We start from the raw sequence: 72089 nt of genomic DNA, 5'->3' as shown, positions 1-72089 counted from the left end.
CCTGGACAATGAGTTTATGAGACACAGGAATGAAGACATTACCCTCTTTCTGAACTGCCTGTTATATGTCTGCGTCTAACCATTAATTGCTGTTGTCTAGAGGAAAGTGATTTACCTCAAGATGAATGTTACGGTCTGTGATCAGCAAGATATTGCTCAGTGTTAAATTATATTTTCAAGTTTATTTCTGCACTGCAAAACTTGCAGTATCACAGTCATACAATGCCAAAAAGGATTTCTTGTCATTTGGCTAAAGGGAAGTGAGTGCTCCCCAGTAAACAGCTTCAGTACTGAGTCCACTGACAGTACATCCAACACACAGGCCTTGTGCTGTTTGAATCGTACCTCAAACATAGTTAAATATACAGTCTTGCTCATGCAGCCTTCTTTTATTTGCCTGTAGTTCTAATAAGCTAAGCATTAATGCCGATGTTTAATGCTGCACTCACTCAATGTGAAATTTGGCACAATATTCCTCTCTCAGGACAGGCAGAGCCTGGCATAACAACAGATTTCCAGCAATCAAAGAGAAAGATTATATGCTATCCTACTGCATTAGGCCTAGCTAATCCCACGAGCTTTCTGAACAATATGTGGAGGTGCAGCGGATCTTCTGCTGATGCTTTTATAATGCAGCTTTTTAGAAGAACTGAGTCCTGATGACAAGAGAACGGAGCGAAATCGATAGCACTGCTCCTGGTGCTGGGTGCTGTAACGCCTGCAGAGCCTCCCCCGGCATCTCCAGGCATCAGAGAGATGCTGCTCTGCCTCGGCCCCCGCACAGCCAGTTCCCTTCTAAAGGAGGGGCAGGATCCTGCTCTGCTCAGGCGGGAGAACGAAACAAATCAATACCCAGATCAATGTTCCCAGTCAGCCGCTACCACTCACCTGCATCTCCTCTCATAGAGGAGTTTGCTGAGGAGCCAAAGGTGCAAAGGTCTCTCAGCCTCTTTGTGTCACTCATGGCTGACCGAAGGCTGTGGGACATCACGCATGGATTGCTAACGGGCAGACTCGCCTGATGAATCACGGGGGAAGCGGTCAGTTCCTACAGGAACACTGCCCACGTCTCCAAGCCAGACTGTGCTACCTGGCTGTGACGCCTGACCTAGTGCTAAATGAGTAGAGGCGTCCCAGCAAGTTTCTCAGCGGGAGAAATTGGCTGTCACGCAGTACTCTGCTAATGCAGCTCATCTCTTTGATAGCAATTAGTCTGGAAACCTTTACAGCATGCTGCAGTGTGCAGCACAGGTACTCCTAACCCTTAGAGTGAAGAGCCGGAGCAAGCGCAGAGCAGAAGAGAATAGGAGGAGCACCCACTTCTGCTGTCACCCTGCAGTATGGAAACATTACTTTCTCGAGGAGTTTTTACTTGGTTGCTGAAGCGTCCTTTTAACCAGGCCTTCTCCTAAGCACAAATTAAAAAAATAAACTGTTCAGAAAGGAAAATGCTGTTGTCAAGAAGCCAGTAAAGTGCCTGCCATGTGAGGCATGAGATTTTCTGTAAAACTCCATTTCCCGTTGAAATGAATCCCGTGCTTCAGATGTTCCTAGACATGTACTTATTATCAGAGGATAGAAACTGTCTATATATTTACATACAAGCAACATTTTGGCTATCACTGAACTGTGGGGCAATATTATTAAAAGGAACATAAACAGCTTGGGTAGTAATTTTCCCCACTCCATATTTCCAAAAGAACTTCAATCAAAAGATGACAGTATAGGACTATCAATTTCAGCAATGAAAGTTGCCTTCAAGAATTGCTATTATTTTATGAGTTTGCATGTAAGGCTTAGCTCAACGAGTTATTTAGTGCTACTAGAGATACTCTTTGCTCTGAAATTCCTCTGAAGGAAAGGGGATCATAGGTAATCTCTTTCTTCTGTGTGAAAACAAAATAAAGAAAATAAAGGATTCATATCTTTATGAACAAATAAGGTACAAAGCTCAAAACCATATATAAAAGAGCATAATTGGCTTGGGCATTTTGGGAAGTGTGATTTCAATTGAGTAATTTAGAATTGTTTCAATGTATGTATATGTCCTCCTGTTTATATATGTTCTAATTACTAATGAAGTAACTACATAATTAATAATATGAAGCTTCTCCATAGTTTTCAGTTGTTACCTCTTGGTTATTGCACAGAATGAGACCACAGGCATGTGAAAATGCTCAGCTGAGGAGCTGATCAGAGTGAAGATTAGACCCCACTCCTGCAGCTGCTGCCTGTGGAGGCACAGGGCTTCGCTATTGTGATACTGCTTTTTGCTGTGAGATTACTTTTTTGAATTTTTATGGACTTTCAGCTGCACGAGTGCAAGATCAGTTAGCTTTTCAGAATGAAAAGAAAAAGGCTGGTGTAGACGGTATTCAAATGAGCAGAATCTAGGGAGGAAAACAAGCTATTAGTCAGTCACTCATAGGGCAGAATGCTGGATGGGCCAAACAATAAAGCAAAGCAAATAACATCCTAGTCCTGCTCCAACTCTTATTTTGTGTTTCTCCAGCATTATCATCTTTTTATGTCCCGGTGAATTTTCTGTACTTGTCTTCATTTCTCACACTTTCCACGGAAATTCCTCGGTCCTTTTAAATTGCACTTATTTTCCTCCTTCCTAAAGCCGCCTGCTTTACTTACAACTTAGTCTCCCTTCAGCACTGTGTCCCCAGTAAATGTCATCAGGTCTGCCTCCCTAATTTCCGTGTGATCACTTCACCAGCTTTCCTTCCCCTTGACTATCTCCAGCCCTTTTTCTGTCTTCTTCCTGAGGAGTGGGAGTCTTGGGGACCTTTCTCCCATGAATTCTTTTCACTTTCCCCTCAGCCCCTTCCATGTTTCCCTTACTCCTTTCCACAACTGAGATTTCATTCTTTTATTTCAGTGCCTGTGCATTTCTCCATCTAAATGCTTGACACGGAGCACACCAACTCCCTCAATCATTGGTACTTTACTTTCCACACCCTCGCCAAATGTGAATTATGTAGCTGATTTTTCAGTGGCTTGAGGAAACCTCGGTGACATTGCAGCTTGGTCAGGTGTGCCAAAGCCCATGATCAGTAACTGGCAGCAAGGGCAGACACAGGCAACCAGTGTCAGTAGGCAGCAAGAGAGAATAGCTCCTTGCATTGCCAGGCAGTTGGTTAGTGCTACAAGATGGTCTGTAGTGACTGAGGAAGAGAATGCCATTTCTACAATACAAGCTTTTGTGCATGTATGTGTTGTTGTTTAATGGCCATTATTGTTGAAAACATTGGTAGAAAATTAGATGTAAGCAACAAAGCATTTGAGGACCAAACATCATGCATTTCCAGTTCCCACTGTTAACTGATGTAGTGCCCTATTCCTTCCCTCAAGGGCTTGCTGATTTCTTGTCCCCACTCTTTTCACCGTGACAAGCTGAAGAGCAAGCTTAATTTTAGCTTGACTTTATTTACTTTCCTGTTTTGTTCTCAAATTTCTTTAAACTTCATTTTTCATTCCTTTTAGTATGACATAACGATGCCCAGCTCCATTACAGAGGAGGCTATTGGCTCTGTTGGCATGTGGTGACAGCAGATGAAGCTTGCATGACTTCTCTAACTGCCTGGGAGAGAAATCTGCTTTACGACAGCTGCTCCCAGGCCTGGGCACAGTGAAGGCAGGTCCTGCTGGATCTGCAGCACCTCAGGCACTGCAGCTGCCGAGAAGCTCTCCTGGTTTCCAGAAACCCCCTGGGTGCTCTTAGCTATGGTGAGGTGTGCTTGGTCTCTGCAGCCACACACAGCCAGTTAGGATGTGGGAACAGCCTGTCTGCCTTTCCTCTCCTTTCCCAGTCCCTGGAGGTGGAGGAAGGCTTGTATTACGTGGTTATGTTCCCTTTCTGCCTGTCAAGTGCCTTACCTGTATGTCCTTCTGTCTGAAGAGGCATATCTGAAAACACTGCCTTGTGGCAAGGCTGGGCAGGGACATGAAACCGGCTGCCCCTTGTGCTTTTCTGCAGGATTTGAGTTCAGATTACTGGTCCACTTTGGATTCATGGACCTTCTGTCTTTGCCCTCTCTGCTCTGAAGATCATGCACTCTACCTGCATCTAAATACTCTCCGTTTTGCCCATCTTAGGCCCAAATTCTTTCCTCTCTCCCCGCTGCTTTTCAGTAGCCTACATTTATGCTGTGCCTTACATTTATGCATCATTTGTGTCACTGTAAAACAGAAAAGAATCAAGCCTTACAATTGTAAACAAGAAATCCCCAGAGACAGAATAGCATTCATACCCACTGATTTTTTTTCCTGTAAGTAAAAGATAATTGAAAAAGTCTAATTGAAATTGATCCTGATTTTCTGAAACATTGAATCATGCTGTCCTAAATCAAAATTATAGCAGCTATTCATGTAACAACCATGAGATAGATGAGAAAAAATTTGGTTGTCAAAACAGCTAAGAAATATTATCAATACTGTTTTGCTGGCTCAGGAAACAATAGCAGTCTTTGAGCTGCAGAGTGGTATATTCTTATTCAGATAGGTGGCTTGCAGAAATCCAAGAAATCTGTTCTGCTGCTACCAGAATGGATGTCACAAAAGCTAAATCTCAGTGTGGCACTAGCAGTGTTAGCAGCCTAGGAGAGGACTCACTGCTGCCTTGATAGAAATAAAGAGATCATCAACAAGTCCAGACAGGGCTGCAGAAAGGACTAATGAGAATTACATAGGTTTTGTGCATAGAGGTGAGGACGGAGGAGAAGCAGAAGGAAACAACTCAACCCCCCAGTCCCAAAATTGAGTCAACCCTAAGCAAAACTATAAAAGCCATGAAGGAGCAAAATTTAGAATGTTTCTTTTTCTACTATGACGAAAAAAGAAAAGTATAAAAGACAATCGTTTTAGAAAGATACTGGGCAACATAATTAGCTAGGAGACATGCCTCTAGTTTAAATTATATATGAGCATTAGTATACAATAAACATTCTGCAAAATGTATTTTTGAAATGAAAAACATGAGTGCAAGAACAGTGCTGTAATCTTAAATGCTTTTAGACCTGCTGCCCTAAACTAGCTGTCAATGCGTATTAGTTTAAATATTCAAAAAGTTGTCATTCACTGAAATGTGCCAAAGTAGAGCTTGCCTTCCCATAAATGATAACATTTAATACTGTTAATGAAGTCATGTTCTGCTAATGCATTCAATATTTTTCTTGGAGCAAGAACCACAGCTTTCAGGATTTCAGCCTACAGTTGTGGTGCCATCCTTTTTGATTTTCATAGTGGCTTCTAAATTGTAGAGTAGCCATTAAATTTAACAGCAATGAGAGTTTAGAAAGATAGTGATACTGTATGCTGGAGATGATTACTAAAGCCTTTGTTACTTGAGTGCTTAGAAATAGAGAAGCACTGTAATGTCTAAATCCCATAAAAGCTGATTATTTTCCTCCTGAGCTTCAGACACAGATCGAGAAAATGCATATGAATAGTAGGAAAGGAGCTGCAAAAACAGGATTGCTGAAAACATTGTCCTTGGGCTAGATATCTTTATCCAGCATCCTATTTAACTGTTCTGGATTGCTAGGGACAATTACTTAAAAAAAATAAAAATCACTCAGTGCACTGAATCTGTAATTATTGTTGTAGGAACTTACGTGGTACAGACTTTTAACCTCTTGTTATCTGTACATAAACTGTGAAGCAATGAGAGAATATAGAACATACACACACACACACACACACACATATATATATATATGAGGTAGTCATCAATGAGCAAACAGCAGAGCAATACCAAGACAAGGCTTTGTTCAGAAAGAATAGACAAACTACTTTTCCAGAAGGAGCTGGGTGTGTGTGTGGGTGTGTGGGTGTGTGTTCATCATCCTTTCACTGTAGACAAGCTCCTTCCGAATAGAGTATTTAATGCTGGATAAATGAAAGATGAAGAGTTGATCCCTCCAGGACATAAAACTGGGATTCCGGGTAAAGCTTGTCTATGTCTTTTTAACCAAAGCTGTTGCTTCAGTCATTAAATTTGCTCTTCTCATTAAGGTAACTTCAGCAAAACATTCTCTTCTTCTTAATTACTGGACTGCCTCTCCTGTGTCTTCTGTAACATGGAATTCAAAGAAGGAATAGAAATAGTGGCCTCTGAGCTTTTCTGAGGCAAGCTTTGAAACTAAAGAGAAATAATCCAGGAAAGGACATACCAGCAAAATGCAATCAAAGCAAAACAACTGAAGTCCAGAGCTGAAAAACAAAAGCACAGACCTTCAGGGCTGATGTACATATACACCAGCCTTGCAAGCCCCTACTGAGATGCTTTAATACAGCGGTCTACACACAACTTTCCCAGCTAATATAACGCCTAGAAGAGGTTTCTCATTTTGATCATGGTGACACGGGACTAAAACCAAGGCCAATACGGAGAGTAAATCCACTCCAAGTTTGGATGTAGGAGCCAAACTTCAGGCAGACGTGTGAGACATATGGCCACATTACTTTCTACTTGACACCTGCAATTTTTTAAGACCTTGGTTTTCCTGAGACTAACAAGAAATGAACAGTTAAGCTCACGCCTCTGGCATGCTTTTTGTACGCCCAGTGTGGACTTACTGCATTTTCTGTGATTAGACACCTATTGGCAGGTTCACACTCTCATATATCCATTAAAGTGTAAGAGAAAAAACCTAGCATTTCTGAACTAACCGAAGTCTATTCAATACTTACAAATTGCTTGTAGCACTAATTGCTACAAAGTTTGGCAAGACAGAAAGACTCCACCTCCTTGCACATTTCAAACAAATGCATATTTGCCCACAGTTGGAAAGTTAAAGCATTTAATTTTACAATTGTGAGTGGATACCACTCCTAGAGGAGTGAAAACTCTGCTTCTATTAATCAAATAAAACCTCTGTACCACTTTAAACTTGCAAAGAAACAGTTTCAGAGACAGGCGTGAGAGCCTGCAAACTCAGACTGGTTCTACCTCCTGAAAATACACCTTTACTGAAAAAGAAGGGCTTAGGCAACAAAATAACAGGCATTCCTTTAAAAGGTGGCTTCACAACAAGGGAGAAGGTCTCCTTCCTCTGTGGCTGGAAAGAAGCGGTACGTATGAACAAGTCACAGGAAAAAGAGAAAGCACTACCCATATGGACCACATCCACAGCTATAGAAAGAGTGGTCAGAGTTCACTTGCTCCTCTCTTTCCTCTTCCACCCTCCATGTGTGTGAGAGACAAGGGTCTCAGTTAAACAAAAAAAAAAAAAGAAAAATGAACAAGCTATTGAGTTCATGTAGGAACTCCCTTAAAAATAGCTTTAAAACAAGCGTCTGCTAGCTGAAGGTTCTAGTAGTCACCACAGCCATGTATTTGATTCTCTGGAGACACGTGGCTGTAACAGCTGAAGACAGCAAAAGAAAGCAGGGTGGGTCAACAGAGGATCAAGCATTTTAGAATTTCATTAGTATTTTCTTGTTCTAATATGAAACTTCCAAATTAAGGATTCTCATTGCGCAGGTATAAAGCTTTTGTTTAGGCTTATGCACCTGTGCTACTGAAAGTTAAGAAAATTTCCTCTGAAACCTCTTGATGTTGAGTGCTGTCATAAAATGCACACTTGATATTTACTACTGTTTTCAGTGAAGTTACAAGTTCTCAAATTACATTAGGTCCATAAATGAAAAGAAGGTGAGCATATGATGCACCAATAAATTGAACTTCTGCAGATAAAGTAATAAGAAATACCTACCCAATATTTGAAGTCCCTCAAAGTCACCTTCAAGCAGTCAGAGAAATAGGAAAAAAAGCAAAGCCCTTGTGATTGTATTGTTCTGTTCTTCTCCCATGAGGAAGGGACTAGCTGGGACATTCAAATGACCCTCTCAAATAAAACCTACTACTTCTTGCAAAACAAACAAACAACCCAGAAAAACTCATCCCGCTGAACTTAGAAGATCTTCCAGAAAATGAAGAGCCCAACTCTTCTGGTAAAACAAACAAGAGTGATTGGATTGCCCAAGAAAGACCTGAAGAATTCAAGAGACTAGCTTGTTCCAGAGAGCATCCTGTGCTGCACTCTAAAGAAGAACCAAAATCTGTAACCCTAAGGTTAGAAAGAAAGGATGTTTGGAAATTGTAACACAGTAGAAAGGAAATCACACCCACCTTGCAAGATCAGTGGAGACTGTCCCCCTGTTTGAAGAAGTCAAACATGCCCAAGATCTGGTGGAGGTTACTGCTGTAGCTATGCAGGAAAAGGAGCTGCAGTGAGGGGCAGCAGAGGCACTAATGGTGACGGGCAGTGGGAAGGTCAAGATTAAAGATAACTCTGGGTGGCAAGACATCTCTCAGCACACTAGCCCAAACTGGAAACTCTCCCAGACTGAACCCCTGCATCACAGTGGACAAACTGGTAACAGTTTCTGTCTCTTCCTCCATCCCCTTTTGTAACCACAGTAGGAGTGGGCATAGACTGGCCGTGATTAGATCACAAAAACGGGACTGGGAAGGGCTTCCCAGAGCCATAGCAAAACCCCAGCTGCCAGGCAGGTTGCAGCTGCAGGTTGTGGCTGCACGGTTTGTGATGGTGCTGTCGCTGGGCCGTGGTGTGAAACCCTTGGAGGGCACTACCCCAGCTCACTGCAGGCAGCGGGCGAAGCCTTTGCTTGTGACTTCCCTCTCCTGCTCTCCTGGTGAGAGCATCAGTGCTATGTATGACACCGATTTGCCTGGTATGAGAAAAACAAACCCAACTGCTTCACCAAAGGAATATTTTCCTTAAAATCTTGAAATAATGAAAAAAGGTTATAGGAAACTATTTCCTGGGAGAAAAACATCAATTTGCTACCTGATCAGTCTGAGCAACAGGCTGCACTATCTAGAAAATGAAAATTGATGTTAAAGAGCCAGACAGTTAAGAGAGCCAGACAGATGGCACTGTAGCAGATGTGGATTCACTGGGCTTTGGATCTTTTTATCTTAACTTGTTGATGACTTCCTTGATAACTTGACTTCCAACTGAATTCTGGATTGGCACAGAGCAGCTCAGAGAACTAGCATAGAAAATAATCTGTAATGTAAATGTAATTTAGGCCATGCTCTCCATCAATGCTTTTTCGTCTATCCTGGCTAAGGAACAAAGGCTGTTTTTCATGCTGACTCTACTGCGTGACTACTCTCTGCTGTTCTAGAGCCCTTCTTGTGGCCCTTTTGTCTATATTATGTTCACCGTAGCTACTGGCCTGTACTTTTCAGGTAAGATCTGAAACTGGAGCAAAATTTAAACCTATGCCATCAACTGCAGTGTAACTCAAGCATATTGCATAAGTGGGGATGTTAGGCTCTAGTGTTACAGAAGGATCAGAGCTTACAGCCCTGCAAAACATCATTTGATATGTGCACTGAGTAAACATCACACCATTTCTCAGCTGGCTGATTTGCTAATGTGGAACATATATCACTAAAATCAGTGGAGGGAGTACAGACTGCTGGAGCCAGGTAGCCTCAATTGGATGACTTCACAGAACTGAAGCAAAATTAAAGGCATCCAACCAAAAGGATATTCACTGAACACACACAGAGTTGCCAAACCTTCAGCTGAAGGTAGGCAAGTTTGGTTTTTGTTGCTTCTAGGTTTCCACTGCTTTTGCTTTCATACTGCAATACCTGGCTCACTAGGTTAAAGCACAGGCACAGTCTTTGTAACTGCTGAACACGTAATGAGAATATGTAATATTTCATGCAGTACTAACCTTGTTTCACTTCTGCCTTGTTTCCCCTTTCTTTGCTTCATTTGTGCCATTTTGATTTCTATCCTGTAACCCTGTTCATCTGTAGAAGACTCTCTATATTATTGACAGATTTTCTGGTGTGGCAGTACCTTTCAACTACAAAGCTCTTCCCTTGGATTGCTTCTTTCTATGCAGGGTTTCTTTCTGATGTGTCCTTGCACGGTAGAAAAGAGAGATGTCATCTAAGAATACAGTGACAGCAAACACACATATGAGCGAAATTTTTAATGTCTGATCACATTGGGCCTGGTAAGAGTTAGGCACTGAAAAACAAGCTTAACTTGCAACATCCATGTAGACCACGGATTGATACGAAGAAAGGCAACAGGGTAATTTGAAGAGTTGCAAAGGCTTTGTGCTCGGGCATGTGCCAGGAAATCCATACTGATAGTTAAATTAACATTGATATCCCCACGAGCAATGTCCCAGGTAAGTAAAATTCTGACTCAGTGTTGCAAATGTTAGATTTCCTAGGACCTTAAGTAGTAACAATGCTGGTATTTAGTTATAATTGCATTATAAAACTTACCATGGTTTGCAGAGTAATTTGAGTTTATCATCAAACGCCATCCATAAAACAGTATTAAAGACATATTTAAAGTGCATTTTTACTAACAAAGGTCATCGTGTTCCTACCTAACTGCAAGTGGAAAAACTACATTACAGTCTGTATATCCATCTCGAGTACAATACTTCAACTGATGGTATCAGTGAGCTCCACAGTAGGAACAAAGCCAGAGTATGCATTAGAGATTGCCACTTTTGATTAAGATTCTTTGAGTAGTCAGAAAGAAACATTTTGCTTTCTAAATAATCTTATACCATTTGAATAGGTTGAAATTTAATAGAGGCTATTTCAAACTTGGGCTAGCCTGATAAAATATGAAATGTTAATTAGTTTAAGAATTCAGAAGACCTTAAATTTATTGCAGACATATAAATGCATTCAGCTGTACTAATCACCTCCGGTGCTTTTTGCTGGGCACTTGCAGTAAAACTGCTTTTTGTACAAATGAACTTTGTCTTTCAGGCAGTCCCAGGTTTGCTCAAACTTACCTTCCAGTGCACGTCATTTTTTCCTCCAGCTTTTTAGTACATGTGCTCCCCCTCCTGTTCATTTACTGTAAGCAATAACCGGCTCCGCGCCAGTTAGAGAAGTTTCTCAGCACTTCCCATGATTGCTTTTTGGAAGCCTGTTCTGAGGCTCATAAGACTGTTTCTCAGGTATCCATATGAAGGACACAGTCCTTGTCTAATACATAAGAATATCTGGGTCCAAAACAGTGGTGTATACAAAATAGTTAAATAGAACATCAATGTGTGAGGGATAGCTTAAAAAAACCCATACCCTTTTCAGTGAATTTAAAAAAAAAATATTTTAACCTATGAAAAAGGCAATGAAATAAGTAAAGTAATTACCTGGAAACTTTAAAAAATAGTCTACTACAGAGTTAAGAGATGTGTAAATTAAAGAGTACATTTGAACAGTGAAGTAAAAGAAGCTGCCTGCAGTTCATCCAATACGAAAGAAGTGTAAGTTGTAACAGTAACCTGTAAAATGAGGAAGAGAAAGACCAGATGGGTAAGCTAACCAGTGATAATTTGTATATGAGAATTAGAATTAAAATCATTTACTATGGCAAAAATCTGTGAAATTGAAAATGTGGTACCTTTCCTTTAAAAATAGTGCTGGAAGAACTCCACAACCAGTATCAATAGCAGGTAGAGTGACAGAATAATTGGACATAAAATGACAGAGTCCAAGAGGAAACATGGTAAGATAGGGAGAAGTCTGATTTCCATTTCTCTCTGTTCTCCATACAATGAATCAGCAGCGGAAGGAGAAATGTGAGAAATGCTTTCAGGGAATGGTTACAGTCAGCATAGGCACATTCCTGCAATGAAACATGGGTAAGAGGAGGCTACCAATGACATGTAGGTCACACCAGAATTTTTAAAATTGAGTGTATGTGGTGCATTTTTCCAGCTTCTCTAGAAGCACTACACATCAGGGAATGATGAATCATCACGCTGCATCTCACAGTAAAAAATAAACCAAACCCTGAGACAGTGCAGGTAAAAGCCACGTAAAACTCTACCTGCTTTAGTTAGCTCTACTAAAAAATCTGAATTAAAAAAGATCAATAAAAGGCAATGTCATATAGATTAAGAACCATCAGCTGTCTTAAGAAGAAATTGTCACCGGTCACAACTGAATGGGGACATCAGCAGTGAATTTCTGCAGATTACTGTAGGGATGCAAACACTGCTTGATGTTTCCATCAACAGCTTTTGTGTGCTGATGACCAAAAGCCAGGCAGTGACAGCACAGTCTCATATACAAAAATACGGTCTAACACATAGAGAATGAGGAAGGGGAAGATGCGCCTGGAGCGTGGGTGATTCTGAAAGGAACAAGGCAGGGGTTCACGCAGGGCTTCACATTGCCTGAGCAAGCAGCGGTGAAGTGTTAGTAACATGTAGAACCAGCAGAGTAATGACTTCCGATCTTCACTGCCAGGTTTATTTTTATGCAAGTCTGTTTAAAATTAAATGCATAAACAACCTGGAAAGAACACACCTTCTCTCCCGCTCCAGGGTGTGTTGTTTTGAACACTATGCTATAGTTAGCTCCTCCGTTGCCAATTTTCTTTCCGGCTCTCCTTTTGTATAATGACAGCTCCAACAGAGGTACAGAGCATCTTCTTCAAAGCATACACATTCAGCTTGGTGGTTAATGCAGCCTTCCGGAAATCTGGGAACGTGAATCTGAATCTTGTCACAGAAACAAATGTCATCCACATCTCTTACCTCCTGTGAGACCTCTAATCAGAAACGAATTATTGAAAAGGTGACCATAGTGTTTTTTGTATTTCAAATCAAAAGAATGATCCTGGAAAAAAACATGCAAGTACTTACATGCAAGCTCTGAATCATGAGCAGATGGTAGTAACTACCTGGAGTCCTTACTCAGCCATTGTAGCACTGGAAAGGGCCAGGATTTCACACCCTTCCCCAGGGTTAACACTTCCTACAGCTAGCTCTGGGCTGCTCATCTCCCACAATAAAATGTTTGCAGGACATCAGTTTGAAACGGCTCAACTCATCCTATATGCAGTAACACAGAGACTTCTATTGGCTTTGGCCCTGGAAGAGTTTTTAGGATGCGTTTTAGATAAAGGCAAATGACAAGGCTTATTACAGAGGTAAATGTGCGCACTTCAATGGCCATTGATATACACAAGAGTAGAATATTTAATAGTTCTTAACTATTAGCTGTTTAATTTCTGTTCTCCCCCATAAGAGACGCATAATGCATCACATTTGTTTTGGATCACCAATACTGTATTTTACACAAAAAAGGAAAGCATTCCATACAAGACGAGATTTATTAAAAGGAACAGATCTTTAACTGAAGCGATTCTCTAAAATTGCACAAACAGCTATGAATGGAATTTTCCCAAACTAAGCTGTTTGTAGAGTGATTACGCTCAAGTTGTTACTCTAAATAAAACAAGAGCTTCTGTGTCACTAAATTTCAATGGGGCGCATAAATAATAACTTCTACCATTTTAAAAGTACCCTACCTATTCCACTTTGGGTTTGAAAAGTCGCACTGTGAAAAGGTGTACTTTCGAATTTTACCTTTTTTCCAGTCATTTTTGATATTGACATCATTATTGACAATGTTTAGGCATTTGCATGAGTACACATGAAAACATTACAAGATCAGTTTTAAAGACATGCCACATCAAATTTGTAAACTAGTAGCCAAGAACCATTTTTATGGGATGGTGCAATGTTTGGCAATGGTGCCTTGATTCCAATTTGGAACTGTAAAGGAACTACAGAAATGCCAAGTGTCTAGATTGGTATCATTATCGGAAAGGAAAAACACTAAACTTGCTACTTTGTAAAACAAAGGCAAACCCCATTCCTCCTATGCTACAAATCAAAGAACTAAAGCTTGATTCCAGAACTAATCCGGACGCCTTCCCCCAGCCTCCAAAAGACCCAACTCAGGCACTTGCATTAACATTTCTCTCAACAAGTGATAATCTAACCTCCTTCCATTTTAACATTCTTGCTTCACCAATTCACTTGTAGAAATACTATAGCATTGTGTTTGTCCAGTGGTAAGCGGTTGCTAAGTTATCTACTACAACAAATCGTTGTTGTCTAGGGCTGTATACAGACGAAAATACAAAATTTTAAAGGTAAGAAGGGTCTTTTCCCTAAAACATAAGCAAGGATGCATGCCTAGTCTAGAATGAAGAAGTTCAATTTTCTCCATCTTCAGCGATATGTATAAGCTGCACTTGCTGTTGTGCCAAGGTCTTCGAGGTACAGACAGGTAGAATAAGCCAAGCTAAATTGTGTCCCCTACTCACTTGAGCCAAAGAATCACACTGCTTTCTCCTGAAGTTTTTCTGATGATGGATAACTGCATTTTTTGTAGATTGTTGCCTGTGCAGAAATAAATGCCACCTTACTGCAAAATTCTGTTCTCCAGTCCGTTTCTTCTCCGGCTCAACTAGGGAAGAAAAGCAGCTTGGAGATCACAGTCTTCTTCCAACTCACAGAAGTGCTGACAGAACAGAAAGTGTCACAACTCCCTCCATGCAACCCACTTTCATTTCAGAATCATTTCAGAATACTGTAGGGCTGGGTAAGGTTACATTCTGTACATACAACTGCTCTACCAGGATTTTGGCACAGTGAAAATCAAGTTCTGCACAGCCGTAAGGGTGCTATAACAAACATCACTTCTGAAAACTGGAACACTAATAGACTACTACAATTTGAAGGTATCTCTTAACAAGCTTTTAGTAAAGACACTGCTGTTGGTTAATATTAAGCCTTTCTGTTTGGAAGAAATACTGCTTGCACATCTAGTTTTTTTTAAAAAAAAAGTTAATAAACACAACATACAGGGTAACCACCACTGAGACAAGTTGTTAGTAATCTTAACGCTTTCCACTTACTGTGAATAACAGCCCTTTGCAACTCAAGTCATTGACTCAAACTCAGCCAATTCAACACCACTACAGCTTTCAAACTACAAGTTTTCTCCTCTGTCTCTCTCAGGAAGCACAGCAAAAGTGCCGTTGAAGAGAACACCAGTGGAAAAGCTCAGCTTTGCCAATTGTAGTCCCAAATACTTTCTAGCTTTGCCATATTCATGCTTCTCACACCAACTCCATTAGCATCTACTTTTATTTTTCCCCACACTGAGCTTTTGCTCGCTTTGTATCCTAATGATGTAAAGCTGGACTCCCAACTTTTCTCTATGTTCTCACTGGCTTTCACTTAATTTCAGACACATACAGCAAACAAGACTTTTAATTTTTTTTAATTTACAGTTTTGATTGCTCCAAGTTATGCTTTACTGCTAGTACACAGTAAATACATTCATCTGAACAATTCACTTAGTATGAAAAAATGCAGTTAAAACATCAAAAAGTCTGCTTTACACTGTGCGAAACAGAACCTTGGAAGTAATGACATCGGCTGCAGCCAGGCACAGAGGAAGACCGTTTCCCTTTAGTCTACCAGTGCATTCATTTCTGTACCCCTTCATCTGAAATGGCCTGTAACAGTAGATTTCAGGTGAATGCTTCTGCTGAATTAAGATTTAATAACCCTCAGCTTGATCTTCAGCACTTTTATTTCCAGAATAGGATGTTCTTCCGTTCTATTCATTACACTAAAGATGGCTGTTTTCAGAAGATTTACTGAGCAAAGGGTTTCAATAATATTTCAAAGCTGAAGATGTTTCTGAAGGGGAGTTATACTCTACTAGTGCATGCAGCTGTCAAGAGTCTTGGATAAATTAGGTAACATGCTTCCCCTAGATTAAAAAAACAACAAAAAAAAAGTGGCGGGGCACAACTGCCATTTTACAAATAGTACTTAAGTCAGATGAAATGCATTCTTACTGCAAGCTTTCGATTAATATATAACACCTAGTACTGATTAAATTTAGAAAAATATTATCTTGGGGTTTTGGTGGAGGGAGTTTTGGTTTTGTTTTTGAGTTTGGTTTTTTTTTAAGTTTTTGTTGTTTTGTTCGTGTTTTTAAAAATCTTTAAAGTAATGCAACTGAAGATGTATGGTGGTGGAAGATGCCAAAAACCACCCTGTTTTTAAACCTGAAAGAGTTGGGCTGTCAAAGCTATTATGCTGTTGACAATTACTCGTTTGATTATTTATATAATTCTTTTAAACAATGAAGAGGCAGGAAATTTTTATTTTTTTTTTTTAATTCTACCACCAAGAATGACTGAACATTATAGTCATTTTTAAATCAATGCAATTACATAGTTTCCATGAAGTTAACGGCTGCCAAACAAGTGTGTACTCTAGTGACCCACTGTGAGCAGTGTTATCTGATGGGCGAGACAGATTTTAAGTTTAGACACAGTACATGTAAAAATAGAAAGTTTAAAAACCGATCTCATCACAGACATTTCCATTGCCATCTCCTTTCTGAAATAAATAAGGCAGCAGATCACTTTTACTTTGAAGTGGCATCTTTGAGGTATGCTATTAAGTCTGCTCTCTCAGACTTCTTCTTAATACCCGCAAAAATCATCTTTGTTCCTGGGATATACTTCTTTGGGTTTTCCAAATACTCCATCAGAGTATCTTCACCCCAGGTGATACCTAAAAAAAAAAAAAAAGGGTAGTTGGCAACTTTACAATAACACACACATTTATATCTTGTCCTCTATGTTATTTTATGTTTTGGCCGATTTCAGTACTGCTAGAACTATCACTGAGAACAGAGTAATTTTGTACTTAGTAACCTGGAAGAGCAGCTTTAAAGTTTACCTTTATTCTTATTAGCATCCGTGTAAGAGAAGCCCTCAGCTTGTCCAGTTTTGCGTCCAAACAGGCCATTCAGGTTGGGTCCAGTCTTATGTTTGCCTCCCTTTTCAACCGTATGGCACTGGGAACACTTCTGGACAAAGATCTTCTTGCCCTTCTCAATATCTCCCATTTTCAGTACTAGACCAAGAACACATGCAGAGGTCAGTATCACAATTTCAAGGTCACCTAATCAACAGAAACTTTAAAAGCATCCCGTTTATAAAACCTTATACGTGGCCCATCAGTCTAGTAATTCTCCAGCACACCTTCCATCCACAAGCTCCCGGGTTTCAAGGTTAGCACATAATTGTTAAATTACATAAAAGGCATCAAGGTGATAAACATTGACAGAAGTAATCGCCCCACTGCATTTGGCGCGTACAGAGATAACTTCTGAAGAGTAAGTTGAACACAACACCCACGTACATAGCTTGTGTGTCTATAACAGCAAGGCTTCCTAGCCGTGACTTTGTGTAAAATCGCAATTATGTAAACGGACAGGGCCGTCTGCATGTTCCTCCCTCTCCGGCCGAGGCGCGGCCCGGCCCGCTCCCGCCGGCGGCACCGCTCCCGGCCCGGGCTGCGGCGAGCGCGACCCAGGGCAACGGCACCGGCCGTGCCCTGCCCCGCGCAGGCTGACCTTGAGGCGCGGGACGGGCTGCGGCGCGGGGGCCCCTCCGGGCAAGCGGCGCCGCCCCGGCGCGACCCCGCAGCGGTGCCCGGCGCACTCACCCCGCAAGGGCGCGCGGGCCCGGCCGCGCCACCCCCGACCGCAGCGGCCGCCGGCGGAGCTCTGACAGGCCGGGTCCCCGCCACCGCTCCGGCCCCCCGGCCGCAGACCCCCGCGGTAGGACCACTAGGCCCCGCGGTGACCTTCCGCCGCAACCCGGCGCCTCCGCAGGCCGCGACCCCGGGCTCCCCCGCCCCGGCCCGCGGAGGCGGGAATGGCGCTCCCGGAACAGAGGAGGGCATCGCCCGCCCCATCCCGTCCCTCACCCCTCCGGCCCGGCTGCCCCACCGCCCCGCTCCGAGCCAACGGTCCCCCCCGGACCACGGCGCCGGGCCCGGGGGCAGGGCCAGGCCGCACGCGCAGCTGCTGCCCGCACCTGCCTGGCCGGCCGCCCCGCTGATGCTGCGCCCACGGCGGTGACCGCAGCCCCGCTAACTCCCGCACTGTCCGGCGTCTGAGCCCAAGGACACGCCGTACTCCGCCCTATGTAAGCCGGTGTTGGCGCAACCTAGCTACGCAGGTTCTCGACCCGCCTCTTCCGACGTGACAACCAATCAAGTGCGGCCGGTGACCGCTGATTGGTGGCGCTTCCTGTCCGTCACGCTGACGTCACTGCGCTGGCGGCTAGCGTGGTAGGTTGCGACGGCGGGCCCCCGGCTTCCTCCCCCTCCCTGCGGAAGGGCGTCAGACGTAACTCTAGTACGTACGGAACGACGGGGCGCGTGGGAGCGTTCCGGGCGCATGCGCAAGGCGGAAGGCGAGGCAATGGTCGCGCGCCGCCGCGGGCGGGTGGCGACCTCAGCGGGCGGGCTCGGGCGGCCGCGTGGCGGCGCGGTGGGCGGGGCCCGTGCGCGTGCCGTAGGCGGGAGCCGGCGCCCGCCCCTCCCCCCCCGCCCCCCCCTCCTCCCCCGCGCTCCGGCGGCCGCTGCCGCCCGCGCTTTTTGGCACCTTCGAGGGGTGAGGGAAGGAGCGGTGAGGCGAACCTGAGGGACGTGCCGGCCGTTCTAACAGCTTCCCCAAGGGAGCCCAGGGGGTGGAGAGCGGGAAGTGCCTCAGGTAGCGAGGGGGCGGCCACAGCCCGCCGGGCTGGACAAGGGCCAGCCGGGACCCCTCGCCTGTGGCCACCATATGCTGCAGGAGGGGGAGCAGGTGCGCGGTTGAAGCCTACATCTCATGTGGCATCCGAAAATCTTGCAGTTTTGAAGAAGATGAGAGTATTACAGAACTGACTGCCACAAGAAAAGAAGATACCCCAGGCATCTTCCCAGCTGGCTAGATAGCGTTGTGGTGCCTGAAGAGGATGTGCTGGTATCCATACATTGTGGACTTCTAAACAGAATTCAAATAATGAATTTCAGATGTGACCCCAACTCGCTCTCCTTGGCCAGGAAGAAAGGCTGTTAAAAAAAAACTAAAAAAGCCTAGTGTAATAACGTCCAGTGATCAAAACACAGTGATCCCAAGAGGTGAACTGTTTGCCTTAACTGTAGACATTAAAACTGAGAATTTACCACTATCTGGCACTGGAAAAGGTTTTTCCTGTGTGTGCTTTTATGCTGTGCTGGAACTGGTGTAAGTTGCTCCAGTGATTGCCCTGTGAGGCAGTGCTCATCTGAAGTGCCAACGAAGCAAGAAGAAATGAGGACAGGGTAAAAATATAATAAAAGTTCCACTGATGGTAGAATTTTGCAGACAATTCATAAGAATATTCAGCAAAACATCACTTCCAGGTTTGGAGAGTACGTTGTTTTCCAGTGCTTGTGGTGTCTAGAGCATGAGAGACGTGTTTGTGCAGTTTCTAACATTTCATCAGAAGGTGTATACAAAATATTAATATAGTTGTAAACTTTAACAGTTAACACTGTAATCTTTTTGGCAGTACACTTACCACAATAAAACTAATTTGCATATAATATACAGCTAAATTCATATACCTTACGGGTAGTGAGGTAATACATGTGCAATGGAACCACTTTAAACTTGCATCATGACCTCCTGTTGCCCAACTCAAATCTCCAATCATGTCAGACTCCTGGAATTACGAGGTTGACTGGAAAAATACTAGTTTAGAAGCTAAAGGCATTCTCTGTTCCTTTTATTTGCCATTTGGTTTTGACTCTTCATGGTGCACTTTGCTCATGTTTTTAGATTTTTTACCATGATTGTAGGGAATGTAATTTTGTTCAGTAAGGCTTCTGTGTCTTACATGATTTCAGGAGCCAGATGTATGTAACTTACTATCACAAGACTCATAAGACTGCTGGTTTCTCTTTATCTTTAAAAGAGGAAGGAGCTGAGAGTACCTTTTAAGCTGTGTTAAGAAATTACAGTAGTAGAAATTCTTAAGCTTCTTTAAGTGCTTAATGTGGACTGATGGCCACTCACGCCCATCCAAAGGTTCTCCCTTTCGTCACAGAATGCAGGCTTCCAGCATATGTAATTCTCATTTTCTGTTGGGTTTTGCCATGTAAATATGTACGCTCCATACTGAACCTTGCATGTTGAACTTCGTGGTTAACCATTCTCATGCATGTGGAGGGACACTATTACAAATGTTACTTTAATTTTTCTCCAGGAAGCTATTTTTGAAAACCACGCCTTAATTCAAGACAGTTGAATCGGTTTTGCTAAGCATTTGAAATAAGGAAGTAATACTCTCAGGGAAAATACTGAACCTGTGAGGTTTTCAGCACTAAAGATTAGTGTACTAGAAATCAGTCTGTGAAATGAACTGTTGTCTTCTCTGCTTTACACCTGACCATGCAGATGTCTGCAGCAGTCATGATGTAATACCCTTTCATGAAGGTGTAAATGATACAAATGGAGTGTTGATGGGTTTGCATACCTGTATGGTTAGTGGAAGCAGAGGTTCTGCCTAATATAAACATATACGAGTTTAGAAGGTGTTTTCACCAGTAAGAAGAGGTATCTCAAATGGAGAGAACTTACTTATTTAAGCCCGTTTTGGTATAAGTACATGTGAATCTGGAGCAACACAGTGGTAAGAACTGGTCTGTAAGTAAAGTGGAAGGTGCAGGAAGGGGGGTTGTTCAAGGTGCCCAGTGTTTTATTTTTTGAAACATTCTGTGGTGGGACAATTTCTTCTAAATACAGCGTCTGTAGTGTATGTTATGTGTGAATCCCGCACACGTATGATTTCCTCTGTAGGACAGAGTATGTTGTGGCACTTCCAGAGGCAATGCTGAAGGCAAGGTCAGGGCTTTTCTGGCTTTGTGGGTTTGAATTGCTTGAGCAGGCTAAAATGACTCAGGGCGTATTTCAATGCACTATTACTTTGCTGCATGTATTAACATTAATTAGACTGCCTCGGTATGGTTTGCCTAGAAGGTTTGTATTTTAGCCTTTCAGTTATTCACTGTGGTTACACCTGAAATGCCTTTGTCTCTTTACTACCTCAGACTATTACACACTGGAACAATAGTTATTCTGCAATCAGAATTATTGCTGTATAATTCTGTCCTGAAGGAAGGAAAAATGAACCCAACATGTGACGTCTAATACTAAAGGAAAAATGGCAAAAAAGCCAAACACTTCTCTTTAAGAGGTACACTGCAGATAAAAGAAGAACGATGGCCTTACCGGCCTAGACTAGAACTCAGGAGAACATCAGTTTTTTTCTCAGTTCAGTGGTGAACGTTTTGTTTGGTCTTTGGTGGATACCTTAGAACCCATTCCTTGCGTTGATATCATCAGGGACTAGGTGCTTGAGTACCTTGGCCTCTTTTCATCCTCTTACATCATGGAAGTAGGCCAAGCCCGAGGTGCTGCTAGTTATCAGCGTTGGTGAGTCTGTGATTTGTGCTGCAGTCACGGGGGGGTGAGCTGGTTTTAAGAATATGATCTGAGTTGTAAATCTTACCTCATCACAAAACAGTACTGACTAATTTGCACAATTAGGATTTCTGAATTGTACTGAAGCTGTTCAGAATACTTGCTTTTTTTAAAAAAAAAATCTTTGCCTTTGAAATTGTTTGGGAGAATGGTCGATCTCTCCATAGTTTTTTTCAAAGCCTGGTTTATCAGCATGAAAGAGAAGTTCTGGGCTGGGCTTCAAAAATTCTTGATGCTAGGATCCTTCAAACATATACTGTAGTGGAAAACATATGCTTTGAGGGTTACTTTTTGACACTGTTAGAGTGCAAGTCCTGTTATTCGGAATATACTGATAGCTTTATGCTTATCATGTCTTTTACAAGGCATTTGGATGGAAGACAGCAACCTGCTCACCCAAACAGGTGAGGAACAAAGATGGAAAACATTATAGAATGAAGAGTCTCTAAAGAGTCTAAACGTGCCTGTTGAGTCTAAGAGTCTGAAAACAGTGTGCCTCTGAATAGAGTGTCTCTAATCTTTGCAGCTTGCTGTGTTTTATACAGTCTTAAGACAGAGAGGGCAAATCAGAGAACTATGGAATGGGTTGGGTTGGAAGCGACCTTAAAGATCATCTAGTTCCAGCCCCCCTGCCCTGAACAGGGGCACCTTCCACTAGATCAGGTTGCTCAAAGCTCCGTTCAAACTGGCCTTGAACACTGCCAGGGATGGGGCTTCCCAAGCACACATCCCAGTGTGCTACTGCTTGGAACAGCTGGAAAGGTGGAGTCTCTGAGATGTGGCAGTTGCTGAGGGTCACTACGTATTAGGCTCCTTCTTAAGACAAAGCTAAATTTGTGCATAGCATCTGCTTTTTTGTAACATTTTTATCGAAGAAGTCTTGGTTTTATTTTGAGCTCTGTTTATAGTAATTTCATGTGGCAGCGTATTTAAGCTTTTTGCAGTTGTCTCAGACAACATTGTTATTTTTTTAAAAGAAGTATTGTATTGACTTGAATATCTGGATTGCATTCAATACTTATTTTCTGTTATCAAACAGATAAAGGCTATTCTCAAATTAAAAAGAACTACTACTGTATTGTCTCATACCTTTGTTATAAAGATAAAGTATTTGGGAGTTGGACGTAGAAATATTTTCTGCACCCTGCCAGGGTGCAGAGTGGCAGTTGAAGGATTTGATGTTAGCAGATGAAGGCAGAACTTAACGAGTTCTTTCTGTATCTGCTGTTCCTGTGGTTTTGGAGAGTTTTGTAGGGCTGTGGATGCAACTGCTTGGCGCTGGGGGAGATAAGGGATATTCTGCTATGAGAGGTTTCAGGTGAACAGTGAGGCTGAGAATTGCCTGGCCAGAATATTGCTGTAGACTCCAGGTAGGCACAGGGTGAGGCATTGCTGCTCACCATTGCAGTAAACTGTCAAAAAAATGACAGGTAACACAGGTAGAGACACCAGCTAATCCACCCAGAGTGCAAAGCAGAGCAGGCAGCTGGAAGATTGCCAAAATATTTCATAGCTGAATCAATCACACAACCATTATAATGCCACAACTTACTGAGTGATAAATTTACTGATGAGTTTAACAGGTGTGAAAATACCAAAGTACTTTGATGCTGTGGATTTACGTCACAGGTGTGGAGATTTATTTGGGAGCCATTTATTTTATGATGAAGTATTCCCAAGACTGTTGTAGGTAGAGGTCTCTGACATTCCTAGCATCTGGCTTGTGGGGAGCTGGGTAGATTAAGAAGATCCAGGGTTCAGAAGTCACTCTTGGTCAACTTAGACACAGACCTCTAGGAGGAGAACGTTGACTCAATGCCTGTCTTTTCCGTGTTGAGGTACTGGACTGGCCTGCTCAAGCATTTGTTCTAGTACCTGCCTGTAGACCGATAGATGGCTAGTTATCTGTAGACTCACAGAAGAGTATGATGAGGCTTTGGAACCTCAGTATAAGGTAGAAGTGTGGGATACAACTTCTCTGCAATCAGTTCATGGTTTGAGGCAAGTAGCACAACAGGAGCACCTTGTTTGGATGCGTGTAGGGGAACGGTGAGTATGAAACTTGAATGCATAAAGTCAGGTAATTAGCAGTGAAACATGGAATAGCTGCCAAATACAAGAGTTGTCCTAGGACAAGGCTACATCAGCTTCTGTTTTACTATCAGAAAACTCACCCTGAGTCTTTATAAATCAGTTCCCATAGAGAAAGTAGGCTAAAAGGATAGGTGATTCAAGATAGTAATTTAAAAAAAGAACATTTTTTGACTCAAGGCCAAAGTTCATTAACTCACAAGGACATTCACATTTGAAAGATTCAGGACCTAGCGATTTGTCAGAAGTTCAGTTTTTATTAAAACCATAATTTTGTTGCTTTTGGAAAAGAATTTTAAAATTAAAGGCTTAAGAACTGAAAGGCAAATAAAAGGTTATCTTTTCATTAAGTCTGTTATGTTTTTAACTTTAAAGCTAGTCTTATGCTATTATGGAGTCTGCCACAGTTTGCTGGAAAACTTAAAATAATAGAGGTATAATACATGTCCTTGAGCTTTGTCTGAGAGTCTGATTCCATCTGAGAACAAAACATCTTACAAGAACAGTAATTGCTACTGGCCTCAATCTATATTCTTAGGTGGCAAGTCATTGGCCAAAGCTACCACACTTCCAATTTTTTAGAAAAGGATTTTTCTTTCTGATGAATCAAATGGAAGAATTTCAGCCTTATCCTGTTTGAAGGGGATGACAGTTGATTACATTGATAATACATTTGCCTTGTGTATCTGTGCAAGCCAAAGATTACTGTCCTCTGATTTACATTTGTCAGCTGGGACATCATCTTCTGAATAATCTAAGCTGTAGAGTAAGAAGTACTTCTGCAGCAGCTTAAATGAAGATATTGTCAAATTAGTCTCCAAAGAATCAACTGAGCCCTGAGAAAAGCTCCAAATTAAGACTCCTTCTGTAAGGAGATTTGTATGGTTGGGTCTCTGTATGTAATGTTGGCATGCTAATCTAATGTGATCTACTAAAGCGTACAGTTCTTGTATTTAAGCTGTAGACCAGACAGGAGGACCTTTCATGAAATAAGAGCAGTAGCATGGCCCACAATTCAGGTGAGAGTCTTAAAAAAAAAAGCTTTGCTTTCCTTAGGATTTTCAAAGGAGAAACCATTTATAACATCAGTAGAAAGAACGTCATAAACTGCTAAATTTAGCTCTTTTCTCCCATAGGAATAAAATTTGTGTGCTATGGCAGGCTTGGTGCTGTTAAGTGTATATCCAGTTCTCTGCAGAGCTAAGAGCAGGATAAGCTGTTGAATGTGAAGCCTGACCAAGTCATGCAACATGTTCATGATTCATAGATGTACAAGCTGTCTTCTTCACTGAGAGGAAATTGCTGCTGCAGGTGGTAGCACCCATGGGATGTTTCTGTCATTGGAGGGGTTGGATTCCTGCTGAGATTTTATGCTAGTTTTGCTGCCTGTTGTGTCAAGTTTTCAAGACTTGTAACTCAGTAATCACCTGGCTGGCAGTTTTAGAATCAGGTTTTAATTATTCCAGCTTCACTGTCTGCTTGTTTTTACGTATGACTGTAGGAACGTGTCAAGTGTTGTATTGGAGCAAATCAGTGGTTTAGCACTGTTTCTGACAATGATCAATGCTGGATGCTTTGCAGACACTAAAAACTGACCAGGATGAGCTTATTATCCTAAAACATGAAGTCTCAGGGCACTGAGAACACTTGATCCAAACTACTAGCATTGCAGATGTTTTTCTTATGCACGTAGGATATGTCTCCAAGCTTTTTTAATGATACCAAGCTCTTTGCCTTCATCATGTTCCAAGCAGGAAACTAAACAAGTAAATTAGAGTGTACTTTCTAAGTTTCTTCTTTTGTCTGGTAAATTTGACCAAACAAAAAGTCCCACTGCTTTTTCATTTGGGGGCTTACAAATACATGATACAAATGACTGATGAAACTTGTCTATAGTAAATGTGTTATATACTCATTGTTAAATTGTAGTAAGTTGTAGTTTATAGGGTTGGGGAGGTTCTTGGATTTTGTTTGTTTGTGTGTATGGTTTCTTGGGGTTTTTTTTTTGTGTGTGTGTGTTTGATTTGGTTGTTGTTTGTTTTTTTTTTTCCTAGAAAGAACAAGTTCAGTTTTCACATATCTTTCTTGGGGTGTAACTAATCACATTTTTAATAATTGTTGCTCTTTTCCAGACTTTTTTTTGCTTTTAGTCACTTATGAAATGTGCTGAACAAAATTAAATGCAAGATACACAAGGATTATGAAATAGCATAATATTTTCCTTTCTCTGCAGTTTAACATTGCCTTTAGCACCACTCAGGAGATTAGAGCAAAAGGCAGGAGTCTGTACTTACTTTGAAATCATTTGTCCAGGAGGTAACAAATATTTTAAAACTCATTTGTGTCTGAGTTGTCTTCAACAATTCTTTGCAGTGTTTCTTCATAATTCACTTTCATATTTCATCTGTTGTTATGCTGGACAGTAACTTTTGTACCAAATCCTGTAGTCTCCTGTGCTCTTCTTCTATCCTAATACATCTATCAATCATCTCTGTTTTAAGGACTAAAAGTATGATTGTTTCTGAGATGTGTAAAGGTGGGATAGAAAATGAGTATCCTCTCCTAACGGAAAGTAAGCTCTGACTCCTGTCACGTAATTTTCCTTATATTCTCTTGGTAGCCACTGAGCCCTTTGTACTCTGAATGCTTGCACAGACAATAGTGCACTGCTGGGGCATTGTGTCCTGACTGGCCTCCTGAAGATCTCACACATGAATAAAGTAATCAGGGGTTTACGTTTCTGCCATGGTTCTTTGCTGGTATCTCTCCTTGTAAAGTCCAGTGGATAGTGCCTAGCTTGAAGCATGGTTCTGTTTGAGCTGTATATTCAGTGTCTGATCCTGGCAGTCTTCTGAATTCTGGCAATTTGCTTGAAGGGAGAGGGAAATATGTATCTGACCTCTTAATAGGACAGCTGAGAAGACTGCAACGAAAAAAAATCTCAATGAAAAATACAATGGCATTTTGCTCCCTCCTCAGGTCCTCTCTGGGAAACAATTGAATAATCTCATTCAATTAAGCAGTTAAAAAAACCCAATGAATGCCTATGTGCTGGTTTTGTTTCTGTAATCCTCGCTTGGCTACAGCTCCTTACGATATTCATTGAACCAATATTAGCTATGTTCCTGAATTCTGGGTAGCAGAGATATTAATCTGTCAGCACACAGAAAGTAGCAATTTAAGTTTATTCTTTGTGTTCTTTTTGCAAAGCCAATTGCTAATCCATGAGAGAGCGTTCCAATAAAGTTTCTTTTGTTGCTTTGTTAGTTTCAAAATGCTTTACAAAAATGATTTAAGGTGTTTAAATACATCGCATTTGGGGACTTTTTTGTTTGGTTGGTTTTTGTTCACATGCTTCTGGAATCCTAAACAGCTAAGTAAGCACAACACAGCAGCAGAGCTGTTCTGTCCATACTTCTTGTTCTTAACTATTTTTATAAGCACCAAGTTAATGCCCACTATTAATCCTTAGCTACTATATTGACCACTTGCAGCCATCTAGGGCTAATTCCTAACAGATTGTGTTTTCTGTAATTACATGTTTCCTTCTTCATTCTAAAGCACCTTCAAAGCCCTGCAGGGATTGCTAAATCCCATTCTCTCTCTGCCAGTCTTCACTGCAGTTTAAATACAGTCTTTGTGGCCTTTCCAGTTCTCTTAAACATTCCTGTCTTAGACAATGAGTCAAAAAGGAAAGAGAGAAGTCTGAAATACAAGCCATAATAGGTCTGATGTAGGCTTGGGGAGGCCGCAGTCAGCTTTAGAAGATTGACACCTTGGGAATGTGCTGTGCACAAAGAGATTCCACAGCTCATGAGCATCATGTTTGTCCCTGTGTATGTGTGGTAGGGCTGACATAACTGGCATTTGACTCCCTGCAGGTTAGCAGAGGATCCTTTTGACCTGGAAGCTTGGTGCTTGCGAGGGTCTGCAAAGAGCCTTATTGGGCCAGTAACTGTGATTCCCAGCTGTTGCTGACAACTGTGTCATAGCTCTTTTCATAAACCAGTCGGGACCATTCTGAAGCAGCCTGTTTTCTGATCCTCTCATCTATTGAGGCACTATTCCTGAACCTCTCTGCTGTGACCATTAAAAATCATCTTGTGATTCCCAGCCTAAGTTCATTCCCAGTCAGACTGTAATGCTCATTTGTGAATCCATTTGGCCTTTAATGAACCAGCTCTTTCTGTAACCAGTGTTTAAACTACCAATGTGTTTCTCCAGAAAATTCATGTTTTCACAGCATTTAGACCAAGGCAAACTCTTCTAGTCTTCTCAAACAGCACGTGCCCTGGGCTGCCCTAACTGCTCTTCTCTTTACTGTTTGAAATTATTGTGGCTTTCTGGGAAAGGACTAGAGAACAAACCAGACCGTTTGTATTGAGCTACTTGATATTTGTTACTCTATTTTTAAAGGACCAAGGAATCTGTCAGTTAAAGAAATAAAAAACATGGAAATGATGGATTTTGTGTCTCTTTCCCTCAGTCATGTTATCTCTGAGGTCTTTTGTCTCTCCTGTTTCATGGAATCATAAAAAACATTTTTGTGCTGCTGTCTTAGAGAAGGAATGCTGCAGCTCTGACAGTGCTGTTTGGTGCCAAGGAACCTCACAGCTAGGGGATCCATTCAGGGAGTACTTACGGTCTTGGCCTGTCCTCTGGTCTCCATGCAGGCTGACTTGATGCCAAAGCTTGTGCAACAAAATTCTACTTTCCTGACTTTTCACATCCAGTGCTAAGCCTGTCTGACTTAGACTAACTGGGTTTTCCTGTATTATATTACGATCCAAATGTTTGGGCTTGAAATCTTCTTATGAAAGGGAATATGCAGATTTTGGAAGGAATTAAAAGTTCAGGCCTTCCTGAAAGCTGCCCCCTGTACAATGCTTCTGTTTACAATGTGTCAGTGATTTTGTGAAGTTTGTTTTTTGGTGGCCTTGTGTCCAAGATGATGAACTTTCTGATAGCATGTCTGAGACAGAGTGGCCTGGTTTTGGCTCACATCCCATTTCTGGTCTGTGCTTTCTGTCTCTTTATGCTCCTGACCTAGACTGGCCACTGTTTTTATTTTACTTAGCATTGTGCCTGAGTAGCTAGCTGGCTACGATAGTAGGAACCCTGAATAAAGGCAGGGGCATCTGAACTGGAGGAGTACTGTTCTTGCAGAATTGATTCACAGGGATGTTGACTGTTGACCTTGAAGTAAACATGCAGTGTGACCTTCAAGAGGTCTCACTTGTGAGAGACTAGGCAGACATTTTCCTTTCTCTATAGAGGAAGTACCAGGATTTACACAGTCATCTAAGTTTCCTATTTTAGCAGAGACTGCTTATTTTATCAGACAACTGCTTGACACTAGTGAAATGGCTCAGTTAGGGGTCTCCCGGGCAAAGTGAAGCAGCCCAGATACTTGGTTTTGGTGTTTGTTTCTTTTTTTAATCCAATAGAAAAAAAGCAGGACATTTTGGGGACTTTTTATCCACGGCCATTTTGGACTAAGAAAATGACAGCATCTTACTGAGTTCCCTTGCTTATTGTATGTCTGTTGAGTTTGAACCCTGAAGCGCTGTAAAGCCAGCGGAGCAGGAATCCATTCCTTCTGTTTTCCCTGCAGAATTGCTTAGTCAGTTACAGTCAATTAGACCTGTGTATGTACTCTGCATGACAAAGTGCAGGTGTCACTGAATGGTTTAAGCTATTACAGGTAAGGATGTGTTAGCAAAACGCAGCTCAACTTGACTTGCTATGTTTATGTATCATGTTATGCTTCATTTGCACGAGCAGCATTTAATACAAATAGTATCTTTTCACTTTTATACAGATCACACAGAATATAAAAATTGTTGAAGGAAATAGACATAGAGTTTTCTGATACAGTTTTATATATTCTTTAGAGTAAGTCTTTGTGTTAAAATAGAATCTGATAATGTTACTGATTACCCTTAAGGAAGAAGGGCAAATCACTCACATAAATGGAGGAGAATGAAATCACAGAAACTCTGCCAAACTTAAACTGGTATAGTTAGTCAGGAGGCAATAGTCTGCAATGGTAATAGGTCACTTATCAAATGCACAATGTGCAATAAAGACAGTAAGTTGATGAGCTCAATGGGGTTGTCCTAATTAATACCATCTGAACATCTAGCCAATATGTTTCAGTCTCTGCAGTGCTGCACCATTCACAAGAGAGCTGCCAAGTCATTTTATGGAGACTGTTACTCATGTTACTTATCAAGGCAAAAGGTCGTTTTGTGTCGTCATGTGTTGGTGGCAACTTTAAATGATGAGATAAAACATAAGCAGATAATCACAATAACTTTTTCCACTGAAAACCTCAAACAAGTTGTTAATCCATTACAGAAGTTCTGTCAAGTAGCTGATTTAGCTGTCAGGACTGGTTTAGTGTACTGAACTTTTGCCTCTGATTCAGAGTGAGCTTTGCCCTGCACTTAAGGATTACCACAGGGAAGGCTTAATTCTGCTAGCTGAATCTGGTAATAGTCTTGCCAGTATTACTTGTGGTGGAAGCATGAGATTCTTAGTAAATGCAGTACTTACTAGTTCCATGTCTTCAACTAGTTCTCCAGTTAATCTGCCAGTCACTTTCATTTAATAGTTAGTTATCCAGGCTAAGGGGATTCATAGGACCTCTTCCGTAATGGAGACATACTTTGTTGTCACATGTTTTTATTGGTTAGGAAAATCAGAAGTAATGCACAGTCCTGCTGAAAAACTTCAAACAATTTAAAGTTTGTGTGGCCTTTGTAACTAAATGGCAAAAAATAAATTTCTTTGAGAAATGTAGGGGCTAACACTTTGTGGTCTTTCATTTCTATCCTAAATGCTTACCTGTGAAGTCCTGACTGTATGTTGTGATCCCCAGAGCCCTTTCAGAGTTTCATAGTGTGTTGGTTGTTCTTGGAGAGAGGTTATGCTTTAGCTCTTTAAAAGTGGAGTTGGGACCCACTATCTTTGGTGGATTTGCATAGTATATTTGACCCTTTTCTTCAGCAAACTTAGGAAGCTGAAGTATAAGAAGAAATAGTTAAGGTATAAGCCAAATATGTGTGCTGGATGGAAAAGACTATTTTAAAGGTTTCAAATAACAGGTGTCATGTCACCTCCCCTCCCCAGTTATCTGTTTCGTAAATGCTAATAAAAGTAAAAATGTGGTGGAAAAATGTACAGTATTACTAATCAAGTGGAAGATTCAACAAATACATAATTCAGCTGAACTCAATTCAGATAACTTGGAATCAAGTTCTCCATGGTAGCCACACATGGTAGGCAGAACATTACATGGTATATAAACTTTCTCTGGTAGTCACAACTATAGACTGCCTCAAAATGAACTGCTGCTTAATATTTCCCTTGCCACATCCACGAGACCATGTGTCTGCAAAGGCTTTATCTTTCTTTGTTCACTGTTATTTTTTCCTACACTATTCATGACCTTTATCTGTCATCAAACTTGCTACATCCCTTTGGGAAGAGAACTAATATTTAGCCAAGCCAAAGAATAGTAGAAACGTGAACAAATTCATGAACAAATTCACTCCTCTGTTCTGGGACCAGCTCGGTGTCCATCATTACACTGGGGAAGGCATGGCTGGAGTCAAAGACCGTCCCCAAAGAGGAGGTCTGTTTTCTTGAAGACATGGAAATAGAGACACCAGCGTATCAGTGTGTTGGCTGGACTTGTGGAGAGGTAAGGAGGAGGAAAGGTCTACTGCTGCCCAAACCATTTCTTTGAAGGGCTGCAGAGCATAATCTCAGCTTCTGAATTAAACCTCCCCCTCCCCCAAATGTATGGTCAGCAGCCACTACTGCTTCTTCTTGTTATTATTTCCAGAGCTACTTGGCTAGGCCTATGAGAGCTAGTTAGTACTTGAAGGACTTAAGTCACAGGACAGCCTGCTAGATTCTGATCTTGATTATATATTGCTGAGGTGGCTGAAAACTGTCTCTGAAGCTTTTCATTCTTTGTATGTGTGATGTCTAATTCATGGCCTGCAAGTGTTTGGAACAGTACAGGAGCTCTGTGTAAAAATGCCTCCCAAGAAGGAGGTTCAAAGAAGTTTAATTTAAAAAAAAAAAGAAAAAAAAAAAGAAAAAAAAAAGAAAAAAAAAAGAAAAAGAAGAGCATTTTGCTCTTTTCTGTATGAACTATGTACTCATACGGAGTATGTGTGTCCTGGCCAGTGCACAGTCTTCTTCAGGACTCAGAGGGAATACCGATAACTTTGTACCTCTATGGATTACCTGCAGGGGAAATATGTAATGTGTTCTAATGGAATACCATGGATCAGAATGACAGATAGGTCTGCATTTTAGGCTGTAGATGTATGTTCACTGTAAAGACGGCTGTGCTGGTGGAAGAGGTTCTTTCTGTGAGCTGCTGCTAATGTTGCTTCTGCATTGCAAGGCTGACCTCGTGGATCTGCAGACAGAACTCATCTTCACTCTTGGTACAAAACAAGAAGGCTTAGATCAGATCACCCATTTAAGCAGCATAAGTTACCCAGCTGTCTTTTTGAAAGCGCTCAATGTGATTATCTGCACCACCAGATCTGCAAAACTAGTTATCTCAGGCAGAGAGGTGGTGACAAGCAGCTGAGTGCTTGATCTTACACCAGATAAAACTGCCTCTGCAGAAGGCAATCTGCCTGTGGCCAGTTGCAGGAGCTCTGGATTGATTCACACACCAGCAGGGAAGATTCTTACTGCATTTTCTGTGCATGATTTTTACAAACAGCAACAACAAACAATAAAGCTTGGTGAATTGTGAAGCTGGCTCTGAACTTGTAATGTCACCATCAGAGGAACAGTTGAGTGCTACTAGATGTCTTACAAAAATGAAGCTGCAGTGCATGCTTGGAAAGCTTAATTTCCAACCCTGGTTCTATCACTGCTTTTATCTCCAGTCTTTCTGCCTCTGTTTCCCTATTTACCTCAGAATGATGCTTTCAGCATTAGCTATGTAATGGCTGCTCTGAGTTTTGTAAAGGTGAGCTGCTGAAAGGCACAAAGCTTTTAAAAACAACCTTCTGGTGGTAAAAGTCACCTGAGCATAGTCTGGGTTATCTGTACTTAACCAGAGATTTCTCCTCCAGTCGTTGAGAACTGAAGTGTCCTGATCTCAGAGGAATGTATGGAGGGAACAGCAAATGAAGTTAAAGTACTTTTTAAGTGCCAGTGGTAGCTGCCCCCTTAGCTTGTAATTCTGAACCTGCTAAGCTTTGCTGGAAATAGGTCTTGGCCTCTGGTGATCCTCCTGTTGTGCAAAAATAGGCTTTGTAAGTCCACCTCCACACGATTAGTGTTTCTTAAATTGACCAATGATCAATGAAAACTGACTAACAATGACTACTCCTAGCCTTATATATTCTGTGGAAAGATTTTGGGTTTGGATGGAGAAGTAGTCTACTAAAAATGACTTGTGTACCCAATTATATACATAACTATACAGCGCTGTGCCGATGACTGGGAATGGCAGCTAATTAATACAAATTGACTTTGTACTTAACATTGTCAGCTTTTACTCTACTGAAAAGCTTCTTACCCATGCCAGTGCACACTTTTTCTGTTTCACACAGTTATTGCCAAACCCTTCCTGGCAAGCACTGCCATGGCACATAGGTGCTGGCTTTCTCCTGTCTCAAATTCCCCATAACCCTGTGTGGTCAGCAGCTGCCAAGGACTCCTTATCAGTTCATGCAGGTGATCTTTAAAGTCTTCCAAAATGAAATACCTGTCAAAATCCCAATGTAGTAGAATGCCTCCAGGGAAAAGCAGAATAAGAACAAAAAAATCATGTCCTTTTCCTCCAATATATTATGTAAAACACTCTCAGGGTAAAATGCTGCTGGGGTTAAAACAAACACCTCATGATGGCTTACATGGTGTTCTGTAAAAATTTAATGTCTAGGGCTTCATCTCAGCCTTCGTAAGGGATAGAAAGAGTTGCTTTTTCTCCCTGGACCTCGTTCTACTATCTGTGTAGTGTTAAAATATTTTAAATAATTCAGTGTGCATTTCAGGGGTACTTCTGTTGTCCTCAGCAAAGGTGTGGCAGGCATGACTTTGGCCCCAAAATGGCTAGTTTTTGGTCCCACTGGTGCACTTTTTTCCTTTTTCTTCCAGTGTTTTGGACTGTGAAGAATTATTTTTCTGCCAGAAGATATCAGATACAGTAAATGTTTCATCTTGCTTTTGTGGGGATCAGCAGCTATGTTAATAGCTCTGTTGCCTTCTGAGGCTACAAGGTGGTCATGAGTCAGGTTTATTCATCATTCTCAGTGCTGAGGTATCCTCCATGGAGGCTCTTAATTTAAGCCGATATGCTTAGCTTGACCACTGGTGTATTCAGATTCTAGCTCTGTTAAACTTCAGTAGAAGACAGTTATGACTTCAGTAGTGTTTCTAAGTTTCAAGAATAAATGGTAAATCAGCGGAGTTCTCTTACCTCTGGTCTTCCTCAGAGCAACCACATCAAAAGCTTTGGTAGGGATATTGGGATGGAAAGGCTGACGACTGCTTGCATTGATCCCAGTGCCTCGATCCTTAAGTTTGGGAGCATGGCATACTTAGAGATGTGTGTCTGGTAGGGATGAGAGGCAGGAAATGGCAGGCACAGTGGTCTTGGGTTGTTTTGAATTGTCAAGAAGGACAGAAAGAAAATTTCTTTATTTCACATTTCACAGAGTTTTATCATTAAATATAACACTTTGCAAGAACTGGGAGAGATGTGAGAATCAGAAAGGCAGTATCTTAGTTCTTTAATCTCCTCTTGCTTGTGTCCTGCAAATAATTCACAATCATAATTCCCTTGCAGCTTTTGTACATAATTGGTCATACCAATTCACATTTACTTTTATAAGGCTTAAGGGTAAAAAAATGTGGGCTTCTGGTTCTTGCGCAGCTCCAATTAATAGTAAGTGAGTTTGTGCTTGTGAAATCAAAATTTGCCTCTAAGAAGACATTTATTTCTGGGAAGAAGGAGAATAAAGCTCAACTGGAGAGTTTTATGGGATACTGAGAAATGAGATTTTATGGAGTGCCCACATACCATTAATACCACATGTCATGTTTTTCATGATAGAATAATTTTAAAAGTTATTAAAAACAGGGGAATCTTGAAATCTGAGGAAAATGAAAGCAGCAGTTTACTGTAGTAAAAGAGACTAGCACCCTGTTTAGATTCTTCTAAACTTTACCACAGCTGTATACAGCAGTTTACTGAGAGCACTTTTCCCCAATGGCTGTATAAAGCAAAGTCACAAACTTACACAGCAGCGAAATCAATTCCATTCCTGAGCATGATATAACAAGATGTATTAGCAAGCTGGGCTTTTCCAAGGCTTCTCCCTGATAAATCTGCTTTATGCATACTCTAGATCCCTTAGCTGTGCTTGGTAGATGCTTGCAAACACTTTAATTCACGTTAGGTAAAAAGGCCATGAACAACATGGCCAAGAAAAAACAATTAGCACATAGGCAAGTCAGCAAGATCAGTAGTTGTTAGGAGAGCGGGTGTGCTAGGCAAATACTGGTAACTGGCTAAAGCTATCGTTATGTGCTTCGTTCATGAGAGAGTTTTTTTGTGTCATAGTGTTACTGTTGCTTATTGCCAAAGACCCTGCAATGTGCAATTACAGCTATAAGAGAAACAACTTGCCTTTTTATTTCATCAAGGAAAAATAAGATAGAATGTAGGTGAAATGGACTTAGGCCAAACTGTCTGGTGGTGTGTGGAGCCTATATTAGGGAAGAAAAACAATGTTACCTGAAGTGACTCATGTTCATTTGCACCTCCCATACTTTATCTGAATCAGTGCAATCAATATACATTAGGGAGAAATCATTGTGCAAACAATGCAGACAATATTCTTACTGATGCCACTCATTACATGAGGAAAGTTTTGTGTTGCCAGATGCCAAAGACTGAAAAGCCACTAGGAACGAGTGATGGGTAGAATGTCTTTTTAAAAGGAGTGAGGAAATATCCAGCCTCTTACACTTTTGTGTAATAAGCTCTATATTAATTAACAATAGTATGTGCTAGTAAAAATAAATCCTTTTATCAGTAATGTAAACCAAAAAACATATTATGTTTATACTTGCAGAGAAAACTTATTCCATGCTGATAAATCATTGATATTTTACCATGGAGACTTTATTGTATGCTTCAAATACATTAAGAAAAAAATCAAAAGAAAACACTAGCTTTAAAGGGCAGGAATTTCATCACTGAGTCTAGCCAAGAGTCTCTTGGCAATTGTGCCAAGTCAGAAAAATATCTAAGATTTAAAAAATAATTAATTTGCGTAATGGTTCTTTGTGATATAATGAAAAAAATTAAAATGTCTGAAATACAGTATTACAGGACTATTCTAAGTGGTTCACCTGGAGCTCCAAAATCTCATGTGTTTCATGAGACAGGCTTGCTTACCAGTTCTTGTTTGAAAGGGTCTTTACCGTACGTGGGTAGGAGAGGTTGTCTGATGATAGTCTTTTTTTTAGGCTTTGTTATTTGTACAGTGATCACACAAAGGTCCTTGATCCTTCAAGCCATGTACCAAAATCTTCATATTGCTAACCCCCCTTGTTTTTCCCAGTGAGGAGAGGGACCTCCAGATTCATTCCCAAGCTGGAGATGGTGATAACTTCTCAGGGCTCCTCCACTTAGTTTGAGGACTAAGCCATGTGGGATGTTTAATAAGCCCCATGGGGACTCCATAATTTCAGCCTTAGCAGTTCCCATGGGAACTCTCTTCCTCCCACAGCTGGGGATCACTCTAGCCTGGGTTAGGACCTAGCCACGGCATGGGAGCTGCACCCAAGCTGTCTTCAAGTCACCTGTGACTCAAGAGCTGCAACTTGGCCATTCCATCATTTAATTAGTCTCTGTAAAAATAGGTGTTGCACAGTTACAAAGAGGGAATATGCCTCCTTGCTCAAATAATTTAAATACAGTCCTGTGCTTATTTCTTTCCATGAGTGTTTTGAAGATAAACTTCAAGTGCCAGTTCAATTTTGTTCACACATTCTGATACAACATACAGAAGTCATGCTTTCCATTGTGAAATCTGTGCTGTGATGCTATAGGACTTGGTGCAATCAACATGTGTGATTATCTCACAAATTACCATGCCAGCATAACTCATGCTTTAGATGACCCGAACAAAAGGTCTATTTTTAATCAGTGATACTACAAAGATAACAGGACTTAAACCAAGTCTTGGATTCTGCTAACCATTTGTATATTGTTACATTTGTGATGACCTGGGGTTCTGATTCAACCTTTGTGTCTGTCTTGAAAATCAAGGTTTTTACAGAAATAGCCATACTTATGGAACAGCAATCTTTAAAAGTTTATTCCACAGATACTTGTAACTAATTTTCCATTTGTACAGTTAGAACTGGTGCTGTATGTCTACTGGTGCTGTAGACATGAAGGAGAATACTTCCTTAGTGTTTCTTTTCCATTTGCCATTTCCATTCACACTGTTACAATGTGAATTGTTAACATACTTCATTGCATTTCCTGGCCATATTCCTGATACAAATATGCATGAATAAGGACAGTCAGTCTGCTTTGTGCTCTGGCATGGCAGAACTACTTAAGTAGTTCTTAAGAGAACTTTTTGTTGAATTTGTAGAGCACTTTTCATTATAATACCTAAACTTAAAGCAGCAATAAAGTAAGGATGAACACGCGTTTTCATGACTCTACTATGATTTAGAGAAGCTTTGTGAGTTCAGGTTGTAACAGCCAGCAAAGCTTTGCATTTTCAAAGGTGGACAGTTGTTTAGAGTGTTCCTTCTATTTTTAAAACTTAAACCGGACAATCAAGCCTGAAGCCACCCAGAATGGGTGTCAGTATAGAAAGGTAGAGCTCTGGCTGGAAAGAAAGAAAGGAATAGCAGCTTTTTCAAATTTGGCACTGAGATGCTTTTTCTGGAGTTCTTGTAGACGTTTGCTGAAGTCTGCCGGTATCACACAAGAAGCAGTCGCTCAGTATTATGTTATCTGCACCTTTATGTTCAGTCCACAGAGGATATGGAGACTATAAGTCTCTTGAAAAGAAGTCAGACTCAAGCTGGAGTGACTTACCCACCCAGTTTGGAAAGCTCCAGAAAAAAATCCAGGGAGTGGTCCAGATGGACACCATCCTATTTCCCTAGCCATGAGTGCACTGTCGGCACTCTTCAAACACTTTTTGATAAAATAGGCATAAGCCAAGTTTCACGTGAGGGTATTCTTAGGGACACAGTGGCTTCACCTGCAGTATTTCTGCAGCTCCCCTCCTGATGCAGTGGAGAGCACTAGGTGCAGAGACACACTTGTTCAGTAATGCTAATGAAAGACACATTGGAACCGGTGTAACCTTTCCTGAGGACTCACACTTACCACTGTTTCTATTCTCTGAGATGTGGTAGGAGCCTCTGAAGATCTGTTTCTTCTCTCAGCTGTGGTGTTGGCCTGAAAGTGATGCAGTGTGGGAAGCCTTGTGACCATCAGCTTCTTTTCTAGATCAGGCCAGAGAATTTTTGTGCTGTTCTTTCCTGTTAATTTCCCATGTACTGAGTAAATTAAGAGAATAAGATGTATGACTCTTGCCAGTTTTAACAAGAAGGAAATTATGACTGGGGAATAAAACATTTCACATGTGTAAATTGGCTTTCTCTGGAGCCTTTTACTCGTAAAAGGGAGGCAGTCACTTATCTTGCCTAACCTTAAAACCCGCTTGGTCAGGGAACCACCAGCGATCAAGGAGGTGGGGGACAGACAGAGGAATGTAAGTGCTGTGTGGCATAATAAACAGTGAAAGCAGTTTAAAACCCACATGGAAAAAAGCCAGTTTTCATTCAGTCTGTGCTGTCACTAAACCCACTGAAAACCCCGTTGGTGTGACTTATTTGTGGAAGGACAGCTGCAAACGCTCTAGCCTGATGTATTGTGTGTGTATAACTAGGGTTCTTGGCAATGGCTGAAGGGTGTTTCTCAAGGCCTTCCATGATTTTTGCAGTTTTGTTTGACACGAACTTGAGGGACTTACTACACCTTCAGAAGGGAGGAGGCAACTACTTTTCTCCAGTACATTTGACAAGGAGGGCATATGTGTGTGTCCCACTGCTAATGCACTTACAAAAGCACATCTGCTCAAACCCAGTGATTGATTCACTCTAGTGCAAAACTGCACGAGGATATGTAGTATGCATGCTTAAGGCAAAAGCATAGTTGTTCTGTGAAAGTGTACAGAGTTATTGCAAATACCTGGTAATTAATTTCCCACAAAAGACAGTAATGGCTGAAAGGAGCCCTCACAGGCTATAAGGTAAATAAACTGAGTGTCAATAGCTCCCAGGCAGGCCTGCAGAGCACCGCTCAGAGGGCATTTTTCAGGAAAGGTTCCATGTGGCTGTCACTGCTTAATAGCCCCTGACAACAGGAAGAATATTTTCTCTGAAAGACCTTGGACTGTGAACATGGAAGATTTTATTTTGTGTGTGTGTTTCACTTTTTGTTTTAAAGGATATATATGCTTTCCTTCAATTAAAAGTCATTTGAAGACTGAGAAAATGCAACCTTATAGGAAAAGAAAATGCTCGAACTAAGACAAAGCATAGATCATTAAATATTTTTAGAGACACAGCATGTTTCAGGTTAAGATGTGAGTGCTTTTGAAATAATGGAGAAAAAAGTACATTAGTGTGCTGTTGATCAAATATTCAGAGTCCAAGTTGTGTACTTTTCAGTATGTATGGGGGCAGAGTTTGATATACTCCTGTATAAAACCTCCTTCCTCCTTGTACAGCTAGCACAAGGGCATAAACTCACAGCAGTCCCTGGTTCCTTCCTCTTAAGGAAGCAAATCCCCAGAAACAGGCTGTGATCTCTGCCTCAGCCTGTGTACATGGATGATCCATTTTGGTGAGCAACAGGCGTGAGGAATGCTCTTGCTGTCAAGTGGATGAGTCCCATAGCATCCATAACCAAGAAATATTTGATATTGGCCAACATAGGAGTTACTGAAAACACATCAGGCCTCCTACCCCATGTGAAGTGCAGTTTTAAATTTTACTCCACTATTTGTCTGTGTTTCTGCTCTTTCAGGGATACCAATATAAATGTCACGTAACAGGACACTTACTTGACTAGCCAGTTGCAGTAGACCAAATTGTTCCCCAGCATCATTCTACTGCAGTCAGTGGAGTTTTCTGGAGGATGAATTAGGTAATAGAACAGAACCACCCAGCTTGACTGTGCAACATGAAAGTGCCCACTTTGCATGGATATTGCTTTTAAAACAACCTTAGAAGTGTTCCATTGTCTTACAAAAATACACAGGCCAGTTCTTGTCACTTAGTGCTTAGGAAACTTGTAGGAAGAAGCTTGCAGGGAAACTTGCTACTTCCTTGTAGCTTGTAATCAAATTCTGCAGAAGCAGCACAGCCAATGTCTCCAATGTGCATGGCTGGTCAAAAGCCATGAGCTGTCCCAGTAAAAAGGAGTTTTGCTTGTACATTCTTGTAGGTGATCACACTCACTTCTGCTTGTGCTGCAAGCTGTAATGAGGCAATAAAGAGAGAAGCCTGCGAAAAGCAGTGGATTACAAAGAGCAGGGTTGCAGGTTTCCTCGTGTAGCTTCTGTGGCCTGTTTACAGTTAGCTCACCTGCTTTTCTAGAATGTCTGAGTTTACACGAAATGGGGACAAGTACTTCACATGCAGGGAGGCTAAAGGGAGAGCGGTGGGCTCAAACAATGTCCCTCACAGCCCTATAAAGATAACTGAGAAATTGTCGCAGAATTATTCTCAGGTTTCTAATATGCTCAAGTTAGCAATGCTAATATAAGAGTTGTAACTTGTTCATTTTTTACTTAGGAAGAATTTATATTTAACACTTCCAACTACGTTAATCTAAAATCTCAGTAGTTTGATCAAATTTAAGCGTTTTGCTGGTGCCATCAAGTGGCAAAACGTTGGACTGCAGAACTCCATCAGCAGCCAAATTCACTCAGTCTGCTCTTTTGAACAGCAGCAGCGAGGAAAATAATCTTTGCCAAGACTTCTCCAAAAATACATACACACACACATGTATATGCACACACCAGAAGAATGGAGTGAAATACACATGGTGTTCAGTTTAATCAGTAAAACTAGTAGAAAGGCTACTATTTTTGAGTATTACAAATTGATAAATGTGGACAACCTGTAAAGTAAACTCAAGAGACCTTTGTTGAAGAGATACTGAACGGGAGGGGCACAAAGCTGTACTCTGAATTTCTATCCCAGCTGTGTTTGCTCTCCTTTGTTACTAGCTAATCCTTTTTACAGAACATGGCCCTTCAGATTTCCTATCATATCTGCAGTTCATATCATATGTGTGTAATATCACCAGAGTGGAATGAATATTCAGTTTGCTGTTATATTCACTAAATTCACAATTTGGTTAATGCACAACTTAAACTTACAGTTCATCATTCATACGCACATCACTTTTTTCAGCTGTGACATCATAGTATTGCTCAGTGGGAAGGCCTCTGTGCAAAGAGAAAGCATAAATAGAGCTAATGTTCTAATTGCTTATAAAAATCCAAATAATTTGATATGGTTTTGTCTTGATTTCTCATGTAACTCTTAATATCCAAACTCATAGATGCTGCCAGTGTGGAAATCTGTCCTGGGTTCTGAAATCTAAGTCATGCATGGCTGCATTTTGAGAGGCGCAGAGCACCCATGACTGAATCCAAAGCTCCTGAGAACACTGAGCATTTCTACCTGTGAAAGCTTGGCCTTCACAACCCCTCACCATACACACCTAACACTTGGTAGGAGCTGTGGGAATGCCTTGAATCGGTGCAGTTTCTAACTTTTGACCCTTTAAGTAGTTATTTCTGTATTATAGGGATCACTTTCAGCTCTTTCTGGTGCCAAAAAGCTCCCAGAATCCAGCCAAACTGCATGGTACTTGTCACTGGGAAGAATCTGAAGAGAAGACACCACTATGCCTGTGTTTGAGTTTGAACAATGGAAAACAAAGCAATTGTTAGTATGGGACATCAGGAAAAAAAAAAAGTAACCCCAACCCCAAAAAGCCCTGACTCAGAAGGCATACCCCAGAGCTCTTCCCCTTAGCTGTTGTCTAGACAGATCTCTTCTTTTACAACAGCTTTCTGAAAAAGATGAGCAGTGAGTGACTTCTTTTTTATGCCTATGGGATTTGTGGTTAGTGTAAGTTAGACCAGTAGTGACATTTTTAAGGTCAGGAAGGATGCTTGGACAATAGCCAACAGTAAATAATTACCAAATGATGGGCAAAAAATAAATATGGAAATTTAGAACTTTTAAGTGTTTCAACAAAACACTGTGTGGAGATTTGTGGGTACCAGTATATTCCCACATTAATATTTAGGGCATTGTGAAAAGAGTAGAAGCTTAAACTGCCCGTTTCTGGAATGCAGATATTTGCACATCTCGGTCTAACCTGTTAGCTGTCTGTTGCAATTCTTGTTAAAAGCACTTCATTTAAACATTTTGACTGTGAGACATATATGTCTAGCCTGCATTGGCCAAGGGTCTATACCACTACCATAAGGTTGATGTCCTTTGACAAATGTACATGGAGACTTATCCTTTGCCCTGTTGTCTTCTGGCATACAGGTAGTGCAGCTCCTCCATGCGTCCTTTCTGCTCTGCAAGGAAGCTTGCAGCAGTGAAGGGATTCCCTGAACTCTTTGTATCTGAAAGAAAAAAAACAAACCCAAAGTGACCTTTATTGGCAGCAACAGTGATGGGTACTTGAAATCTTTTAAACAACGGCAACTTGGCTTTATTTTCTTGGCTGAATTACTCAGCCTTATTTTCTGGGTAATGCTATTATGGTGAACTGCCACTAGGAGAGGGAAGTACAATGGTGATTGGCAATTGTTTAATGAAGGTTGAATCAAGTCTATTGCGTTTTGATCGGTGGGAGGAAGAAAGAAGGTGATAGATAGATGCAGCATTTACATCTTACAGTGTAATTGCATTTCAGTTGCCAGCATGTAGATACCTGCACTGTCCCTTCAGTACTACGTAAGTGGCATATGGACAGTGAATATATGCAATGGCACAGATGGAAGCCTTAGCATCTAATTCGCACTGATTTCAGAATTTGTTATTTGTGCCTTTGCAAACCTCCCCTCTCTATCTCTAGAGAGGGGTGAGAAATGTTACTGTTGAGTAGCTGTAATTCACACTGAATGCAAGCTGCATCAGGCACTTCACATGGAGTGCTGGTGGCTGAGGTTATTCAGTACATTTCCATACATCCATGTCATTTGGAATCAAGCAGTTTACTTTGTTTGGATGCGTGTTCACCTCTACAAAGTTTTGGTTTACAGTGTTGTAAATATGGACACCAAACTCACAGAAACTTTAAAGCTTCCTTTTCTTTTGGGTGGCAGCAGTTTTCCAGTCAGGAGAACATATGCACAACCAACCATCTTCTTCTTAAGCAGATAAGTCCTGGGAGGAGCAGGTAATGGACTCAATGATGCTTCCAACTTGAGATATTCTAGGACTTATAACTATATAAGAGCCAAAGTGAGCGATTAAATCTCACTCTGTTGTCCAGGATTTTCTGAAAACCTTGTCAAGGAAGTAATGAATTGTTGTAGTATGTGGTGGGGGTGGTCTCCCTCAGGATATTTTATTGGGGTGCAGTCTTCATTCCTGTGAAACCAGGGAGTGATGTTTAGGTGAATGGATTGGGAACCAGCAGCTGGGTCTGTGTTTGTTGTCAGCCCTCCCATCACCGAGTGGCCCTGATTCTTGGTTTAGATAGACCTCATCTTTACTACCATCTTTTTCTGATATTGGGTGTTTCCTTACTGATGAGTGAAGCAGCTGGACATGGTTGCAGACCAGTAGGAGTGCTTTTGTTGACTGTGGTCTAGCCGCTTGTCCTGGTTTCAGCTGGGATAATTTTCAGAATAGCTGGTGTAGTGCTGTGTTTCAGCTTTGGTGTGAGAACAATGTTGATAACACAGAGATGGTTTTAGTTGTTGCTAGGTAATGTTTATACTAAGGCAAGGACTTTTCAGTTTCTCAGGCCCTGCCAGCAAGAAGGCTGGAGGGGCACAAGAAATTGGGAGGGGGCACAGCCAGGACAGCTGGCCCAAACTAGCCAAGGGGATATTCCATACCATTTTACCACTTTACCTTAGACAGAAAAGAGAAGTGTTGCACACAAAGGTATGATGATCTCTTCAGCCCAAACAGCACTATGTTAAGCTTAAAATGTTTCAAAGTCTCCTTCTTACAAAGACAGATTTATAGCTGATATTGATCCAGTGATATGAAGATCTCAAGGACACAGAAAAAAAGTGTCTCTGCCCAGAGAATATCGAAAGAGGGCTAGAGTGAACAGAGTTTTAAAGAGCACATCAAGAACAATCCTTAAGAGTCTCAGCAATGTAGAAAATGACTTAGCAGAGACTATTACCGTTTCTGACTTCCACAATTGTAGATGTATTCTGAAGCTTGACAACTAACTTCTAGTTTTCTGGCTCTTTTGTTCTGACAAAAAAAAAATAAAAGCACTAATGTTCATTCTGGGTTCAGAACATCAGTTTGCTAGTGCCTCCTTTATTTTTAAAAAAGTTACATTTTTCCCTTCGCCTTCATTTTGTTGAGGGGAGCTCAAGCCAGAGTGTATGAATACAGTGTCTTGTATTGTGAGGTTGTGAAGGGCTCCAGTAACTGATTTGATCACTGCATGAAGCCAACACATCTGAGAGGACATGTGCCAGCAGCTTCCAGAAGGTCTGTTGAAAGAGTTCTTAAAGGGATAGGATTAGGACCTGCCTCTGTATGACTTCACGGGGGGTGAATTCACACTGACATTTTAATTTGGATCAGGAGTGCACTTTGACATAAATCTCCCAATGGTCTCTATTTTGCAGTGCCTTGGTCTTGGAATGCTTTTCGGATGAAATCAAGTGAAAGATGTACTCCAGGAATGCACCAGAAGGGCACCACAGCCACAAATGGATCCTCAGTCGCTGGGATCACACTAGAGGTAATCCAAAATAAAGACCACCTGAAATACATTTTTTCTGGATCTCAGATCCTCTGCACCAACTGTTTCACTGTACACATCATCTCCTGTAGTCCACAATACTTGCCAACGCAGACATAGTCACCGAGCAACATACTGACTTAGAATTCAGTGAATTTTTTGGGGGGTGGGAATGGTTGAACTTTTTAAAATTAACTCATGCTCAATAAGCATATAAATAACTACATACATCAACTTAGTATATCAATGCTGAATCTGACTATCTGATCATAGGGTAAAATCCTTAGGGTACTTTCTTTGTGTGTATATATATATATATATATACATATAAAAGACAATAATGTAATAAAATCTATGAATGCACTATTTTTAAAAGCTGAGAACAACTGTGTTCTATGGATTTATTTGCTTGTAATTATGTGACTAGAAAAAACTGCACCATTTAAAAAAATGTATGATATTGTAAAACATGCAGCCACCTTCTTTTCAGATATAAATCTGTGAGTCCATGTGAGTGTGTGTTTACATCTGCAGAAAAATGTAGCTCACTGCCAGTGTTACAGTACAGATTTTCCTGTTCACAGAGGGAAGAATGTTATGACCTGGCCATGCTTACTTCTTTTTTGTGTTTAAGAGTTGGGTTTAACATAGTTGGCATCTGAAAAATACTTTGCTGGTACGTTCAGAACCTGACATGGCAGCCTGAGCTTAATTTTTGCTTTAGCTGGGTAACATGTGTAGCCAACATGAATCTTTCCTGTACATTCACTAAAATACAGATCAGGCCTATAATTCAGTAAACTTTCAAGTGTTAATAGTTAAAATAGTTCAGATGGCAATGCACCCATATTCCTGTAATGCAAGGAATAGAACAAAAACTTGCCTCAGGGAAGATATGTTAAGTGGGAGGCATCAAGACACGGTTTGATAAGTGTGATAATCCAATAATATCAAAATACTTTGACTGGAATTCACATGTTGGATATGAGACATTACAAATAACAGAAGTTAGTAGTGGTTAGTAAACCAAAAGGCTGTCAGTAAGATGGAAAATCAGAATTGATTTTGCTAACCAAAGAGATAAAATCTCACATGAAGGAACACTGGAGGACTTGAGGCTAACTCTGGAATCTGTCATGTGTAAAAAATAGAAATTTAGATTAAAAAAACCCCTTATCATGAGTACTAAGCAACATGGAGGTTCAGCTTTCCAGAACTTTAAAAACTGCAGGAATCTTGCCATATCCTGCCCCCTAGCTAACAGTATAATTTGGCTGTAAAATACAGTAAAAAAATATACTGGTTCCTGAAACTTCGTGATTACACCTAGATGACTACAAAAGCAAAATGCAGTCTGCCGATAATTTTAAATTTTAATTTTGAAGTTTATCTCAGTAATTCTAGGTCAACCTGTGATCTAGAAAAAAAAAGTTCAAAACAGGACTAGATCACAGATAACATGATAAATGACGGTGATCAGTTTGTGAAATATGCTCATTTTTTTCCAAATTACAAATACAATATACATGTTGATTTTATTCTTTATGAAAATTATTTCAGGAGATTTTGAGCCCTAAAGCCACAGTATAACATATTTTAGCAGTCCTCTTTTCAGTTGTAATCAACATATTTCCCAGGGAACTGACAGACTATTACACAAAGTAGAAAACCTTTTGTTTCATTAAAACAAAAAGAAAAAATTGTGTCTTGCCAGAAAAACATATCCATTAGAAAATACTTTTTCTAACAGTAAACGGATATGAGATACTGTTAATGGAATCATTTACCTTTACCAGTTCTGTTCTTACCTGTCTTATGAGACAGTTAGATGAGGAGGAATTTGAAGTGGAATTAATTAATACCTCATTGGACTCAAAGGTTCTTGATAGGATTTCAGTTCCCTCAATTTCTCTATAGTAGTGGGGCAGGTCATGCAGCAGCTGCATGTTTTGTATTTGAGCTTCTAGGGGAAGATATAGGGATAAAACACCAATCAAAGGTTTTGTTAGTGTATCTGGGTGATAAGGAAGAAACATAGATGAGTTCTGCCTAATTCTGGTGAGTGTCAACAGGAAACAATGGTTGCTTTTACTACTGCTACTGTTTATTTGTACCAGGTTAAAAAATAAAACAAACAAACAAGAGGTGGATTAAAGAAGTGTGATACTGTTGCTTTGTGTTACTGATGAACGGAAGCTAGAAATAAGCTTTCAAGTAATGGGAGGAGGAAGCTTGGACTTGGACTCAGAAAGTCTCATGTGAAAGTCTCACCTGGTAAATTCAGATTCACTGTACAGTTCCAGTCCCACTCTGAAAAGGGTGATATTAAACCCAGCATACTTTTACCAGAAAACAATTTTTTTCTTTAATTGCCATGATTTTTTGCCTTTCTACCTCTGTGCTGAGGGGAAATGCCTTAGTCCTCAGTTCACTTGATTGCAATTGTATTTCAGCACTGGTTGATTAGCTCTTTGTGAGGAGAGGTGCTATATTATATAGAACTCTCTGCTCTCTAGAACGCTATGCAGGCATTTATATCTGAACAAGTTGCCTCTGTTCTGGGCTGCACTGTTGTGCAAGGGAAAAGCACCAGGACTTGTACTTTCTACGTAGTGAAGCTCTGGTTCACAGCATCAAGAGTCTTCTCTCAAAAAACACCAGCAGTTTCTTAGATTAAGTCTTTGAAAAAACACTACTGCTTCCCCCATATCCACTAGGAGCCAGCAGAGCATTCCCTTATGTCTGTGCCCTGCTGCTTCTGGGATAACGCTTGGGTTTCCTGAGAAAGCCCTCAGGAGCCTATATGCTCTGTGACGAGCCCAGCAGAGGTGTGTAATAACATTTAGCAGAACTTCACAGGTACAAAGGGAAGCACTGAATTCACTCTGCTCTCTGCAAGCTGCGACAAGGCTCCTTTTAACTAAAAACAATGGCTTATCACATGGGAAAGGCTGAGAGGCCTTTGTTTTACCTCCTGACAACTTGAGTTTTACCTTAAGGCCGCTTCTGCATTGCTCTGCACTTAATGGTCTGCCAGCTTTTGGATATGTCTTACAGCTGCAAGAGGAGTCTGAGGAAAGTCTCAAGGAGAAAGGACCAATATATGTTCATCTCACTGGTACATGTTGGCTATTGTGACTTTGGCAAAACTTCGACAAAAAAGATATTTTGATTAAGCCCTAGCTTACTAGCATTCTTCTAGTATTCTTCTCTAGCATACGCCAGTGAAACACAAAAGATTTTGCTTTGCTTTGTTAAAACAGGAAACTAATTTGAAAATATTTGGAATATGTTATTCTTCTAGGATGTCTGGGGGTTTGGGCCATGTGTATTGTAAGAAAAGTAGCTGACGTAGCATGTTCGAGGGAAAAAAATCAAATGAATTCTGTCATGCTGGCAGTTGCTAGAGTGTTGGGTGGTCTGCTATGGTATCTACATGAGCACTATGGGAATCTTACACAGATGACTCAGATTCAAGTACTACTGGCTTGCAAAGAGAAAAATGTTCAGAGTTGTTGATTCACAATCTGTAAGCGGGCAAGAAACAGAAGCCAGACTATCCTTCCAGCAAGACTGCTGTGGTTCTGTAATGTAGGACCTTTAAGATCACCAAGTCCAACTGTTATCCTAACACTGCCAAGTCCACCACTAAACCATGTGTCCTAAGCACCACATCTACCCATATTTTAAATATTTCTGGAGATGGTGACTCAACGACTTCCCTGGGCAGCCTGTTACAATGCTTGACAACCCTTTTGGGGAAGAATTTTTTCCTAATACCTAGTCTAAACCTCCTGTGGCATAACTGAGGCCATTTCCTGTTGTCCTATCACTTGCTACTTGGGAGAAGAGACTGACACCCACCTCATTACAGCCTCCTTTCAAGTCATTGTAGGCAGCAATAAGGTCTCCCCTGAGCCTTCTTTTCTCCAGGCTAAACAAACCCCATTTCCTCAGCTGCTCCTCATAAGACTTGCTCTCTAGATCCTTCACCAGTTTAATTGCCTTTCTTTGGACGTGCTCCAGCACCTCAGTGTCTTCCTTGTAGTGAGCGGCCCGAAAACTGAGTCCACACTGGTCAGACTCTAGCAGAATTTTCTTTCTATCCAGTTTTATTAACCTTTGTGGGAAATATTTTTCTGGCTGCCAGAATTACAGCTGAGGCCTGTGACTAGTAACTTTTTTGCCCTTCTCTGTTGCATATATAGGGAGATGCCATGGTTCATAGCTTCTCTTTGCAGCTCCGTGATGGCAGCTGCTTGCTGAGGCAGGGATTTACACCACCAATTTTACTTCACCAGTCTCCTGGCATTTCAACCATCATCCATAGCACCAGATTGCATTCAGCTCCAAATCCACCATGTACATGCAGACTTAGAGCCATCTGCAGCCTTACTCATTATACCAACACCAGCCCCACTGATAGGTAGAGTACGTAGCCCATAGCCCCTCATCAAAAAGGTTTGGAACACGTACGTCCCATGTCCCTGCAGCTGCACTAGTCCAAAGCCACCACACAAATCCTAAAACCTGCCTGTGGCTCCAGAGACATCGTTACTTGCACAGCATTTCCAGGTGGCTGGCTTGGGAACCTGAAATTCCCAGCCCTTGACACCTTACCTTTAGCAGCAGGATGCAGGGTCAAGGCATCCCTGTGAACAATGCTGTCTGGACGCACCCAATGCATGCAGAAGGACACCCACATTCTGTCCAGTTCTCTTCCCTGGCAAACTGTCCCAATTCCTTGGCAGAAGAAGCCGAGGGAGTTAGAGCTCAGTGAGGCCGCTCAGCCTAGAGGGCTAGCCGTAGGACAGGGTAAGATAATGGCGAAAGATGATGACGTGAGGTGGAACCAGGTGCTGGCAGGACCAAAGTCCTCAAGTTCTTACTGATACAGCGGAAATCACCCACAAAGGAAATCACTAGTTTCCAGGATGTTGTCGCTCCAAAGCAGGAAATATGATCATTCACATTTCAGCCCCAGAGCTTTCAGAAATCCACAGCTAAGAGACTGATCTTACTATAAGCCTTTTGATGGGGAAAAGCTTCCAGTGGGAGAAGGCAGGAAAGGTATAGGAGAATTATACATTCATGTTCTGAGGAATGATATATAAGTAAAAGTTAATTTCTAAATGTAACTTTCAAATATTGTGTTTACTGAACCCCAAAGAGATATTATTCCAAAACAGAACACCATATCTGGGGAGTAGCCCATCTTATCCCAAGCTTTATTGTCTGTCTGCCTCCAGAAAAAAAGATTAATAGAAAACTGTGTAGGGCAGAACTATGAACTAAGCCTGTTCTCCTTCAGTGCAGTGCTCTGTGAGTATGCTTTGGCCTGTGCTCTGGTAGTATTTAACATCACAGTGAGAGGGTGTTGGGGATCTTTTGGGGTGATACGTGGAAATAGGCAGCTGGTGATGTCAGCAGATTGTTACTTAGTGCACGAGCAGGAAGGATGCTAGAGCATACCTGAGGGCTGGGATCCAATATACAAGTAGGTAATGTGCTGTTTTACCTGTCCTGAATAAAGCAGTAAATATAGCCACAAGCCAAGCCAAAAGCTTTTTAGAAATTTTTTACAGAAAATTTGATTAGAAAGAATTGTGTAAAGTCATGTGGGTGTCAGTTCAATTCTTAACAAATTGGCTGAGCCTAGAACATTTCAAGTAAGGCAGGCAGCACAGCAGCAGGACGTCTGTGAATTGCTGCTTCTTATTCTCATTCTCGGAGATACTGTTCTTCTTTGCTTAAATCTTGTGTGGGATTTTCACACCATCCCTCAAAACAGTTGGACCTGGCCACTGGTGGAGTTTGGATTCTGGTTAATTGGCTTGCTGGGTGTTTCTGCCTTCCTGTGTTTGACAGATGTGGTCATAGATTTTGATCTGTTTTACTTTTTTCTGCTGACCTTTTCTTTTCTTTCAATGTGGTTTTTGTTTGAGTTGAATTGGCATCAAAATAAATGGATGTGTTTGAAAAGAGTGCTTTTGTTCTGTTGTTTCTTTCAGCAGATAGGGCAAAATTAGCTGGAGGTCTTACTTTTCTTGGAAAAGCAGTGTGAAGAAAGCTGGAAGCAAGTCTTTTGGCAAGTGATAATACATAAATAGCTTTTCTGAATACCTATTAAATGCACTGTCATGTTATTATTATCCAGTAGAGCTGGTAATTTGTTTGTTATGATTTTGGACCACTGGTTTGTTTTTAACATGGATGGCTTGGCCGTCACATTAAAGTGAATTATACTTTAATGCTTGTGCCATGTACAAGTGATATAGCTGTATCAGTAATTCCCAGAGTTCACGAATTTAATATATTCTGAAAAAAAAAATATTTTCAGTGTTTCTTTTTCATGCTTCATTTTAGTTTAGAGCTAAATGTATGGGAAGGCTCAGCAGAAACTTTTCCTTCATTTCATTAATTACTCAGCTGTTGAAAAACTCTGTTATTTCCTTCCAGAAAAATACTATGGAAGATTTAGAGTTGTGGTTTAAGATACTATGGCCATGACCTGCCTTTGTTGTTATTATAGAGGGTGTGCTGACTGGAGGAAAAAGGCTTAGGACATTACTTCTACCCTCTAAATCTTTTCACACAGGAGGTCACTCCACATGTGAATCTATCAGTACTTAACTTGGATGTATCTTTGCCATCTGTATCTCCAGGTTGGTGACTTTCTTCTAATTGGGAGGAGTAAGGTCCCTGATACCTCTCTGTATAGCTCCCTTACCAGGTTACAGTGACTGTTCCATGACAAAGGGTCAGGGAAAGATGGATATCACAAAATTAGGGAATCACAGAATGTTTGAAGTTGGAAGAGACCTCTGGAAGTCATCTGGTCCAACCCTGCTCAGGCAGGGCCACCTAAAGCTGGCTGCCTAGGACCGTGCTGCCAAGGAGGGAGACTTCATAGCCTTTTTGGGCAACCTGTGCTAGTGCTCAGTCACTCTCACAATCAAAAGTGCTTCTTTATGTTCCTGTGGACCCTTCCATGTTTCAGTTGGTGCACAGTGCCTCTGGTCCTGTCATTGGGCACCACTGAAAAGAGCCTAGCTCCATCTTCTTTGTGATGTCCCTTCAGATCTTTGTAGACACTGATGAGATCCCCTCTGAGCGAGCCTTTTCTTCTTGAGGCTAAACAGTCCCAGCTCTCTCAGCCTTTCATCATATGAGAGATGTTCTATACCCTTCATCATCTTAGTGGCCTTTCTCTGGACTCTCCAGTAGCTCCATCTCTCCCTTGTGTTGGGGAGCCCAGAACTGGACACAGTACTCCAGGTGCATCCTCACCAGTGCTGAATAGGGAGGAAGAAGGATGATTTCCCTCAGCTTGCTGGCACACTCCTCATGAGCTCCACACTACCATTGGCCTTTACGGTGAGGGTGTGTTGTTGGCTCATGTCCAAGTTGGTGTCCATGAGGATGCCCTTGTCCTTTTCTGTAAAGCTGCTTTCTACCCAGTCAGCCCCCAGCATGTACTGGTGCCTGGAGTTGTTCCTCCTCACATGCAAGGCTTTGCACTTAACTTTGCTGAACTACATGAGTTCCTTTCAATCCATTTCTCCAGCCTGTTGAGGTCCCTTCGGGTGGCATCATGACCCTCTGGTGTATCAGCCACTCCTCCCATTTTTCTATGATCAGCAAACTTGCTGATGATGCACTCTGCCCCATCATCCAGATCATTAATGAAGATGCTGAACAGGACTGGGCCCAGTATTGACCCCTAGGGTACGCTGTTCTTTACTGGCCTTCAGCTAGACTTTGTACCACTGATCATCATCCTCTGCGCCAGCCATTCAGCCAGTTTTCAGTTTCCTCATCCAGACCAGAATTCATCAGCTTCTACATGAGGATTTTATAGGAAACAGTGTCAAAAGCATTACTGCAGTCAAGGTAGACAATATTCATTGCTCTCTCCTCGCTTACTAAGTCAGTCATGTCATTGTAGAATGTCGTGAGGTTGGTCAAGCATGACTTCCCCTTGGTGAATCCACGCTGACTACTCCCAATCACCTTCTTGTCCTTCATGTGCTTGGAAGTGGTTTCCAGGATGAGCTGTTCCATCACCTTCCCAGGGATGGAGGTGAGGCTGACCAGCCTGTAGTTCCTTGGGTCCTCCTTCCTGCCCTTTTTGAAGATACAGATGGCATTTGTTTCCTTCCTGTCCTCAGACACCTCTCACAGTTGCCACGATTGTTCAGGGTTTAGAGTTGCCCTGAGATGTTATCAACAGTCATCCCATCAGGGCCCATAGACTTGTGTAGGTGTGTTCAAAAGGCTTTTCCGTGACTGCTAAGTAAAGTATTCTTGGACTTTTGGTACCATCTTTTTGGACTTTGGTACAGTCATAAAGAATATAAAGAATAAGCTTACTACAACCAGTTCTACTTCGGAAATGCTGTGGAAGTCAGAAGGCAAAAGCAAAAATGAGGTAGCATTAAGAAGCATGATAATTTAAGAATTCTTCCCAGACTATTCAGGACACCCAAGAAGAGGTAACCTCAATGCAACCGTAAAAATGACAATTACAAGCTGACAACTTTACTAAGCTGTCTACTCAAGCATTTAAAGATGCCTTGCAGTGAGTTCCCCCTGTAGGCTTTCCATTTCTAACCCTCCACGGCTTTTCTTAAGAGCTTGCCCACAGTTTTCCTCTCTTATCCCAGTACCCTATTGACTGCTTGCTCCTACAGTCCCACAGTCAAGGGCTATTGAAGATGTGCCCGTGCTGTGGCAATTACGTGGGAAGTGGGATAAGGAAAACTACCCCTTTTGCTAGGGCAAAGGGAGGAAGGAGCCCTGCAACAAGGCACCTCACGTTGGAAGCATAATCTGCCGCCTTCAGCAAAATATTCAGCTCTCAGGGAATAAAATCACTTGATGGCTCTGACAGACAGATAAAATAGTAATTTGTGTTTGGCTCTGGTAGATGTGTGATGTCAAATCAGAACTTTTTTAACCTTCCTGTTGACTAATGCAGAAAAGATGAGGATTTGCAGAGGCAGCTATTAAACCAGTACCCCCCCATGCTGAAACTGAATAAGCTTCAGGTGGTGTAATGTGATACAGCCAGTAGAAACAGGAAATAGAAAGATCTCTTCTAACTGATTAAAGCTGTATTTCTGTTACCTACATGGTGGTGGGCTGATAGAAAGAAGGTGAGGCCAGCTCAGCTGAATAGGGAGAAAAGTAATTTCTCTAATTCATATTTTTCCTCTAATTGTAGTGGAGAAAATAGACGAATATCAGCATTTCAGGGAAGAGGGCTGAGATGTCATTCTCTGGATTTCTCAAGGATTTTGATAGCCACGATGTTATGAGAACTACATATGCATTCGGATCCAAAAAGAGCCAAAGCAAGCTGTTTATTGAAGTAAGAAATTATACATTTTCCTATCCTTAAGATGATGACAGCAGTGCTAGAGAGCTTAATACACATTTCAAGAAATGCTCTTTTCAGGCTTTATGTCAAATGCCATTGTGTTTGGTTGTTTTTGTTTGTTTTTGTTTGGGTTTTTTTTTTTTTTTTTATTTTATTTACTTGTTCTAGGAATAGTTATTTGAAGATGGAAATTTGAATATGACCAGACTTTGTTAATGTTGACAGTTCATGAGATAGTTAGCTTTACAAAAGCTTTCTCGTTTGCATTTTCTTAACTCTTCCAGCAGCTTCTTATGGCAATTTACAGCCCAAATTCTGTAATACATGATTCTCCCCAAAATCAGCTTTACAAGGAACGTTCTTTCTGCCCTCTCGTGGCCACAGACCAGTTTTGCAGCGACGGGAATTTCAGACTTGCATTGCATTTCCATAATCCCAAATATTTTGCTTTTACCTTAGAGGAAAGATAAAATTTTGTATCTCCGAGCTAGTGCTTCAGTATACAATGTATTTATATCTTTCATTTGAGTACAGCATGTGACTCTTTATCAAATTAATTATACACAATTTTCTTAGCTTTAAATCATAACTCGGAATGCAAAGGTATGACTTGCATGTTAGAAGAAACAGGTAAGGATAATTTGTTTTCTAGTCACTAAAATAATTTTAGTTCAAGGGCCTGTGCCTCACTTCTGGCCTGTTCACACTGAAAAATGTTACGTAAATGCATGTGGCAGCTTCTTCACACCCTCAGTGATTCTTTAACTTATCTACATGTTAAGTTGCACTCAGTTTCCATGCCACATCAATCAATCAATCAATACATGGATTCCAGTGGTTACTGTAGATTTACCCCAGACTTGAGAGCACAATTAGGCCACAATGCCAATTTATATTTTACGAACATCCAATACAGTTTAAAGGTTACCATGTATCACTTGTATGAATAATGCAGTCAAATACAGGCTTAGAGAGGGTAGTATTGTTACAGTTAAGGCTTCTGCTTTTAACAGTTTCTGACGGTCCAGTATGCAAAGACTGAATAGGTATACATGCATACACAGTGGTGTTTCTGGTGCTTGTTAGCTAGTGAGTATCTGAACAAGAAATTCTGTAGCAGACATGTGAAAGCATATAATAAAATAGTGATTTAAGAGAACGGTATTATACAAAACAAGAATAGATTATTCACTGTCGAGATAATACTAACAAATGAGAATATTTTGCTGTTATATGTTGGAAAACAGGGAGGGGGAAAAGCCTTTACTTTATACATTACCTGCAAACTTTTTGCTATGTGCTCCTTTTCATAGTCAGCCCAAGTTACCATATTCTCATCTCTGATTTCTGGAGAATCACCACTGCATAGGCACAGCCTGTGCTGCTGTTGTGCCAGTGCCAAACTGCACCATCTGCACTTAACAGGAGAGGGAAATAAGACCCAGAGAATTTATCACCAGCTATACATTTGAGATGGGGGTGGGCTCTACAATCCTCTAGGCCACCCCTGGGTATTCATAAATTCATATGCAGTGTAAATATGTGTAAGAATACACTTGTTAAAAAATGTCTTGAAATACAGAACTTCAAGAAGCATATGGTGGTGGCTGAGTAGGCACAGGAAGTACCTTCTGAAGACAATCTGCTCTTTTCCCCTCCCTTACTCTTTCTACACAAGGCTGACACTTCTAGTTCAAGAGCAATTCAGAATCACCTGCATTTGCACTTCTTTCAAGATTTCATAAGCCATATGTGATCCCAGTATAACTACACTATAGGTACCCTGCTGTACCTTCACTGGTATTTGATTTCTTCACAGGCATCTAAATTAAACCTGTGACTTTTCTTTCATAGCTGCCAAAATAAATCATCTGCTGAATTAGGCTGTACCATTTCATTTGAAATGTCTCTTGAGGGAGATGCAAACTTGGAGCTCTCATAATTGATGATAGTCTCTAAGGACAAGTAGGTACTTGGTCAAATAGGTAACCACACTCAAAGACAAGCTCAGCACCCAATGTATGCTTTTTTTTCTTAGCTTGAGCCTCTCTCTTCAACAGCAGGGTTCAAAGAAAGTTTGTCTCCATTCCTTTACAAATAAAATTCTCCATATTGGCCATATAATATAGTTAGTACTAAATACTTTTATTACCCCAAGATGCAGATGTATTTTATGTACCCACATAGTTGAGCAGGTAAGAGAAGCAGCTGATTTTAAAAAGTTCCTTTCTGTTCTTCACAAATTCATGCAAATAGGCCAGCTGAGTCCTGCTGGGAATGAACAGCACACGGAGCTCATCAGACCTTACTGGTTCTGTTCAGGATTGTATTGGGTTTGTGTGGCAAAGTTGTTTGGTTGTTGGGGTTGTTTTGGTTTTGCTTTTTGGGGGGGTGGGGTGGGGTGTCGGGCTGCAGTGTTGGCTTCTGTGAGAAGCTGCTAGAAGCTTCCCCTGTGTCCAATAGAGTCAATGCCAGCAGGCTTCAAGACAAACCCAGTGCTGGCCAAGGCTGAGTAGTACATCTGTGGTAGTACATCTGTGATAACATATTTAAGGAGGGGGCGGGGGAAACACCTCTGCAATTGCAACTGAAGAGAGGAGTGAGAATATGTGAGAGCAAGAGCTCTGCAGACACCAGGGTCAGTGAAGAAGGAGGGGGAGGAGGTGCTCCTGGTGTCAGAGCAGGGCTTCCCCTGCAGCCCCTGGTGAAGACCCCTGTGAGGCAGGCTGTCCTCCTGCAGCTCATGGAGGTCCATGGTGGAGCAGATACCCAGCTGCAGCCCATGGAGGACCCGCACCAGAGCACGTGGAGGTGCCCAAAGGAGGCTGTGATCTGTGGGAAGCTGTGCTGGAGCAGGCTCCCGGCAGGACCCATGGAAAGAGAGAAGCCCACACTGGAGCAGGTTTGCTGGCAGGACTTGTGACCCCACAGGGCACCCATGCTGGAGCAGTCCTTCCTTGAAGGGCTGCACCCCATGGAAGGGACCCACGCTGGAACAGTTTAAGAACTGCAGCCTGTGGGAAGGACTTATGTTGAAGTCATCCATGGAGGACTGTCTCCTGTGGGAGGGACCCCAGGCTGGAGCAGAGGAAGAGTATGAGGAGCCCTCCCCCTGGGGGGGAAGGAGCAGCAGAGACCACAAGTGATGAGCTGACAGCAGCCCCCTTCCCTCTGCTGCTGTGGGGGAGGCAGCGGAGGATTCGGGAATGAAGCTGAGGCCAGGAAGAAGGGAGGGGTGGGGAAGGTGTTTCAAGATTTCTTTTTTGTTTCTCATTACCCTACCCTGATTTGATTGGCAATAAATTGAACTAATTTCCCTGAGCTGAGTCTGTTTTGCCCGTGATAGTAATTGCTGAGTGACCTCCCTGCCCTTATCTCAACCCACAAGCTTTTCGTTGTATTTTCCCTCCCCTGTCCAGCTGAGGAGGGAAGTGGTAGAGCAGCTTTGGTGGGCAGCTGGTGTCCAGCCAGGGTCAACCCACCACAAGCATCTCCACAAATTGTAAATCTATTTTCTTGCAACTGAAAAAGTTAGTATAAAGCTCCTCAGATAGTAAGATTAACTATTTTATACTTTGAATCTTAGTGATACAAAGTAATTTAGGTGCTTTAGCAGCTAAGGGTCAAAACTCAAGCAAAGTTTTGAGTTAGGATATGCCTAATAGTTGCCTCTGATTTTGAACCATTGCTCATCTATCACTTGATAGATCTGTCACAGTTTATGCCCAAATGTGGTATTTGCAAAGACAGGTATGGTGACTTTTCTGTGGGGGTGGTGAGGCACTGGGACAGGCTGCCCAGAGAAGCTGTGGATGCCCCATCCCTGGCAGTGTTCAAGGCCAGGCTGGATGGGGCTTTGAGCAACTTGGTCTAATGGAAGGTGTCCTGCCCATGGCAGGAGATTTGGAACTAGATGATCTTTAAGGTCCCTTCCAACCCAAACCATTCTGATTCTATTCTATGACTTAATGTGCCCTGCAATATACATATTGCATTGTGCATGTCTGTGCATCTGTGCTATGGTATGCGATATATGAAGTTTAGCTCCTGTTTCTAATGTTTAACCATTTCTTTCATTATGGCTGAGTTATCAAATATATGTGAGAAGAAAGGAGAATAAATGTTTTGCAATAGGTAGAACGTGAAGCTGTAATTGAAAGGATTGAAAAAACACCTTAATGGTTATTGGTTGCCTCTAGCTATATATGCAAGACCAACCCTCTAGGTACATCTGAATTGCAGGAATTCTGAGAGAATTCTGAAAGAGGGAAGTTTCTGATACACGCTTTGCTTTCAACTCTGTTGAACCATAAACTAACTTCTATTTGTTTTCTGGCTTATGCATAGAATTTTCAGTGTGTTGTGAGAGACCAAGTAGCTGGTTGTCATGCTAAGGACAATAAACATAGTAATTGAATGTGTTAGAAGTCACTTGTTAAGAACATCAGACCTGAGCTGAATATATTCAAGTGCAAAAGCTTCAAAAGAAGAACAGGTGTCCTAAATATGACAAAATAGGGGGAAAGAGCTAAGTGGTCAGCAAGTTCCAGAAGATGGGAACAGCTAAGGGCTTCTAACTACCTGCACCATTATTGCTATTGACTAGGAGGCCTTCTGCTGTGGCAAGTGACCTACACTTGGTGAGGGACTTGGGGTCAGAGTTATAAAAGTGTATAAGGAAATAGAAATAAAGATTCCTTTGTGAAGTAACAGTTTTGTCTTACCTTTGCATCTCCCAAGCTTGAAGAATCATAGAATCACAAAACGTCTGGGTTGGAAGGGTCCTCTGGGTTCATCTGATCCAAACTCCTGTTGAAAGCAGGACCATAAAAGAAATAATTATCTGCTGAGGTGCTGCTGTGTGAGACAAAGCAATACTTAGATGCCTCTGAAAATCTGGGATGTAGCAAAATGAATTTTTCTGTGCAGGGTGTTTCTGATCTATGTCTTAATCACCTGACTCCTTTTTTAAGACTTGCAAACAATAGAAAAAACGTTCTGGTTTTCCTTTTACTTTATGCACTATCAGCAGGTTGGAGGGTGGTCATAAAGGGAAGGAATGAACTTGAGTAGCATTTAATACCTTCTGTTTTTAGAAAACTATTATAACCATGTGATTTTCTTATAATAAAAGTACAACTGTAGACTGCAAAAGATATGGGCTTTCAGAAAATCCATATCTAGAATACCATCTGTAAGAGAAACCCATTTTTTGCTGGTTTTTACCAACATTTTAATTGGATGTTGTTCCAGGTAAGGCCATGGGACTGAACTTCTGGCTAATCACTTCATAGGATCCACATACATAGTTATGAAAAGAAGAAAAAATGTATTTTACACTCTCCATCATTCTTGAGATAAAATACACATAAGGATGCCTTAAGCCTTTTTTTCCCTTCCTAACAGCACAGATTTTTCTCATCCATATTCCATGCTACAAAAGATCTGAGTGTTACTGGCTGAGGCCCTTCTATATCTTATGTCATCAGGAGAGCAGCACAAGGGCGAATTGGGTATCTATGGGTATCCATGCATTTGTGCTAGATTTACTTAGTGGATTTACTTAGCTAGATTACTTTAGTGGATGTCACTAATGAAAACATTTCCGATTCCTGCTAATGAGTATTCTTCAAGAGAGGGCAATTTAAAAAATGTTCTGTTTAGGGTTTGCAAATTTCTAGAAAGAAAATGCAAAAGGCAGTTGCAATAGAGGTTGAATTGAATCTAAGACTGACAGATTTCAAATGCCAGATGACCGAGGCTTTGGCTCTTTCTGAGAGTAGAACAACAGTGGCTCTCTACATTCCGTTATATCTGTCCAAATGATATATTGAAATCAACAACATGATGACCCCTCAGACTTATAAATTAATCAGTAGATTGTCAGCTGTCTTCTCTATAAGCTTAAGTCAGAATCCAAAATAAGCCTGGTGTTGCTTTTGCACAGAGGCTTTAATAACAGACATAAATATTACAAGTGTGGCAAGAAAGGATGAGAGCTCCTGAACCCTACTAGAATTCATTCTGGTAAGCCTCAATAGTCTCTCACTTAATTTACTTGAGTCCTTTCCTTGCTTTTTCCCAACTCGTGAATAATATCTGTATATGTATAATAAATAACCTGATGAGTGATAGCTATAGCAATGTATGTTGCCTGTTGTGCCCCTTCTCCTCTCATTGCACTACCCAGTGATTGTTTTCTTGGCTCACATGCTCTCAAGCCAAACAGAAATTTTGCACAGCATAGCATAATTCCTCCTGTATGTACTTTTCACCTAGCTCTTCCTCTGCTGAGGGAAAATAAATCAACAGCCATCTGCTGCATCCGTGCTGTGAAGCTTGCAATAAGAGGGCAACCTAATTGTACTTACTGCTTGGCCAATGTTTGGGCTTCTGCTTTCCTCCCATAACAGCCATCATTAATGCCAATTGACGTGTTACCCTTTCCCTGTTGCTAGGTGATATGTGCCTTAAAAAAAAGGAGCTTCTATTGCTGCTCAGGGATTCTCACAAATCTTGTTTGCTCTTGGTTCACATGATGTGCAGTGAGTTTTGCAGGACCAGAACACAACTCAAAGTTCAGGACATTTCCTTCTGCTGTTCGTTTGACTGTAAATCATTTAAAGATGGATCCCAATTTTCCTGACTAAAAACAAAGAATGACAGGTAGCAGGCAATGACAAGGCTTCTACTTCATAGGCTGGGTCTTGGACTTCCCCCCCACAATTTGTTGACCTGTGTCCTTCAGCGTAGACTTGGCTGCAGTACCCAAGTGTTCTGCTGCAAAACTTGTCTTTCACCAGCACGTGTTAGGTAAAGTGTTTTCTGAGACTCAGAAGCAAGCCCAAAGACTGATTTGGAACTCCTACTTTCAAAAGGTGCAATCTTTGTAATTTCTTTAGATGTCCCTATCTGTGATATTTCAAGTCTGAGTGAGTAAGAGAGACTAGATGTTCTAGGACTATGGTCTCACTACTTTGGATCAAATTAGATGCACCAGCCACAGGTTGAGTGCTATTGCGTTTCAAGTAGCCTCATTAACTTCACAGAGGAATGGCAACTCAGGCTCTGTTCCAGTTATGAATTTATCTGATAAAAAGAATCAATTTGATTAGGTTTTTTTCCAGGTTCCTCTAAAGATATGTGGAATGTAAGGATATCTGGTGACTGGTTATTTAGCATAAAAGACTAAGACAAGAGACAGGAGAAGTAATAAATTAAACTCTCGGATAGCCAAACCCCAAGGAAGAGGAGATAACAAGACAGTAACAAAGAGCAGAACTCTTAGATCAGTGATTGATGGGACCTAAAAGGAACCACTCAACGCCTTGAGGAGGTTCAGCCAGAGCTCTGCATCTGGTTATCATGGATCTCATGGGAAGACACAAACTTACAATGGAATATTTGAGAGGGCTTGTGGGATCACATAAAACTTATTATGGGATGTTTGAAAGGATGTGGGAAAGTGCTAAACTTATTTTGGGATGTTTAGAGGAGAGCCAAAGACAGTCAAAGGGAGGGATCAAGACAGATGGGGGAAGAACAAGCATGGGAAAATGGAAAAGAGGGGGATAAAAGAGGTCAGCGGCATGCAGTCAAGTTGCTGTTAGTATTTTTTGTCAGGCTATGCCCTGTGTCTGATCATCACAGTGTGCCTTGTCTTCTTGTTAAACTCAATAATGGAATGTTTTCCTGTGTGTATGCTCTGTTCCGCATGCACGTGTGTGTGTATGATCTGCTAGCAAATTTCAAGCCAGACTAGCTGGTGAGTAGAGTGAGTGGTCTGAATATCAGCAGCTGGGGATAGAGACTGAGGGTTGAAGGGACCTGCAGGTCTGAGAGCTAGCAACTGGAGAGATCGATTGTCTGGATACCAGCTATTGAACAGACTGAGCATGTAACAGCTGCTGCTGAAGGGACCCGTTTGTGTGTGTGATTCTGTTAGAATTTAGTGCTGGACTAGCTAATGAGCAGCAGGAGAGGTGTGGGAGCCAGCTAGCAGAGAGACTATAGGTTGGGACAGTGAAGGGACCAAGGGTCTGAGAGCCAGCTGCTGGAGAGGCCACAGGTCTGGAACAGCTGCTGGAGGGATCTGTTTGCATGTGTTTGGGCGGGAGACATGCTAGCCAGTGTTCAGTTTGATTAGCCTGTGAGTGAGAAGAGGATCAGCCCATTTGTATGTTTATGTCAGTCATCTTGGTGTGTATGGGGAGACTCTAAAGGTGCTGCTCTCTTCTCTGTTGGTAGCCTGCTGTGGCTGTATAGTGTGTGTATGTATGTGTGGTGTGTTTTTGCGGGATGCTTAGCCCCACCATTGGTCAGACATGGTGTCAAGGCAATGCAGCATCTGAGGACCAGAAGAAAGAATCCTTTAGATCCCATAGTCCACTAGATTTGGTTTCCCTGTAACAGGTGTGAATTCAGCTTCTTTTCAAAGCATAGTGAAAACTTTTGGAGAAAGCCTAACCACACAATATTCTGCTTAGAAGGGAATGGTTTTCGAAAGAAATATGAAATGGAAATATGGGCTTATAATGGAGTAGCCACTTCTGCATGTGTATCTGGTAGCTGTAATGTCACATTAACAGAGGAGTCGGGACACCTGCAGGGCAGATCTTGTAGGACATTAGGGAGGGCATTATCTCAGATACAAAACCCAAGATAATTGCATTACGATATGACTTTGGTTAGATGTTACTTCTCTGTGGGGATCCAGGATGCTAGGTTTTATTTGTGGCAAATTCTTGACAAGTTGCCTTTCAGATTTATGTCTAACATGACTCATAAACAACAGGAAGAGCGCTTTCTCTACCTTTTACTTGATTTTCTTTAGCTGTGTCTGACACAAAAGGTACCAGTGCTTTTGAACCTGCTGCTGTTTGTTATTCATATCATAGGCTTATTTTTATTTGTAGCATGCTTCTTTATTCATACCACGCTTCTTTTAATTTTGCTTAAAGTGCTTTCAATTATACAGCCATTGTTCTGAAATTAGGTTTACAACCAACAGGACATGTCACGCAGAACTAGATAGAATTTATACTGCACTGCCACTAAAGTAAGCTACTACAGTAGTCACTACAAATATCATTGCCTTATACATCAAGGATTTGTACAGAATAAATACATTATTCATAACATGAGGACAGATTTGTGTTTCAGTTCTCATGTTTCCTTTTCAAGACCTTTAGTTTTGAAAACACGTTGCAGCTTTTCCAGGTCTTTCAGATTCTGTCTTCATGATTTCATTCCAGTATTAACGTAACTGGTGGAATTCATATTCCTGAAAATATCAGACAAATAAAACAAGATCTGTTATAATGAGGTGAGACAGTGAGAAAGGAATGAAAGGAATCAAATTAAATAGGAAAGAACCTTGGCTTCTGTTACATCAGTTATCTTTCCTGGCCTGAACTTCTACTTTATGCGTGTCAGATGCAAGTTGGGTGTAGACAACTGAAACTTGGTTATAAGACAAATGGACAGTTCAGATAAAGCAGCAGATATGATAAGAAGATTGTTATTGAAAAGCTGGCTTAGTTTGTTCTTAATAATAGGCAGGAAATATTTTTCCTATATTGAAAAAAATTCTGAGATGTTAAAAAACATTTTTCATCTTAACTTGGAACAAAAAATCAAAATCTCAAGCATTGTCTCAGTAAGACAATCTGGAAAAAAACCACGTTCAGATTAGAAAAAATGCAGCATTTAAAAATTCAGCTTGGAATGTTGTCTTTTTTTTTTTTTTTTTAACTCCGATTTGCATTAATTTAGAAAATGGAAGAGTAACGTTTTAGGTAATTTTGTTTCACTATTTTATAGTGCTGAAATGGGATATTTTAATGATTTTGAACCATTTTCACCAGAGCTTTAAACTTTTCAAAATGAAACCTGATCTAAAAAAAGTGTTGTCAAACCTAATCTTGTCATGAACGTTTTCAGCTTTGGCTATTTGACATCTTCTTATTAGAAAAGATTTCGTAAAGTGGTTCTCTACTAGCTCTTGTGTTGAGACTTTTTGATTTGACGGACTGCAGATCTTTCTTTTGACAAATTGGACTCGAAATGCTTAGGGAAAATAGGGAAAATATCCCTTGAGGAAGTCTGGTATTTGATCATCACTTACCTATGATTTAATGTGCATTTTAATCTATGGCTTGAACGCTTGCATAGTATTACCTGGTTCAGATTCCTGAACATCTTGAGACAGATTGACAGACAGTGACTTCCCAAATCGCTGTGGGAAATTCAGAAGTGATTGACTGGAACTCTTAACAAGTGAAGATCTCCCAAGCCTGTGTGATACCTTTGGAACATGCCTAGGTATGTTCTCTCCAAAAGCTCTCCCAAATCTCAGAGGCAAATTAGCAATTGGTTTAATGCTTCTTTCTTCTGGATAATTTCTTCCGAACCTAAGAGGTAAATTAGCAACTGAATTTGGCATCTTGTTTACTGTAGGAGAGTTCATTTTAATCATATTTTTTGATCCCCAGTCCTTCATTTCTTCAAAATTGAGACTCCTTTGCTTTTCTTCCAAGGTATTATCTTTAATCTAAAGAAAAATAATTTTAAAAAAGATACTATCATTTTATAGGGCATTACTCCAGCTACCAATCACACAAAGTATTCATTTCCATATCTCCTTAGAAAACTGCTGGCTGACGCTCTTTTTTGGATATCTAATGCTTTTTAGCTGTATTTGCTAAACTCCATTGTAATGTGAGCTACTTCGTATGGATTATTTCATATGCAGACGTTGTCCTGCTCAACTTTTCAGTACACTGGCCACAAGAGCACATATCTGTATCAGTATCCACAACTGTTCAAATGGTGTCAGTAGGAAATATTTCTGGGCTTAGGTGTCGGTACCTGTGCCATCAGTTAAGTGTGGACACGAGTCATTGTCAGGTCCCCATTTGCTAATATCAAGTGAAGTTGTCTGGGGAGGGGGGGGAAGATGCTGACTGTATTTAGTGACTTGACACAGACCCAGCCTCTTACTTATCTGGTTGGGATGAACAGGAGGATGGGCCAAGTTTCTTCCTAAGCACTGGGCGGATGCTTTTGACCCTGTATTCTGCTGGGCTAACAGTCACAGGGATTAATGGGAAGGGTCAGGTCCACATCATGCCTGTTCTGGCCTTGCAGCATAGAGACTTAAAGCGCTCTGAGCTTTAAGTCGCTCTGGTCCTCTACTAGTACACAAGATGCATTAGGAGCTTCTGGGCTCCCAATTCTTGCGCAGCCAGCACAAGATCTATTTTCTGTGTCTATGCTGGCATACAACTAAGAACTAAGCCTAGTATATTGCCTGTCTCATGATGTAAAGGGCAGCTGTGTCCTGAAAAATAGCTGTATCAACATGACCCTTTCTTATGTAGCAGTGTTCCTTCCCTGGGCATATTAAAAATCACGTATTTTTGAGACAAAAATAAGTTTCCAGGCCTCAACAGCAAATATGTACAAATATGGTTTTTAATTTCAGTTAAAGACACAAATGCTACTAGTCCTAATTTCAGTTCCTTGCCCCTTTTTGGTAACTTCCCCAGGAGCTTCTCCAGCTACTCGAAGAGAAGGGGAATGAACCATTCTAGTTCATACTCCATGATTAAAAAATTAAATAAATTATCCAACTGATTGCACCTGCACACCCCTTCTGAAATATATAAAAGACAGTGAGCTGAAGACCAGACCATTTTGCTAGTATAATTAAAGTTGTATTTTGGTTTGAGGGATCTTTATTACACCAATGATGATGAGTCAAAAAGAGAGGTTGGCTCTCATTTCCCAGGGAGTATTTACAGGGCAGACAAGAAAAATAATACAGATGAGCTGTGCAAATTTAAATTGGCATCTATTGAGACACAATAAATGTGTAACCCTGCAAAGATATTTTTATAGTCAATTTCCAGAGTAGAATTTTAAGACCATTAACTATATTAGATTTAAAATGTTCTCAGTTTATCATTATTCGTTGAGTATTACAAGCATGCCTTTATTAATTTTCTATTAATAATGTATCTGTTATATTATGTGCATAAAATGCCCGACAGGAACGTGAATTGAGGCCCCACTGTGTAAGTAAGAAACATTTCAGAGGAAGTCTCAACCTAATTGCAAGGCTGTATTGCAAGAAAATTGAAACATGAATTGATTTGCACAGTATGTGTGTCGAAGCAAATGAATTTCCTGAAAATTCTTTCAACAAGCTTTTTCCATTCTGCTAGTGCTGTAATGCTGAATACTGTGCAATGAGGTTAGGAGAGCCTTTGCCAAGAATTTCAAAGTGCTCAGGATCTAACCCACAGTTCCCCAAAATAATGTCACAGTAATATAGATCTTACCTCGTAATATTTACCATCATCGTCTTCTCTGCTCTGCAGACTGGACTTCATCAGTTCATCTAGGCACATGCTATTTGATGTTAGAAAGACCACTATAGGTAAAGCAAATAGGATAAACTTCTTGGTTGAGATGACTTTCATTTTTCTCAAATTAAGCTTGCTTAGAGAGCTCAGAATCTGTACGGAAAATAAAACTGCCATCATTTTATATGATCAGAAAACAAAAAGATTTTGTTCCCTATGACATCAAAAGCTTCCATTCTTAATATTAATTAGGGAAGTAATTTGAATATATTTGAAAAATGTTGGGAATTTCTTTTGTGAACATTTTTAACCAACATAGCTTCTTGTTAGGGACACACTGACTTTACAAATATTTTCTTCTGGTGAAATATTTCTTAATTAGCTAAATTTGAGAACCATGACAGTAGCATACAACAGCCACAATGTTGCATCACCAGTAGACAAAACCACCCTGTTTCTTTCTTTTGTATCAGTGTCCTCAGAAGGACTATGAAAGAAAGCTTTCCCCATGTATGTATTCCTCTGCTTAAATGGTCCTTTTGCACCATACAATGCTTGTTTGTTATGTACAGCTAGGGACATTTGGCCCATTAAAATCAAATGCTGAATATTGAAGTTGTTGATCAGGTCATAAGAGATGTTATGCATCAGTGAGATCTATTGACGTACATAGTGTCTATGCTCTAAACTGAGCATGTTCATTTGCATTCAGAGTGAATTAAGAACATGCTTTTAAAACCCTGCCCATCAGCTAAGTTTTTAGAAATTTCAAAGGTTATGTTACATCTATATTCTTAAGGCCAAACTTCCAACAGCAGTTTTTAAAAAGACATCCGCCTTTTTACTGCACATGGTGAAAGCCCTGGACTGCCCGTCTATGTTCTGTTCCAGAAGGGGATTCAGGCTCACTCTAATTGTGCCCTTAAAGTGCACATTTAATTAGTTGCTAGATAGGCTGGTGAGCCAGGCTGCTGTAAAAAAAAAAAAAAGCATATTGTGTTGTTCTTCCATTTTTTATTCTTAAATTCTCGAAATTATTGCCTAAATCTCATATGTTAATACTTAAAATCAGATGGATAAGGAGAAAATGTGATTCCTTATGTTAAATACTCATACTGGAAAACTGGGCTTTAGACAAGTTATTTTGCAATTCAATACCAGGGTTGAAAAATGTCCGTTTACTGCAGCACTGTCATTGTTGTTCTGACAGAACATGTTTTATCCTGTGGGCAACATAGATAGTATGGACTGTTTATCTGTTGGCAGTATGTTACTGTGTTTGCTACACTGTGAAGCTGAGGAGTTTGCAAGTAACCACATTTTAGAATTAAGTTGGCTTTTTTTAGGGTTTTGCAGCTGTGTGACATGCATGGAGTCATTTCTGCCTTAGATTCACAAAAACTGAGAACTTGAAGGCCTTAAGCAGCTTTGTATTAGAGCTAACAAAATACTCAGACCTCCTTCTGGGCTCATGAGAACCATAGATTGTGTGTTGGAAACTGCTCTGACATGACTGCTACTCTAACCTGACCAAGATAACAGGAAACCCTGAATGTATCATCTAAATTGTTTACTAGAGCCACTAGCCAAGGTGTATTTGACACTAGAGTGAAAAAAGAAAACTGATTTCCACTGAATGATCTGCCTGGAAGAATTAACAACTTACCCTTTCCCTCTCCCACACTTTAATCCTTATACAATAGCAGGAGGAGCAGCAAATCCCTGTTTTCCAACTCATGTTCCTGTCTCTCCCAACTCCTGTAATTACTGGGAATCATCTAGGGTAGGAGGATGCTGTGTTGTGGGTGTCTCCTTGAAAGGGACACAGGTAAGCAGTTTCAGAGGGAATCTGAACCTTCTTGAGAGGATGACATGAAGGCACCTGTGGAGATATTGCACAGTGCCTGCTACCAGACTCATACTTTTTAGTGAATTTCTGGCATGTTGCTATGGGAGAGTGGCAAACAGTGAACTAGTCAGGCAGTGTATGATCTTGCTTGGAAACTCCTGTGAAATGTCGCTTTTTTAGCCTGGCTCCAAAGCCAGCCCACCTGTCATCATTGTGAATCATTTACATAACTGTAAATAGTGTACCTGCCCTGGGAGGTGCTTTTCCGTGAGCTCTCCAAACCACAGGGAAGGAGTTCAGGGATCAGGAGTAAACCTGTCCCTGAGATAAGGACTGCTACACTTTTGGACATCAAAGGATTGGTTTGCCGTGCTAACCTATCCTCTGGTGGGGCTCAGACTAAGGGGTCAACCAGGTGAGAGTGCTGACTTAGGAACCAGATGTAGTGGTAACATCTGGAAGCACAGCTACATGGGGGGAGCTGGGCAGGGGGTGCGGAGTGGTGTCTACCCAAATGGCTTGCTACTGGTACTTAAGGGGAACCTGCTCGGCACAGTATGTGTGAGGAAGCACCTCCCTTCCCAGGGGAGAGAAATCCCGTGGGCAGAGCTGGAAGTGAAAAGGGAACAGTTTCTCTCAGGTGACCTTCCCCAGGTGGAAAGGGTGCAAAAGGTTCTGCTCACTTTTTATGTGGCAGAAGACCATTAGATTGTTAAGATGGATGAGAATAGTATTAGTAAGCTATATTAGGAGCCCCTGTGAGAAAAGAATGCATTTTAATCAGTCACCGGCTTTTGTGTGCCGCTTTCCCTCGTAGCACACATTATTTACATTAATTTTCTCTTTGTTTGCTGTGTGTAAACCTTCTGGCCTTGGCTGACAGCAGAAAAGGTTGGGTTCAAAGATCTGGCGCTTCTTTCAGAAAACTGCTGGAAAAAGTGACGTATGATGGGAATAAGCACAATTCTGCACAGTCTCAAGGGGCAGTGCTTCCTCTTGGTATTCTCTGAGACTATTCCACAAGATGCTGGTTTAAAGTGGGATCTGGTAGATGGGAGGGAAAAGATAGACCAGTAATGATTCAGAAAGGGTGGTTGTATGTGCATATATAAACGTATGTAGGAAATAAGAAAGCTTCATCTGTTCTCAGAATGCTTTGGTATTAGCCCTCCTCTCAGAGCAGGTGACTATTTTTAAAAAAAAAATAATAAATATTCTTGGTAGGGAAATGGAGTTTTGGGGTCACCAAAATTTTGGCGCGTGCAAATTTGGGCCAAATTCTTTGGAAAACAGAGTGACTGAAAGGAGGATGTCAATGGAGAAAACCTCTAAAGGGAACCCATGTCCTCTTAGTGCTCTGGCAGATCAGGGCAGCAGTTGTCTCTTTCCAGTGAGGGCAGAGTGTGGGTTCCTGACTCTCTGGAGCCTCATATCAGAGGGCTTCCATCTGTGGGAAAGATGGATTTTCCAGGTTTCTTTTGTTTGTGGTGACAATAAAGGCAATAATGAATGCATTTCATGCCCTAATATCTATCTAACATTTACCATTGGGCTTTCCTTTTACCTAGCTGCTGGTTTATGAACCTCTCTTGATCAATGGTCTTTCAATTAACTGTGTGAAGATATCTGCTTTCTAATTTAAGGAACTGGCAAGAACGAAAAACTCTCCTGCACTGTTTGGCAGAAATACAAGTTCTGTTTTCCCTAGACAGAATAGGTAAATGTATTGCTCTTGCCTAAGCCACATCAGGATTTCTTGACATTCATTTTGTCTCCCATGTATGTTGATTTTCTAATCAACATAAAGTGAAGGTTTCAGCTGTTTTGCATGCCAGGCAGTCAGAGACTTGTATGTCCCTGTACTTTCTTATGGGTTAATTTGCCTTTGATGGCTCTACAGCAGGAACTCCTTGGAAATTTCAAGTCAAGCAGATACAATGATTGTTCATTATCTTTCCTGAGGAAGACCTTGTCAGACCCTAGTGTTTAGGTACCAGAATAGGTAATGTGAACACTCTTCATCAATGTGACTGCAAATTCTGCTGTGTTTAGACAGCAAATTGCGGCAGCTGAGGCATCCTGGCACGATTAATTACAATTATTTCTTTGGGGAGGGAAGACATATTTGTTGGTGGCAACAGTGTTGGGAAAGAGTTCTTGAATTACTCCAGCTAGATCCACTAGGATTAGCAGACCTTAGGGTTAAAGGGTCTGATTAAGGCATATGGAGGGGATCGGGCTCTGAGTATTGTTCAAAACAACTTTTGAGTTCCTAACATCTTGTCCAACACTTGTTTTGTCTTGCTATCTTACCTCACTCATTAGCCAAGCTATTCAGAGGACTTGACCATAACTGAACTTCTATTTTAAAAATTCCCCAGTTAAATACGAATGAGCCCTCCCATCCACATGTGAAACAAGCCTCACAAGCAGGGGTAATTTTAAGTTTTCCTACAGGTGCATGCTACAAACTAGAACAAGGTAGTGCTTGCTGCTTTTTTTCTTTTTTTAGTGTAGGTAGGCACAGGAAAGAGCATTTAGTGGTACAACAGTAAGGTGGATCTGATCTGTGATGAGTTACTGCAGTGACTTGATGTATGTATAGCTACTTAAAAAATTTGACATTAAAATGTAATTAGTAGTAATGGTAAGAGTAGCTCAATTTCATAAGCAACTCAATGCACTGTAAGTTATTTGATTCCAGTGAAAGTTTTAATATTGCTCTTTCTTTATTAAGAATATACTGATAAATCCTTATCCATTATTAACAACATACTGTATGAAAATTGCATGTTATATGACTCATGCCACCAATGAGAGCATCTGTGCATTTCCATAATGATAAATCATTCATAATATATTCATTTTGCCATTATGTATTATATGACCTATTCTGTGGCTCGTTTTGAAGTAAGATTTTTAAATGTATAATTTTTTCATGGGCAAGCAATTCTGTTCATTTTTCACCCATTCCTATGGTGTGCAGTGGGTTGTGCTAGCTTTGCTTTGTTGTGCTTTGGTTCTGGTGCACAATCCAAGGTGTATTTGCTTCTAGTATTATATGGGTCTAAGAAGATAGTCAAACCTTCAGTGCACTCAGTGTCCTGACATTGTATATGGATTATGGATGTAGGCCTGGTGTCCCTCTCATACTGACAATAGATATTCCAGTGATCAGTGGAACCGGTGAAGCTTGGTTTCCCATGACTTTTTGGTGGAAGAATAAAAGACAGTGTGTGTTCTCTGAGGTCCGGTAAGGATTAACCTTACTGTAGGATCCCTGCATGAGCAGAGTGATCTGTCCTCTCTTGCCATGCCTGTTACCATGAAGCACAATTTCAGTGAGATTTCTCCCTGCCAAATTCAACTGAACTTGGCTCCTAGACTTCAAAGTTATCAAGGGTGATTGGCAGGCACACACTTATGCACAGAGAAACAGATTTGCTCCATTTCATTAGGAAACCAATACTAAATCAGGAATGACTCTGTTGAAATACTGCAGGTATAAAGCCTCAACATCTGTACAATTACTGTGGGCACCATAATAATTTCTATTTTTATTAATGAGGCATTAGTTCAGCTTTTGGGATTTTGCAGAAGAATAAGGGAATTTATGATGAAAGCCCCCTTTTTTGTGTACTATAGTTTGGTAAGGAAAAACAACCTTTATGAAACAGCCCTCTCTGATATGCAGAATCAGACCTTCAGTTTTAAAGCAGATTTTCATCTGCATGTAGCTCTGAACTTTCCTGTTAGCTGGGTAGTAGTAAACAAAGGGCAAATGCATGCAAATATCAAAATACAAATAATCTTATTTTAAGGTTAACCCCTATGAAGCAGTCTGCAGTGTTAGAAGTATTTTCCCTCTTTATTAGCTGACTCCAGGATATGAATATGTAATGTCACCTATTAATAGGGGTTTTTTTCTTTTTTCCCTGAGCTTTTGGAGCAGCAGAACAGCATGAGAGACAGAAAACAATGAGAGGCTTGAGTTATTATGGTAACAAGCTGAAAATGACTTTATCTTCTTGGTAAATAAGGTGTGAACAATAATTCCAGATTAGACACGTTCTTAAATTATAAATTTGTGTTAGTAATAAAATAAACAT

The 72089-nt window shown here is 41.0% G+C and overlaps 3 protein-coding genes across 3 annotated transcripts in view; all 3 read right to left on the bottom strand.

Moving 5' to 3' along the window:
* Nucleotides 1-15102: 15102 nt before the first annotated feature.
* On the bottom strand, nt 15103-17902 carry CYCS (cytochrome c, somatic). Its single transcript, XM_080382213.1, has 3 exons — nt 17745-17902; nt 16600-16776; nt 15103-16431 (listed from the first exon to the last, which is right to left on the bottom strand). Exons 2-3 carry the CDS (start codon nt 16766-16768, stop codon nt 16283-16285), a joined length of 318 nt encoding a protein of 105 aa, XP_080238339.1. The 5' UTR covers nt 16769-16776; nt 17745-17902; the 3' UTR covers nt 15103-16282.
* A 555-nt stretch (nt 17903-18457) lies between these two features.
* On the bottom strand, nt 18458-52445 carry SPMIP4 (sperm microtubule inner protein 4; the record flags this gene model as incomplete). Its single annotated transcript, XM_080383227.1, is given in 21 exon segments — nt 18458-27831; nt 27834-27851; nt 27853-27930; nt 27932-27949; nt 27953-27990; nt 27993-28122; nt 28126-28155; nt 28157-28200; nt 29531-29585; nt 29771-29920; nt 29923-29928; nt 29931-29980; nt 30161-30209; nt 30213-30350; nt 33721-33878; nt 33881-33994; nt 39992-40008; nt 40792-40860; nt 41846-41975; nt 41978-42090; nt 52228-52445. Coding segments are annotated over 21 exon segments (1713 nt in total). The 3' UTR covers nt 18458-27741.
* Nucleotides 52446-63855: 11410 nt separating this feature from the next.
* Nucleotides 63856-72089, bottom strand: part of NPVF (neuropeptide VF precursor) — a 17950-nt gene continuing 9716 nt past the window's right edge. Inside the window, exons 1-2 of the mRNA XM_080382216.1 lie at nt 66108-72089; nt 63856-64315 (exon numbers count right to left, since the gene is read on the bottom strand). The exon at nt 66108-72089 is cut by the window's right edge and continues 9716 nt beyond it. Coding sequence (XP_080238342.1) covers nt 63914-64315; nt 66108-66311 — 606 coding nt within the window. The 5' untranslated portion in view covers nt 66312-72089 and the 3' untranslated portion in view covers nt 63856-63913. The remainder of the gene's footprint in view (nt 64316-66107) is intronic.

The sequence above is a fragment of the Falco punctatus genome (genome assembly GCF_963210335.1).
Source record: "Falco punctatus genome assembly, chromosome: 4".
Lineage (NCBI taxonomy): Eukaryota > Metazoa > Chordata > Aves > Falconiformes > Falconidae > Falco > Falco punctatus.
This window is presented reverse-complemented; position numbering and strand designations above follow the sequence as displayed.

Bases quoted from the DNA above. Each gene is read 5' to 3' on its own strand.
- CYCS (XM_080382213.1), bottom strand. From the start codon at position 16,768: ATGGGAGATATTGAGAAGGGCAAGAAGATCTTTGTCCAGAAGTGTTCC. The intron at 16,432-16,599 runs GTAAACTTTAAA...TTTTTTTTTTAG, and splicing joins GGATGCTAATAAGAATAAAG to GTATCACCTGGGGTGAAGAT.